Source organism: Stegostoma tigrinum, chromosome 35, assembly GCF_030684315.1.
Source record: "Stegostoma tigrinum isolate sSteTig4 chromosome 35, sSteTig4.hap1, whole genome shotgun sequence".
In the NCBI taxonomy this organism is placed as follows: domain Eukaryota; kingdom Metazoa; phylum Chordata; class Chondrichthyes; order Orectolobiformes; family Stegostomatidae; genus Stegostoma; species Stegostoma tigrinum.
This window is the reverse complement of record NC_081388.1, coordinates 22,898,484-22,970,572: the sequence shown is the minus strand read 5'-3', so window position 1 is coordinate 22,970,572 and position 72,089 is coordinate 22,898,484. Positions and strand designations below refer to the sequence as shown.

The following is a 72,089-nucleotide window of genomic DNA, read 5'->3' as shown; positions in this document are numbered from 1 at the left end:
TTTTTCATTTGTCAGTCTTGACTTGATGGTAATATACGTACGTCACAGCTAGGAGGTTGTGGGTCCTTGCCCCACTTCAGAGACTTGACTGTATAATATTGGCTGACACTTCCACAAAATGGGCACAGTCAACTACTGGTTGTGTGAGTAAACTTTCTGCTGTTACGGAAGCACTTTATATTTAATATTTCATTTGAGGGCTGACATTTTGTAGGATTGTGAAATGGATTTATCCCAGGTTTTGTGGCAACATATGGATTGGTTTCTGTCAAAGAAATCATTGTGAACGGTTTTTTCTTAAATAGGACTTGTGCAGGAAGCACAGTAAATTCTTTCAATCACTCTTCCAGAATGCTGGGACCGGAGGAATTGAGTTATAAGGAGAGGCTGGATAGGCTGGGACTTTTTTTTCACTGGAGTGTAGGAGGTTGACGGATGACCTTGTAAGGGTTTATAAAACCATGAGGAGTATAGATAAGGTGAATGCTAGGTGTCTTCACCTTAGGGTGGGGGGATTTCAAGACCAGGGGCATAATTTTGAGGCAAGAAGAGAAAGACTTGAATAAGACATTTTTCTTTTGCACAGAGAATGGTTTGTGTGTGGAATGAGCTTCCAGAGGAATTGGTGGATGCGGGTATTGTTACAATGTTTAAAGGACATTTGGATAAGTTTTCAAACAGGAAAGGTTTGGAGGGATATTGTCCAAACGCAAGCAGGTGGAACAAGTTTAGTTTGGGATTATGGTCAATATGGACCAGAAGGTCTGAAGGGTCTGTTTCTGTGCTGTATGACTCTGTGAGCTATAACAAATAGGCTGCATTTTGAACTCACACCGGAGTGTTTTTTTCAGAAACAGAAGAGTTCAGCTGGCTAGTATCTTCCTCTCAGAACTTTCCTCCCCAACTGAAGATGAGAACACACTCCAAGCCAAACACTATCCAAACAGCTGCTGCAGGACTTCCTAGAGATCACATGAGTTAATAAGTAGCTTCTTTTTCTGGAGACCTCCTGCAGTGGCTCTTTTGACTGCACTGTGTATGTTTCCCTGCAGTTACATGGAAAACTCTGAGCACATGTGCGGTGCACAGATACAAATGCTGAGAGGCATGAGGTTATACTGAATGTCTCCTTCCATCCCTGCCTTTCCTCCAGTGGCACTGACTGATCAAATGGCTGCAACTCTATTCACAACTATCTCTTCCCTGACATGTAGCAGTACTTTCTGGTGAAATCACCTGCCACAGGAGTGCCACAGAGTGAGCCATCTACACCTGGAGCCCTCTGACCAACACAATAAGAAACAACTGGACTGACTATCGAGAAGGTGGTCAATTCTACATCAGCAATCTCACCATTAGTGACATCAGATCACAGCCAGTCCTGCAACACGTTCCCGAATCCACATGGTTATCGAGGTGGGGTGATGGTTAGAGTTACTAAAACTGTTACAGACGACATTGTGGAGTGATTCTACGCTGTCTCTAGCCTTGGAATGCTGTCCCATGTCTCAGTGACCAGAATCATTTACAGTGTTGCCTGACTGCAGCCCCCTTCAGTCTGACCACAACTGCTTTTAGGTGTGAACTCAAGATTCTGTTTGGTCACCAATCTGAATCATTAACTCTGTTTCTCCCGACAGATGTTGTGTGGATTACAGATTAAGACCATAAGACATAGGAGTGGAAGTAAGGCCATTCGGCCCATCAAGTCCACTCCGCCATTTAAATCAAGATTCTGTTTTGATTTCAGATTTCCAGCTTTCTTGTATTTAATTTTACTAAAGGATGGTCCAGATCAACAAACTTTTATAGTAACCACTAACAATACAAACTCTTCATTGAACTTATTACTAGGATTAGGTTCGGTATGTATCTCATGGAGTTCAGAAGAATAAGAGGTGAACTTATTGAAACATACAAGATGCTGAGGGGTCTGGACAAGGTGAATGCCAAGAGAATACTGCTGCTTGAGAGACAGACTAGAAGTAGGTACGTCATTTAAAGATAATAGATCTTACATCGGAGACTGAGATGAAGAGAAATGTGTTCTGTAACAGTTTGGTAGTCTTTGGGACTCCTCACGAAAGAGTGCACTGGAGGCAGATTCATTGGTGCAGGGATAGTAGGAGCTGGAGAAGCCAGGGAATCTGAGATAACAAGGTGTGAAGCTGGATGAACACAGCAGGCCAAGCAGCACCAGAGGAGCAGGAAAGCTGACATTGCAGGCCTAGACCCTTCATCAGAAATGGGGGAGAGGAAGGGGATTCTGAAAAAAATAGAGAGAGGGGGAGGCAGATACGAGAGAGATCCACTGAGGGTTTTCCAGAGGGTAACTGCCTCCCCCTCTCTCCCTATTTATTTCAGAACCTCCTTCCCCTCCCCCATTCCCCATGAAGGGTCTAGGCCCGAAACATCAGCTTTCCTGCTCCTCTGATGCTGCTTAGCCTGCTGTGTCCATCCAGCTCAATATCTGGCTACCTCTCTTCATTGGTGCAGGCGTTTAATTGCTGATGAGGATGAGATGAGGATGGGCACTGGAACTGTGAAGAGGCGGGGTCAACCAAGGAGGGGCGGAGTCAACTAGGGTGGGGCGGGGAAGGATCGGAAGGGACGGGAACGTGTCGAAAGGGCGTGACCAGAGCGGAGGGGGCGGGACAAGGGCGCGGCCAGCACGGAGGGGGAGAGAGCACTAGTGAAGGGGGCGTGACATGGGCGTGTTCTGAGTGGAAGGGGCGTGACATGGGCGTGGTCCGTGTAGAAGGGGCGGGTCACTTGACACCAAACGTTAACAACGATTTTTTTCCTTACAGATGCTGCCAGCCCTGCTGAGCAACTTCTGTTTTTGTTTCAGGTTTGAAGGAGCTCGTTCAAGTTGGAAGTGGCGGGGTCAGGGGCACACGCTACCACACGTTCGCGTGAAGCCTGGACGGTTAACGGTCAACTGTCAGCGATAGCCGGAAGTTGGGAGGGAAGCGGACATTTGAAGGATTTTGGGAGAAGGTGCGGATTCTCGCCCGAACTGTTTTTAGCTGACGCCAATTAGCCCTCAAGTTCTCAGCTGCTCGGCTGTCCGGCAGTTTCTGCCACTCACCTGCTGCGTGCTTCAGTCACCCAGCGGCAACCACACCTGCTGACCCTGATTGACAGGTGCGGCCTTCAATAGACAAACAGCTTTGGTGTGATTGACATGGAACATGCCCGGGCCTTCCGGCAATGGAGCCAATGGAGGGCGGGTAGGTGGGGCTTCCGATCTCCCGGTCAAAGCTTGGTTGAAAGACCTCCCGGCGGCCCCGCCCTCTGTCGGTCTTACGGAGGCTCCTGTGTAACAAACCATTCAGCGCCGACGTAATGCGTTTATATTTAATTACACGGTTTGAAGTCTGGTGGTGGTACAAAGCTACTACAGGTAAGTGAGTCAGGGCAGTATGGAAAAAAAATCAAAAGATATAACTTTAGGAACAGAGAATTTTAGTTTAAATTGTTTTTGAGCCTAAAAGAATCCGTGCAAGTTGAATATTCGCTATAGTTGCATTGTATTCATAGAACTTCTAACTAGAGGGTAGTAATTCTTATTTTGACACTGGATTTGTGTTTTTTTTGCATTTCTTTAAATCAAGTGAGTTAGTGAATGATTGATGGTTCCTGTAAACTGTAAAACATCTCCAAACTCCACACCATGAAACTGGACAGGTCTCCTTGCTCCGTCATAACTGCAGGATCACAATCCTGGAATTCCTCAATGTGCACCAAAGGAAATAGCAGGAGGTAGCCTAGTGGTATTATTGCTAAACTATTAATCTAGAGACCCAGGTAATGTTCTGGGGACTTGGGTTTGAATCCTGCTGGGACAAGTGGTAGAATTTTTAATTCAAGAATAATCTGGAATTAACAGTCTAATAACGACCATGAATCCATTCATTGTCAAGGAAAGACCCATCTGTTTTGCTAATGTCCTCTTATTGAAGAAAATTTGCCATCCTTATCTGGTCTGGTGACTCACTACTGCCCTCTCGGCCATCAAGGATGAGCAATCAATGCTGGCCTAGCCAGTGGCTCCCACGTCTCGTGAATGAACTAAAAAGAAAAGGTAACATATTCAGCCCCTTGAGTGTGTGCTGCCATTCACATTGATCAGAACTGATGTCTTATCTCCACTCTATCCCTGTATGCCTTGATAGCTTTAATTCTCCAGGGAGTGCTTCCAGCTCTCAACTGTAGCAGTTTTAGAAGGCATCTTTTCAGGCTAACTAGGAATGGGCAATCAATTAACCACACATCAGGAATAATTTTCCTTCAAATTCAGTGTGAACCAGTGATGGGACAGTAGTTTGGCAAACAGACTAGTCAGGTGCCCATTTCAAAGAAGGTGACAAGCCATACCAAGCGACACCTGTCCTGTTAGACTTCAGTACTATTCAATATAATGGAATGACTGAAAAATCAGGATCATAATGACCTAATAAACAGCAGTTAACATGAACAGACAAGGGAAAAATCCAGTTTGACTCACCTCCTTATCACCCCGATGTGTGACTTTTTCCTTAGCTTCCAAAAATAGGTCCCTAAATGGAATCCAAAGCTGTGAAATCCAGTGTAAAAGTTAGGACTTGATAATATATATAAGCAATGCTTCCCAAACTATATAACATTTGAAAGTTAGGAACATGACCCCTAATGGCAACAGAAGCAAAACATCATAATGACATTTCATAGAATTCCTACAGAATGGAAACAGACCATTTGGCCCAACAAGTCCACACTGACCCTCTGAAGTACATCCCATCCAGACTCACCCTATCCCTGTAACCCTGCATTTCCCATGGCTCATGCACCTAACCTACACATCCCTGAACACTGTCGATAATCTACCTAACCTGTGCATCTTTGGACTGAGGGAGAAAACCAGAGCACCTGGTGGAAACACGCACAAGCACAAGGAGGATTTGCAAACTCCATCCAAACAGTTGCCTCAGGGTAGAATGAAACCCAGGTCCCTGGCACTGTGAGGCAGCAGTGCTAACCGCTGAGCCATCGTGCCACCCTACTGTGAAGACATCTGCTATTTTCCTATTATCTACTATCAACTCCCCAATGTCAGTTTCACAAGAATCAATATGGATTTACAAAGATGTTACTTAGACTGGGATGTTTGCATTATAATAATATATAATTATTAAAGTTTGTGGGTTATAGATTGAAATATGGTATACCATTATAAATATGAAAATCTGTGTTTTAAATGAATTTATTAAAAACAGTTATTATTTTATGTATTCACTTGCCCATTACTTCATCTGATCCAATCTGTGGAACTTGATGAGGAAGCAATGAATATTGTTGATGTTAATATTTGCATTCAGCATTACTTGATTTATAGCAAATCAAGTTGCCGAAAGGTCAACAAGACATCATTGATTTTAATGTGTTACAAATTCTCAAATAAACTTTTATTTTTCTTCTGAGGGGATCGTTCTTTCTCTCATCTCTCAATTTACCATCACTCCCTTCTCAACGCACACGCAAGCAGAGGTCGCTTTCTCATGGGTACCTAGGGATGGACAGTGAAGGCCAGCAACACCCACATTCTATGAGTAAATGACCCCCGCTGCCCTTACCCGTACACTTAATCACCCTCATCAATATAGAGTCTATCAACCTCGTCACCGTGCACACACAGGTCAGGCAGCAGGGTTTGTGGAGAACCTGAGCCCTGAAAGTAACATCTTTCAATGTTCTTGAGAAGAAGGCTGCCAATGCAGAGGATGGACTCAGCAGAATGATTCAATAGGAGAAGGGTAGCAGTTTATTTCACTTCAATAATGCAGCAATAATGTGCAGATCATAACAATAAGGCTCAGTGTGATTAAATGAGACCCAGATTCATGAATGAATGAGGAGGGTCAGAAGCTGCCTGCACCTCGTTGCTGTTGTGTTTTGGAGAAAGAGCAGCTCAATTGAATTTGCTGTAATTTCTGTAATCCACTGGGCTCAAAGTTGAATGGTAAGTACCTGTAAGAGATGTTATGTCAAGCTGGGAGAGAAGAGGAAGTGCTGAGTAGAGTAACTTGGGGATAAAGAGTTTCTACTCTATATGATCACATTGCAAATTTGTGGAGTTTGTAATATTATACTCAATCCAGGAAAAGCAGTCACTTGTGAAGAGAGAGTGAACAAAATGTGAATGTAGGCAGAGTCATGTGACATTTAACACCAGCAAACAAGATGTATCACACAGGAAAAAATAACCAACATACTGTAAGAATAATGAGCTGCCGTGTGACGTACATGAGAGATTCATCCTCATGGCTCACTCTGCCCACATGTGTATGGGACTATTGCAGACACATGAAAGTTGTTGTATGTCCTGTTTTAACAGTTGCTGGTCTGTACAATGTGAACTGGTGAAATGGTTGGGTGAATTACATTAGCCAGTTTTTAACGAATTTTGCACATATGAAGACTGTACATAACCTACATTTAAATAGCAAGGCATTTTCTATGTGTTGCTTTGATATTGCAATCTCATTTACATTTGTGCTGCTAAAGAAAACCATTGATATTTGCTCACATCATCACATAACAGCAAAGTAGACAGTTCTAGTTTCTGAATCCTTATTCATTAAAATAATGAACTTAGAATTATTGTAGCTTCAGGTTTAATGACACAATTCCCAATTTGATGGTGTAGATGTGGGATCTCTTCTAGATCCAGCACTCACTAACATTTTAGATGCTTTCTGCAAGAAATGCATTTTTACTCAAACACCTCCCTAAACACCTACAGTGTGCATATTCTCAACAAATAGGCAGTAAATTTGTGATCTTTGAGTCTGCATCACTTGAAGGGATTTTCTGTTATACCTTAATACACTCCATTCCATGCTCCAATTCACTGGACATTGAGAAGTCCTTTCCTCCAAACACTATTTAGAAATCCACTCATCGTCTCTCCATCATTGTCTACTGCAGCTGTACCTTCACTGGCCAACATGCATGTTAGGGTTTGTATAGCTGCATCCACTAAGGTTGACCCAGTCAGCAATCTATAAACAAGACCCTAGAACGTTACAAGTTTGTTATGGAAGTAGAGCACATTAGAGCCATTCTAATGTCAGTGGATATTCTGATCACTGAATCACACAAACCTGCTTCAAGTCAAAGGTGTCTACCTTCAGACTTTAATGCATGCACTGCCTTGTTGTCCTCATGACGCCATTGCGCACGGCTGCAATGTAGTGGCTCTAAGAGTGATATTCCCCACAAGCAGGATCCTGCCATCTATCCAAAATGGAGCATTACTGTGTAAGAATTTCAGCGTTGGTGTAATGTCAGGTGCAAAAGTCATACATTCCAGTGATCACTTGATCATATTGAGCAGCATTTTACTCAGTTGTTTATTCCAGACAGAGCACAGATTGAACTTAGTCAGCCCGTAATTGCAAAACCCAAAAAAAATCCACTGTTAGATGTGATTCCTCAACTCGGCAGTAATTGCTGAAGCATCCTGAATAAGTTAACAACAAGGCTAAAAACTAATTTAAGATGACCAACCAAACTCATGATATTGTTCATTTATGCTTGCCAGCAGTGACACAAATTCATTGTTCTCTGTAAAAACTCAAGCTTTGCATCTTTTTTGACTTGCACAGGAGCTTAGGGAAACTAGAGTTCCCAATGCTTTCCCCACTGGAATGATTTGATTAAACACAGATGATTTGACAACCAATCAACATCCCTTTTTATTACAGCATAAATTGTTGTGATTATTTGAAACGTGCCAATGCGTGTAAAACAAAAAGGCGTGCATCTTAGTTCAGCAAGTTACAAATGGGTTTAGCAGGTTCAGCATCCCCAATGCAAATAAAATGCTGAACCAAACCGTAAAACGAGAGGAACTCCTTCTGGAATTCAAAAGAGGTTGATCCAATCATGAGCAGTGTACCCAGTTCTGCTCTCTAAAATATAGGGGAAACATTCAGGAACTGGTGATTAAGTGAAGAGACAGGAGGCTGGTGTGGCTATGAGCAGTCTGGGATAGTGAATAAGGTATGTAGATGAGATGTGAAAGAAGAAATCTAAAAAATAACTTCAAATTAATTTGGGAAAGCAGTATAACAGCAAACGCAGGTACAAGTTAGCAGAAATCCTTCTTTACACACAGTGGACACAGATTTCCACATAGAGCAGTGGAGGTGAGAAGCTTGGATTAATGAAGAAACAACAGAGTATTGGCTCCAACAATTTCAATGTTGGGTACTTCCAGTCTGCCCAAGATGAACAGAATGGACTTGGTCTCTTGTAATCATCTTGTGATCTTTTTGAGAGGTCACTATCGATCATTTGAGGAATCCCATAAATTGGAAACATAATTGTAGGGACCCATCTCAGGCATCAGGGACTAAGGACAGGAGTTTCACTGTCATTGTGGATTATTGCCACATTATAAGCATCTACTCTGGGCCTTCCTGGAAATTGGTTTCTGCAACACCTGATGAACCAGATCTTTATAGTCACAACCTTTAGTTTGGTAGAAATGCAAAGATTTACAGACTATATCAGGAATTAGTTTGCATCAGTATAAGTTCTCAAGATTGTCAACAACCAAAGGCTCATAATTTGCTTGACTTTACTACTCCTGTCTCCCACTGTAACCTTTCATCATCCCAAGCTTTCGATCAGGAGTCACACATGATAGCAGCATGTGTCAGAGACAGCTTTACAATTATCTAGCTACTGTATTTATTTTGATATTCAAAAACATACATTTTATTGTAGTGCACTGAAATTTTGTTTTAATGTTTTCATGCTAAACCATGCAACTTTCTCAGTGTAATTATTAGATGGTGTAAGACTCTATCACTTAATTGACAATTAATTATAGTTATTTAGATGGAAGGAAACAAAGACTGAGATTTGTCTGTAAATACAATTGGCCTAAAGGTTTGCTTAAAGAAATTCAGGAGCTTTGAGACTGTAATTAGCCTCCCCATTGATGGGTCAGAGCCTGAGACTCCCCTGCTGATGACACTGAGGGCACCTTCATCACACAGGTTGCAATGAGGTGGCTCACTGTCACCATCTCAGCAGCATTGTGTGTGTTAAATGCTGCTCCTCTGGGAGAAATTCTGTACAAAGTCACTGAGATTATGGTAAAGAGAGGTGCAATTTATAGTGAAACTATCTAGTAAATGCTGTGATGAACTTCTGTGCTTTGCTTTTGCAGTTTGATAAATTTGAGAGATGAATACTGATATTTCGCTCATGTCTCGGATTGTCACTGATAGTGATGGGGATACCATGGTAAGTCGGTTTTACTCTAGTTGGACATGCACCTTATGGTCTTGAGGCAACAATGTACAAAGTTAAAAGCGGCAAGCTGTGATCAACACAGGGAGGTGCTGAAAGGGACAGTGGGTATGAATTCTATTCACAAACTCTTGGTGTCAAATTGGACCCTGAATTGAATTTCTGACCTGTTTGTGCCATCTCTAACACTACCATTTTGCTACTTTGCAAGATAACTCAATTTTACTCGTCTCAACTCACCCATGCGTTAGTTTACTTTGGACCGATCTTCCACATTCTACCCTTTGTGAACTTGAGGTCTTCCACTATCCCACTTCCATTCCCTAACTCAAGTACCCCTACCTGCACCCAACTATCACCATCCCACCTGCCTTCCCCTAGCCCCACCCCTCTTCCCTCTATTTATTTCCCAGCTCCCTCCCCCCTCCCCAGCCCTGATGAAGGGTCTAGGCCCGAAATGTCAGCTCTCCTGCTCCTCTGATGCTGCCTGGCCTGCTGTGTACCTCCAGCTCTGCACTGCATTTATACTATCAATCCTCTGTGTCTCACCCCTGTTCTTGGTATCCTACATCCACGCCATGTTGAGCACCGTCTTGGTTATAAACCTGGCCTCACTCCCTCTCTCTTTCCGTATTCTCCAGCCACCTCAAAATGCTCTAAGTTATCTGTGCTGTTTTAGTTACAGCCTCTGCATTTCCAATCGTAATTCCTCCTCCACATGCATTGGGATGCCACGAACCCAAACTTTTGAATACCCTCTTCACTGTCTCTCCTTTCACCTCTTTTTACTTCACTTTCCTCCTCAAAGACACTCTTTAAAATTACCTCTTCGACCAACCCTTTGGTCATCGAACATTATTTCTTTGTGTGGTTTGGTGTCATACTTATTTTATAATGTTTCAGTGAAATGCCTTAAGATGTGTGATTAAGTTTAAGGCACATTATAATTATAAGCTGTTGTTGCAGAATCACAGAAAAAAGTTGAAGAGGGTGGGCCTCCCCCCACATCCCCAAAAAAAATTGTCAGTGTTAGCTGAAGAAGATCTATCCAAATTAATCAAACTTTCCAGTTCTTGACCCATCTTAAGTTATTGCGTGCTTGTCAGGTGCTTTTTCTTATTGTGGTAATGCTTTCAGACAGCCAGTTTCAGAACCCTGCACTCCTCCAGATGGAGAAGGGTTCTCACATTCTTCTGCCAACGGTTATCAAGCTGTCTGCTAAAGTGACTAGATCCTTGCTAACTATCTGCGTCCCTTTATAATTTTACACACCTCGATTAAATTTCCCCTCAGCCTCTGCTGTTTCAATCAAGATATTTCGTATCCTATAATCTCTCCTCATAGCCAACATTGTCTAATCCTGCCCACATCTGAGCAAGTCTCCTTTCGGTTCTCTTAAGGGTGATGACAGACTTCCTGTAATATGGTGATCAGAGCTGTACGTAGTAATCTAGCCATGAGCTAACTCATGTTCCAGTTCATTCTCTTCACTCCATCTTCTCTCTTTCCTTTTCATTTTGCCTATGAGAACTGGTCTTCGTGTGAAATAAAACCTAGGGATCAGTCAACTATAGAAAAACAAAAAGACAAATGTTACCTTCCCTGAGTAGAGAGAAAATGCCTGCTGCAATTCTTGTAACTGAGTGTTGGATTGTCCAAGCAGTAGCACCCACAATCAGTGATACAACAGGACAACTTGATTAGTGCTGAAACAAGTGGAGCCAGTGAACATTCCTGTGGTGCCATATCAAAGCTGTCTCCCTATCTGTCAATGACATCTTTTATCTTCTAGAGTCTTGTGAGCGTGACGAAACACAGGCCAGTCCTTAGTCCACTTCCAGCTGTATTCAAACACATCACTCAATCTTAGATAACACACTGTGGAGCTGGATGAACACAGCAGGCCAGGCAGCATCAAGACAGCAGGAAGGCTGACGTTTCGGGACCCTTCTTGAGATTTCCAGCTCCACACTTTGTTATCTCTGACTCCAGCATCTGCAGTTCTTGCTATCTCATTGAATCTTGACATCTCCAACTTGGTAAAAATTACAAATTCTGGAACAGCAAGCACCTACAGCCTTAAGCACAGAGTGACTGCATCCCTTAATGTCACACTTTCCTAAATCGCTTCTGCTAGTCTCCAAGACAAGCTTTCTTCTACCTGGGTTAGGGAGCACCTGGTCATTGACATAGACAATAGAGATAACTGGCGGGTGCTCTCAACTGGGTACTGTTTGAATGGCCTCCTCCTGTTCCCCCTGCAACAGGCTCCAGGGTCTGACCCACCACCTGCTGTTCCCCCTGCGACAGGCTCCAGGGTCTGACCCACCTCCTCCTGTTCCCCCTGCGACAGGCTCCAGGGTCTGACCCACCTCCTCCTGTTCCCCTGAGACAGGCTCCAGGTTCTGACCCACCTCCTCCTGTTCCCCTGTGACAGGCTCCAGGGTCTGACCCACCACCTGCTGTTCCCCCTGCGACAGGCTCCAGGGTCTGACCCACCTCCTGTTCCCCTGAGACAGGCTCCAGGTTCTGACCCACCTCCTCCTGTTCCCCTGCGACAGGCTCCAGGTTCTGACCCACCACCTGCTGTTCCCCCTGCGACAGGCTCCAGGGTCTGACCCACCTCCTCCTGTTTCCCCCTGTGACAGGCTCCAGGGTCTGACCCACCACCTCCTGTTCCCCCTGCGACAGGCTCCAGGGTCTAACCCACCACCTCCTGTTCCCCCTGCGACAGGCTCCAGGGCCTGACCCACCTCCTCCTGTTCCCCCTGCCACAGACTCCAGGGCCTGAATGGCCTCCTGTTCCCCTGCGACAGGCTCCAGGGTCTGACCCACCTGCTGTTCCCCTGCGACAGGCTCCAGGGCCTGAATGGCCTCCTGTTCCCCTGCGACAGGCTCACAATGCTGATTGGCTCACAACTCAATGCCCATTGCCTACTATTTTCTCCTGCATCGAGCAAGTTAAGATTAATGCTCAAATATTTGTCCAGGACCCAAGAACAATGATGGATGTTGAGATGCTGTGTTGTAAAGGCTACAGTTTGTCATATTTTATGACAGTTCCTAAAACAAAATTGCAAAAAACAAGTTTGGTAACCAAAATTCTTCAAGTAATTGATCTGTAACCTCCTCCAAGCCACATCCCTATGCTGTTCAAGTTCTGACCTTTTGCACGTCATCCATTTCCTTCATCCTGCCCTTGGTGGCTGTGGTTTCCGCTGCCTAGGTCCCAGTCCCTTCCTTTACCTCTCTGCCTTTCTCTATCTCCTCTCCCCACCTCCACAACTACCTAATCACCCAAGTGTAATCTAATGTCTCTCTCAATGTAGCTGATGATGTCAGACAATATTTGACAGTCTCTCCTGTGAACAACCTTGTGATATTCAAATACAGAACAGAGCTGCATAAATGCAAAAGCAAAATACCAAAGAAATTGGAAATCTGAACTCAAAAGAGAAACAGCTGGAAATACTCAGCAGGCCAGGCAGTGTTGGTGGAGAAAGACTGAGCTGATGTTTGAGGTCAAGATAATTGTTGGCATATTAGCTGTACTCCTTTGCACAGTTGCTGATTGACACCTGGCTGCATCCTGGTGGGACTTCAGTGAAAATTAAACAGAGGGGGCTGTCATTGCAGTAGGCAGCCATGCCATGAATCCAAAGTTAGCCCACGAGGAGCTCCCAGGTTGTGTGAAGCTGCCCTGTACGGCTTGCTGTCGTCCACCCTGGGTGGCTGCGTATTCTGCACTGTACAGTCGTGCTTCCTAACTTAGGCAAGGGCTAGGAGGCAGGGAAAATTGAGATGGTTTTTAGGGATCAGGAATCTGAAGATGATTGAGCTTGTTTAATCTGGAAATTTGACTTCAAGAAAATCTGTTTGAAATTTCTGAATTATTAGAAATAAAGTCCCAAAACCAATCCAGGAAATGTGTTCATTACAGTCAAATAGTAAGGGAGGAAAGCCAATCGGTGGTGATGGGCCTGACCTACATTTCATCCGCACATGGTCCATATGGAGACACTGGACAGTAATGGAGAGGAGTAACTCCCTCAGTTTCTTGGGACTGCTGTAATCAGCAGTTGTCATTCTGCTGCAGTGTATGCTGACAGGAGCTAACAGAACAGGATATACCCTGGGATCCTCCTAGCCTGAAATTATTAAAAATCTGAACATAGCTCCAGAACCTATTGAGGCATTTAAACTAGGTCCTTTACTTTGGAATGTGGCTTCAAAGGCAGTTTGTGAAGGAGATGGGCAGTAACATTGTTAACAAAGTTGTGTAGCACACTGACAGCACTGTAGCAAATGACCTTTTTCTGCATCAAGTACAGAATGAATCCAGTTTGGAGCCAGCGTCAGTCTCCCAGAAGTTAGTTTTGAAACACTGATATTATTTCTTTTTCCATTGCAGCAGACGTTGAAGTTTGGCGGCTGTCACCAGAAAGGTGGGGACAGATATATATTGATGTTCAATCAAACCTGCAGTCCACCAGCACAAGTCTTTATGATGATGTAAAAGAATGATACCATTTCACCAGCAGATCTGATTAAACTTTGCTTGTGTTTTAGACGCCACGTTTAATAAGGTGCGGAATTTCACTGACAACCACTCAGGATCACCACCCGAAAGCAAGCACCTGATAGATGAGCTTGAGGTCATCAAGTTTCACATTGAAGTCCAAACCAGAGTAAGGCTCAGGCGAAAGAGAACTTCGTTTTTGTGACACTACAATTATTTCTTTCTCTTGTACTTTTACCCACAATATAACATAGCCCTAGCCCTCATTACCACTATGTAACATGCTGTGACACTCTTAAGTCAAGTTCCGTGAAGGATCGGGCATTCTGTGATGTGCCTTTCACCGTCTATTACTTTTCATTTTGCACCTTTCTATTATCACTATATCCTCTAATACACACACCCTTGTATCTTATTGTCTAGGCTACACATGCCTTTCTGGGAATGAGCTAGGGAAACATTCAGGGGTAAAAACCGAAAGAACTGCAGACGCTGTAAATCAAAAATGAAAACAAATTGATAGAAAATCTCAACGGATCTGTCAGTGTCTGCGAAGAGAAATCAGAGTTAATATTTCGGGTCCAATCACCCTTCCTCAGAACTGACGGTAGCTCAGAAAATATTGGTTTATATGCAGAAGATGGGGTGGTTGGGAGGGATGGGGGGTGTTGTAAGGAGTAAATGATAGGGGTAGGTAGAGCCCAAAGAGAGAGAAGAACAGTTGGAAAGACAAATGAGTGGATAATTATTTGGCTAGGAGGGCGAATTGCTGTTAATGGAGACTATTAGTGAGTAACAATAGGTATTGTGTAGTGGCAGGCTCTGTGATAACAAGGCCTGGTGTGTGGGATAAGGGGCTAGGACATGGAAGAGTTTAGGCCCTAAAATTATTGAACTCCATATTGAGTCCATAGGGCTGTAGGGTCCCTAAGTGGAATATGAGGTGTTCTTCCAGCTTGTGCTGAGCTTTGCTGGAACACTGCAGCAAGTCTGAGAGAGAGATGTTGGCCAGGGAACAGCGTGGTCATCAGCGAGAGTGTAGGTTATAGAACAGATTTTCCCGACAGTGTGGAGACAGGCCCTTCGGCCCACCAAGTCTACACCAACCCTCAGAGTACCCACCCAACCGATCCCCCATAACCCATCTAATCTGCACATCCCCGAACACTACAGGCAATTTAGCAAGGCCAGTCCACCTAGCCTGCACATCTTTGGACTGTGGGAGGAAACCGGAGCACCAGGAGCATTAAAGTGACAGGGAACTGGAAGCTCAGGGTCTTTTTTGCGAGCAGATGTGGGTGTTCTGTGAAGTGGTCACCCAGACTCCACTTAGTTTCCCCTATGTAGAGGAGAGTGCATTATATGAATGTACAAATGTACATTATACGATTGCAGTAGACTAGATTCTGGGAAGTGCTGGTGAAGTGTTGCTTTACCTGGAAGGTATGTTTGGACCCTTGGATACAGGGGAGGGAGGAAGTAAATGGGCAGTGCAGGGGATGGTGCCATGGGGCTATGGGGTTGTGGTTGTGGGTGTGGGTGTGGGTGTGGATGAGGGAAGTTTGGACCAGGATGTCCTAGAGGGAACAGGCCCTGTGGAAGGTGGACAAAGGAGGGGAATATGTGGTGCTGGCATCTTGCTGGAGGTGGCGGAAGTGGTGTCTGATGATCTTCTGGATTGTGGATGCTGGCGGGATGTTAGGTAAGGACAACGGGAATCCTATCGCTGTTGCAGGAGGGAAGAGAAGGGGTAAGGGCAGCTAACTGTTACTGTAACTCAACCATCACTGTCTGTTCCATGTTCACATCCCTGCCCTATCGATCTCTTAAAGCAGATTCTAATATGTTCCTAATTAATCTTATCTCTGTGTAGCTAATTGAAATCGTCATGCAGTGTAATAGTATGCAATATCAATGAGAAGTATTGTTGATCTTGTTCTGACAGTTTACTTTATTCCTAGACCATTGAATCCTTGAACCAAACAGTTAGCCTCCTGGCAAAGGAGCGAAGTCACCATCAGCAGCAGATTCGACTCTTGGAGGGTATGTGGGACGTGGATCTCTGAAATATATACAGGCCAGGCAGGTGGGACAGTGAGGATAGCGATTGCCAGAGAGTGACTGATATGCACAGACGCTGGCATTAGGAAGTGGCCAATAATGTTGTGCCATGTGAGCTCCATTTCCCAGGAGTCTCTTGTTGGTCAGCTCTAACGCTGCCCAAAGGTCTCTGCACATCTGTAAGAGGAACTAATGGCTCAGCGGTTTCATGCACCGACAATGATGGTATGAGCTACAGAGATTTTTAAAAATTTGTTCATGGGATATGGGCATCACTGGTTAGGCCAGCATTTATTGCCCATACCTAATTTCCCAGAGGGAAACTAAAAGTCAGTCTGGAGGTCTGGGGTAACAGGTTGGCTAGTCCAAGTAAGGATGGCAGATTTCCTTCCCTAAAGAACATGAGTGAACCTGATGAAGTTTTACAGTAATCCCTGGGGCTAGCTTTTTATTGAATTTTAATTTCACCATTTGCTATGGTGTGATTTAAACCCATTTCACCAGAACACGAATATGAGATTCAAGATTACTAGTCCAGTGACAACAATACTATGCCAACACCTCCTGTGGCATGTTACAGGTAGCCTCTGTCTTTAAGCCTGAGTGAGGTCTTGCTTTGGGTTGTGTTTATGTTATCAATGGAAGAACATGTTCAGTTTGGGGGCTGTATGGAAGGGGGTGGGTAGAGACAGTGGCAGTGTTGACCCTCCACAGTCAACAGTCTGCACACACTTACGATGCCAGTTGCCTTTGAAGAAAGGGAATTAGTCACAGAGTCAGACGTGGAAACAGACCTTTCAGTCCAATCAGTCCATGCCGAGCATAATCCCAATATAGAGTCACAGAGTCAGTGTGGAAACAGACCTTTCAGTGTATTCAGTCCTATCAGTCGATTATGCCGAGCATAATTCCGAAATAGAGTCATAGAGCTGTACAGCATGGAAATAGGCATCCAGTCCAACTTGTCCATGCCAATCAGATATCCTAAATTAATCTAGTCCTTTTTGCCAGCATTTTGCCCATATCCATCTAAATCCTTCCTATCCATGTACCCATCCGGGTACCTTTTAAATGTTATAATTGTACCAGCCTCCAACACTTCCTCTGGCACGTCATTCCATTCACGCACTACCCTCTGCATGAAGACGTTGCCCCTTAGGTCCCTTTTAAATGTTTCCATTCTCACCTTAAACCTGTGCCCTCTAGTTTTGGACTGCCCCATCCTGGAAAAAAGACCTTGTCTATTTACTCCCTCATGATTTTATAAACTTCTATCAGGTCACCTCAGCCTCCAACACTCCAGGGGAAACAGCCCCAGCCAATCAGCTTCTCCCTGTAGCTCAAACCCTCTAACCCTGACAGCATCCTTGTAAATCTTTTCTGAACCCTTTCAAGTTAAACTAGTCCCACCTGCCTGCTCCTGGCCCGTATCCCTCCAAACATTTCCTATTTATGTACTTTTTCTAAGTGTCTTTTTAAATGTTGTAACTGTACACACATCCGCCACAAGTGAAACATCCTTGATGTAAAAAATTTGCCCCTCATGCCATTTTTAAATCTCTCTCCTCTCACCTTAAAAATATGCCCCTCAGTCTCAAAATCCTCCATTCTATGGAAAAGGCACCTACCGTTAGCCCCATCTACACCCCTCACGATGTTATAAACCTTGATAAGATCATCTGTCAGGCTCCTATGCTTCGGTGAAAAAAGTCCCAACCTATCTAGCCTTTCTTTATAACTCAAAACCTTCCATACCATGCAACGCCCTGGCAAGTCTCTTCCAAACCCCCTCTACCTTAATAATATCCTTCCTATAACTGGGTGACCAGAACTGGACATAAAAATACTCCAGATAAGGCCTCACCAATGTCTTGTAGAACCTCAACATGACATCCCAACTCCTGTACTCAAAGGTCTGAGCAATAAAGGCAAGGATGCTAAATGCCTTCTTAACCACCCTGTCTACATGTGACACAAACTTCAAAGAATTATGTATCGGAACTCCTAGGTCCCTCTGTTCTACAACACTACCCAAGACCCTACAATTAATGGTTTAAGTCCTGCCCTGCTTGTTGTATCAGAATGCTAGAGGAAGGGGAGCTGGGAAATACTCCCTGGTACGAGTGGAGAAGAGAGTGATGGTAACCATGAACTCAGTGGTGTAATGCAGTCCGATTGCTGACTTACGCTGCTACCTGTAGGAGATAGTGGTCCCACATTCCCTACTCAAAACCTGACCGACACCATAACCAGTTTCATCTCATTGGAAAATTCTTCTGTCTTTCACAGCTGAAGTGAGGAGACTGAGCATGAGCAATAATATTGAAGAGGACAGGATTAATTTAATGATAGACAGAAAGATTGAAGACCTGAAGAAAGAGTTGTCCTCAAGCCTGACCAAAACACAGGATCCAGTGCAGCAAATGGAAAACCAAGTCCAAACAACAGAGACCAGCAGCCATACTGAAGAACTTGCTGCAGAAATACATGAGAGGTAAGTGCTGAGAAAGAAAGTGAAGACTTCTATGACTGAAAATAGTCAGTGTTCAGTGATATCGAATCCCATGTATGTGCTTACTCAAACCAGTCTCCACGAGGGCACAACTGAGCAGAGATTAGGTGGTGATTCCTGTTCTTTCTCGAGCACAGTGATTTCCCTCCTGTTTATGGATGCTGATGTGCGATTCAGTTTCTCTTCAGTGGCCCCATAGTCAAGTAGAGCCACATTGCAGCTCAACGGCACTGGTTCTTGCAGCATCACTGGGTGGAGTCACAAACCATGCACAGTTTAATGCTTCCCGTGATTGACAGTAGAAAAGGCTAGATTAGGGTTGGTCTGCTAACTCCAACTGAACTATCGGACTCTCACTGAGGAAAAACACATCTGATTTCATCTCAGCAGGGGAACGTCTTGCTAGTTGGTAAATTAACATTCGGTAAAACTACACCCAATTTGGCGGAATAATTACTAGGAGTAGATTTTCGAGACAAAACCATAGAATTGAAAGTAATTTTGAACAATATCTGATGACAAAGGAACAGTAAGGTTAGAAAGTTATTAATGCAACTGCTTAATATCTCTTCCAGGCAAGGTGAGGGAAGGAAGTCAGTATTCCTTAAAGTAGGGGATCAAACACATGATGTAGATGGGAAAATGCATGACAGAATAATGATCTATGGATTCAGGATGGAGAAGAATTGATGGGCTGAATGGCCTTCACCTTGCTCTGGCCTCATGTTCTTCAACTTCAATGAGCTTCAAGTCTTGCTGATTGACAGCACAGATCCACGCAAAGGATGAGAAAATTTTACAACAATTAACAATGGATCAGGTGTCAATTGAAGTAAAATTGTTGCATGGTAGAAGGTGATGTGGAGCAACTTAGGGAAAGCTCCATCTTCATATGCTGCAATCAAATAAAATGTTCCCCAACAATGTCAGAATCAAGGGATTAATTGAGTTATTTTTGTTCTTTTTTACAGTAAAAAATTTCTATGGGAGGAATGTGAATCATTACGGAAAGAGATAGAACAAATTAACCGAAAGCTAAGTCAGTATCCTTTACCCACTTTGTAATGTGTATTTGGTTGATGACTTAAATGCTGGGCTGTGGAACCAGCAGGTTCAGGCTGTGTCAGAATTTGGGACCAACAGGTTGATACCAGGCTGGTATTTACCAGCAGGGTATTATCAAGGCAAGGTTTGACGGTATCCCGAGTGTGTCAGGCTGCAGCACCTTCCAAAGTAACAATGCTTCACAGGGTTGAAATAAGATTGGAAAGCAAGGCACAAGCCCTCTGTCAATATGATTTGATCCCCAAAAGATATCAGGCAGCAAAACTGACAAAACGGATTAGACACGTATTTGCTAACGCCTGTTTTAAAGTATTGGCCAACCAATTTCATCCCTTTAACTACCTTGTGCATATTGTGGTAGTTTGTGAAATCATTTAAACTCAAAGCAGCAGGAAGCGCAGAGGGACCCAGTCTGTTTAAAGGACACTCCCATTTTCACCTGCAGAAGGGCAATACAGCTCCCTGTAAGTCCACCCGATTGGCAAAGTGACCAGAGTAGAACTGAGCCTGAAGGATGTGGAGAATCCCAGGCTGATCAGGTCACAACTTAAGTACAACTGGAACATCTCTATTGCTTTCAGCATCCCAGGACTAGAGAGAAATAGTCACAAATTCCACTCCCTGCCACTAACCCCCTCCCAAATCAGATGCTGGAAGTGGACAGAGTTGGTTTGATTTTAGTGTGTCCCCATCAGTCCGGCTCCAGGTTTGGACAGTTGCTCTCTGGGAACTAGATCCCATGAATCAGTGCATTCAGTCATGGAGAGAGGAAGAATGTAAGTTAGCAGGACTGTGAGGGTTTGACCCTTCAACTCAGGGCCGAACTTCAGCTGCAGCCCAACATGTAGTCTTTCCTGTCTGATAACCCAAATGAAATTAGGTTAGGCAGTTGAATGATTGGCCACAGAACGATGTACAGGACAAGGGACACACTAAACAAGGGCCAAGACAAAAACAGTTTAAAGTGAATCCCCTCTCACTGCTCCCGCTCATCCCCTGCCACTCCCCCACCTATCTAGGTCACCATTGACTTATGTGAATTATGGCTGCTTCATAGAAAACCAAGGACGGGAATAAAGTGAAAGTGTGTTCAACATCTGTTACTTTTTTTTTTGGTTGCAGCTATTCAAGAGGATGATCTGTTGAGCAGTTTGACAGATTGCAAAATACTCAGACAAAATCAAAAGAAATATAATCAGGTATAGCCACAAGAAAACTGCTGTGCTGTTCAGTATGTTTTAAATAAAGTTATATCCAGTTAGCTTTATGATGGATTAGAAATCAAATACGTACCATTCGCCAGTTCTTACTGCAGTTTGATGAAATTGATTCTTATGGCCTTGTTGCTGGTTTTAACACCAACATTTCCCCACCTCCTCGCTGTCAATCCATGTTCGAGCACCAGGACCACACTAGGCTGTTTACGAGATAGCCTTTGGAGAACTGTGAACCTAACTTCTGGCTTGATCAGTACCTGTTATAATCAACTAAACCACCGATTTAGCACCTTGAGTTTCTGTTTAGCGAAACTTCTCACCTCAGTTAAAGATCTTGCTCCATCTATTAACACAGGGAGTTTTCCTGGCTTAGCATTCCCAGTTTACTTTTGTGCAGTGGAAGTATCCCATTAGACTTGCAGACACCTAGGAAGCTCCAGTGAATAGTGCAGTTTATGACAAGCACATTGAGATAAGGATTTAAACCACAATGCCTAACTGACAGTAAACAAATTATCAGTCACAATGAATGGAAGTCTGACCCATATTGTAGAGGCACCAGGGGACTTTGGAGTGGGAGTCCTGCACAGGACACCTGGATCACTAATGTGTAAACAGTTGCCTATACACAGTGTTTTCTAATCCCAGGCTCTGAGAAAGGGTCACTCACCCCAAACATTACCCTTGATTTCTGCCCACTGCTGTTGAGCTCTTGCAGCAATTTCTGTTTTGTTCCTGATTTCCAGCATTCGCAGTTCTTTCCAGGTTTTTTTTGCCTGTCCACATTACTCCATGAGTAGGAATTCCTTCAGACTAATGCTTTTATACGTCGGTGTGTCAGATGTAAATGCAAATAATGGTCAAGCACCTTTCAGCAAAGCAGAATTGAAATAATATTGAGAATGGTCTAAAATATTCTCCACTCTTTCATAATCTCAGGTTGTGGTGTCACAAATGGCAGAAGAACCTCAATTACTGCCTTGTTTTATTCTCAACCCTAACGTCCACACAAGGGTCATGGAACAGGGATCAGGTGTATGAACCTTGCCTGATACTGTTCTTGGGTCAAGGACACAAACAGTCTTCAGCATCCCTCCCACTGTAACCAGCTGGCCTAGCATACAGCAGGAATGAAAAGCACTGTGTGATGGAGTCAAAGCAAATGGCGACGGCAGCTTATGCTGTTGGTCTCATGGCTGCTTTTGGTCTCGCAGAGTAACTTGTGTTCTTTCCCCTCCATGCAGATTCTAGAGAGACTAATACAAAGATGCAGACAAGTGCAATCACTGGATCCTGAACAAGAACTGAAAGACATTAAGTAGGTGGCACTGAAAGTAGTTGTAATGTAGAGAACAAGAGAATGGACAAGGTGTTGGAGGACTGCGCAATGATAAAATGCTGATACACAACAGAGCAGCATGGGACCTCCCACAATTGGAGTGCAGTAATCGGTCACTGTGTGCCAGGGTTTTGTTTTTTGCTTGTGATTGCCATCCAGTGACCTCTGCAGGTACAGGAGGAGAGGAATAGGCTTGGCTGTGATGTTATGTCGAGTTTAAATATTCTAGCTGTCTCTCTATATCAGGGTTTGTACAGAATGTCCTCTTGGGGGTGAGAAACCAACAGGAATCAGGACTCTTGCGGTTAGAGAGGGTGCAGATTGTGAAACCAGAACAACCCAAAGAAAACGAACAGGAAGCCTGGAGGGAGTATGAGAATTGCCTTACTTGAGCTTGTAACCATGTGTGTTCCCCACTTGTTTCCACACAGATTGGCAATGATTGATATGCAGGAGCAGATTCAGAACCTTTGTTATTCCAACAAACAGAACAATGCCATTGCCAGGATTAAGAGAGGTCAGTTTGAACAGCATTAATTCCATGTTTATTTTTAATCATACCCAACTTGAGATTCATCTGATTAGAAACAGAAGTTAACACAATATCAAAGCTTATACACAATATTTTTATGATCCCAAACAATTAGATTCAAGGATAAGGTTGAGGGCTCCCTAATTCTAATTCCCATTCTTGGACCCTTTGTTTATCATGACCCATCCCTGACAATTGCCCTAATACTGCTGTAAACACTGCGGCCCAATGTGGGAGGACAAAGACTCGTTCCAAAGAGAAATATTTCCAGGGTTGACACCAGCTGGGAACGGGGATATTGGTGAACCTTGTGATGACTTTTTGATAACTGTTCTTATGGCCAGAATATTTGGCACTAACTCACTTCTAGCCCTCAGTGAGAACTAACAAAAAAAAAAGGAAATCACCATCCCTCCTGAAGAGTCAGTGGGAATTATAAACTTGTCATGTGATTGTCTCCATTCACCTGAAATTCACAGAATAATTCCCAGTTTTCTTCTGCTGATTCAGAATGATATAATTCAGTGTTGGCACTGAGCTACATGTACCAGGGGAACTGAAGGCCCCAGCCTTGGGTGGTGAGGAATGCAGAGCTGCTGATCCAATGGAGCCAACCGGTTGAGCCTAATGTTTATGTCTGTACTAATTTAAATCGACTTCCTGCTCAATAATCTGAGAATTACAAGGCACACAAGGACGGTCACATTTTGTCCATTTACTAGTGCTTAATGGCAGTCATCAGTAACTTGAGTCAGTTAGTATCTAACAAACAGGGGAGGTACATAAGGGGTATTACTGATGGAACTTGTTTCCCCTTTAAACAGGCCAAAGTATTGAATGCGCCAGGAAGGAGCTGATGGTGAAACATATGTCCAACGCCTCTGATTCTGATGTGAGTTAGATGTTCAGTGACTCCACATGTCCAACCTCTGTCCTGTTCTGCCTCCTCCACTGTCTCCCCCTTTCTTTCTGCAGGTGGAGGACCAATACTGGCCTCAGCTTGAATGTTCACAGATCAAAGTATTGGATTTCCACCGATCGTGGAAAGTATTCAGCCTGGAGCTCAGTGACCAATGGTGTTCCACAGGGATCTGTTTTTGGTGGTCTTTATAAATGACTTAGATGAGGAAGTGGAAGGGTGGGTGAGTAAGTTTGCTGATGATACGAAGGTTGGAGGAGTTGTGGACAGCATGGAGGGCTGTTGTAGGGTGTTGACAGGATGCAGAGCTGGACAAAGAAATGGCAGTTGGAATTCAACCCAGAAAGTGTGAAGTGATTCATTTTGGAAGGTTGAATTTGAATGTAGAGCACGGAGTTAACGGCAGGATTCTTGGCAGGGATGGAGGAGTTCACATCCATAGATCCCTCAAAGTTGCAACCCAAGTTGATGGGGTTGTAAAGAAGGCGTATGGTATGTTGGTTTTCATTGGCAGGGGAATTGAGTTTAAGAGCCGTGATGTTATGCTGAAGCTCTATAAAACCCTGGTTAGACTACACATGGAATATTGTGTTCAGTTCTGGTCTCCTCATTATAGGAAGGATGTGGAAGCTTTAGAGAGGGTGCATAGGAGATTTACCAGGATGCCGCTTGGACTTTGCGGGGGGGGGGGGGGGGGGCGAGGATGGTGTAGGTCTAATGAGGAAAGGTTGAGGGAGCTAGGGCTTTCTTCATGGGAGCGAAGAAGGATGAGAGGTGACTTGATAGAGGTTTACAAGATGATGAGAGGCACAGATAGAGTGGATAGTCAGAGACTTTTTCCCAGGGCGGAAATGACTATTACGAGGGGGCATAATTTTAAGGTGATTGGAGGAGGGTATAGGGGAGATGTCAGAGGTAGGTTCTTCACACAGAGAGTGGAGGGCGTGTGGAATGCGCTGCCGGCAGTGGTAGTGGAGTCAGATCCTTTAGAGACTTTTAAATGACTCAGGGATAGGCACATGGAGGATAGTAAAATGTAGGATATGCAGGGTAATTTGATCTTAGGATAATAGGTCAGCACAACATCGTGGGCTGAAGGGCCTGTACTGTCCTACGTGTGATGATAGGACAAATAACATCGTCAAGGCAGCAAATGGTATCCTACACAGAAGCCGAGGCTGGAACCTTAACAGTAATCAGGCTGTAGCTCGGGTACAGTGTACTGCATTACAGGAAGAATGTGATTACACTAGACAGCATAGATCCAAGCAGACAGGACAGGAAAGATTCAAGAGGCAATTACTAGGAGAATTTGTTCTGACGAAACAATTGGATTGGCTGGGGTTATTTTCTTTCAAATAGAGGACAGATCTAACTGAAAAATATAAAATTATGAAGGATCTATTTTGTTTGCAGAGAGGCAGCGATTTAAAGCAGAAGGACTAGAGATCTGAGTAATTATTTTAATTTGGAGGGTTATAAAGTCAAACTGTATGAAATGCTTAGAGAGATAGTAGGAACTGCAGATGCTGGAGAATCTGAGATAACAAGGTGTGGAGCTGGATGAACACAGCAGGCCAAGCAGCATCAGAGGAGCAGGAAAGCTGACGTTTCGGGTCTAGACCCTTCTTCAGAAATGCTGTATGCTACAGACTGAAATCAGATGATGGGATTAGGCTAGCTTTTTCTTTTGACTGGCACAAATGAAATAGCTAAACGGCTTTCTCCTGCACCGTAAGTTTTTCTTGTTTTCCTCTGGTCTGTAGGTGATAGCAATCACCCCACCTCCTTTACAAGAAACTGGTTTGTAGGAGAGAGGAAGGAAGGCAAGAAGGATTTTATTAAATTGGAGAGGGTTCTGTAAAGATTTATCAGAATGTTGCCAGGAATGGAGGGTTGAGTTATAGGGAGAGGATGGGACTTTGGTTACAGACTGTAGCAGGTTGAGGGGTGACCGTTACAGAGGTTTATAAAATCATGAGGGGCATAGATAAGATGAACAGCAAAGGTCTTTTCCCTAGGGCAGAGGAGTTCAAAGTCAGGGGGCATATTTTTCAGGTGCGTGGGGAAAGATTTAAAAGGGACCTGAGGGGAGACTTTTAACACCAAGGATGGTTCATATGTGGAATGAACAGCCAGAGGAAGAGGTAGATGTAGGTGCGGGTACAATCACAACATTTAAAACGCATTTGGATAAGTTCACGAATAGTAAAGATTGAGAGAGATTTGGGCCAAAAGCAGGCAAATGGCAGGGCTGGGGGGATTAGAAACTGCTGGAAAAGCTCAGGTCTGGCAGCATCTGTGAAGAGGAATCAGAGTTAGTGTTTCAGGTCCGGTGACACTCCTCCGCACCCAGACAAATGGCACTAGTTTAGTTTGGGGAAACTTGGTTGGCACGGACAAGTTGGATTTGCATGGTCTGTTTCCATACTGTACGACTATCGCCCAGCTGATTGCAAACAGAGACTAGTTTGAACCTTCAGTCTTTGGCTCTCTGACCCCATACCACACCAAACACCAATCCATTAAGGAAAGTAACCTTCATTCCAGTGAAGGTTTTTAAAATTGGAAACATTTTCCAAATGGGTTGGCACCTTGCAGCTAAATATACTAAAGTGCCATTCCAGCCTATGCATAAGCTAACAGCTTTGATCAGTAAATCAGAGCTCTCAATCTTTACGTAGACTGTATGTACAGAAGATCAGAAACCGAAGCTACCCTTTAAATTTTAGCGGTTTCAAATAGATCTCACCCCGAGCCTAAGGGAAATTTTCGGAGATTGGGTAAGGCTTGAGGGAAATTGTTTGAACAGAAAACAGGGAACTTCACTCTGGATCTATAAGTGATATGTACCTACCTAATGACGGATTGTGATAATTGCGGATTTATACTGCACTATATTGATGGTTACATTTAACCCAGGTTAGATATTAACACTGATGTCACATCTCCATTCCCCACTGTACTGTTACAGAAGTTGAATAGTGTCCTGATCCAAGCCCTGATCTTTTTGCTGCCTGTGATTATTTTTTCTTGCTCAGTGTATAGGCAGGTTAATGCTATTTGATCGGAGAGTTATTATGGATTGCAGTAACCTGTACAATAAGGAGGAAGGGCGTATAGAACCACTAACCCCCTGGAGTTCTCAGGATTCAGAATCTGTGCTCCAGTCTCCACTTGCCTGGTTTGTCTTCATAACCCACTGAGCAAGAAGCTCAAGAGGGGGATGAGACCAGTGAGCGAAAAGCTGTGATGGAATTCTGAAATAACTTGAAGCGTGACTTCAGCACAGCCAAAGTGCTTTGGACTGATTTGGCGTTAGAAAGGTAAAGTGCAGTATTGCAGTATTTAGGGCGGCACGGTGACTCAGTGGTTAGCACTGCTGCCTCAGTGCCAGGACCCAGGTTTGATTCCTGCCTCGGGTGACTCTTGTGTGGAGTTTGCACATTCTCCCCGTGTCTGCGTGGGTTTCCTCCGGGTGATCCGGTTTCCTCCCACAGTCCAAAGTTAGACAGGGAATGGTTGGGCCATGCTAAGTTGCCCGTAGTGTTCAAGGAGGTGTAGATTAGGTGGGTTATAGGGTGACAGGTCTAGGTGGGATGCTCTGATGTTCAGTGTGGACCTGTTGGGCCGAAGGGCCTGTTTTCACATTGTAGGGATTCTATATCTACAGTTCCACAACACGCCGGAGTTTAACAGCGGCTCACTATCTGTCTGAAAGGGACCAGCAGCCAGGTAAGCACGTTACTGGAGCTGGCCTAATACCATGCACTTTCCTGGCACTAGCGTTGTGATCCAAAGAGACAATTCCACACAGGAGAGTCACATCCCAGATTAAGCTGGATAATTGCAACTGCTCTCACTCATTATAAAAAAGTGTGATAATTTTGCATGATCAAGGTCAAATCCCCACTCCAACATCTCTTATTCCATCTCCTGGTTTAAGATAAGGCAATCTGGTTCATTCTGGAATTAATCTGATATTGAGTGGTAGGGGGTGGGGGAATGATGCTGAAACACATCCTTGGTATCTGGCAGATGCTTGTTTTCTCCAATGTAACATACATACCGTCCAGATCTCATTTACAACCACATCAGTCCAGAAGGAGAGAGCTGGAGATGTAAACATTGTTCGATCAGCCTGGAAAATTCTGATCCCACTCTCCACTAATTGCGTGCCTTTACTTTCTCTCTAGACTGACACATGGTAGAACAGTCTAAACCTCTGCTAGCCACTGCCCTGAAAACCTTCAGCCAATGACCCAGTTGCCAGATCGGCATCCCAAATAGATGCAAAACGCAGACCAGGAACCAAAACCTTAATAAAATTACTTACACAAACCCCAAAGCACTCACTTATTCAGTGTGATGTTCCTTTTGCAGGAAGGCAGTGCGCCACAACTTGGATATTTGCATCAAAATGTTTGCTATGGAGGCAAAAAAGTGAGAGCACGCGTGCAGGCAGATTGGGAACTGCAGATGCTGGAGAATCTGCAATAACAAAAGTATAGAGCTGGATGAACACAGCAGGCCGAGCAACATCAGAGGAGCAGGAAAGCTGCCGTTTTGGGCCTAGACCCTCCTTTAGAAATGGAGGAGGGGAAGGGGGTTCTGAAATAAATAGGGAGAGCAGGGGAGGAGATAGGTGGAGAGGAGACAGACCGGTCAAAGAGGCGGGGATGGAGCCAGTAAAGGTGATTGTAGGTGGGGAGGCAGGGAGGAGATAGGTCAGTCCGAAGGATGGACAGGTCAAGGGGGTGGGATGAGGTTAGGAGGTAGGAGATGGGGGTGGGGCTTGAGGTGGGACGAAGGACAGGTTAGGGAGACGGTGACAAGCTGGGCTGGTTTTGGGATGAGGTTGGGGGAGGGGAGATTTTGAGGCTTGTGAAGTCCACGTTGATACTGTTGGGCTGCAGCATTCCCAAGCAGAATATGAGGTGCTCTTCCTGCAACCTCACAGCCAACAACTCCAGAGGAGACAATAGCACCCAGCCCTGCCGCGTCTTTACCATCCACCCGGACCTCCCTCCTCAGTAAAGGGTTCACCTTTGTCTGCCTCCACCCACACATCAACGAATACTGCTCATATTTGGGTGTTGAACAGTTTTTCCGCTGCTTCTACCTCCGCGCTTACTACTTCAACTGTGAGCCTAACCCTCCCTCCACTGACCCCTTCTCCCGCCTCCAACACACCGCCTCATCCTGGGCACCACCCCCAGGCCTCCTACCCTCCCTCAACCTCTTCATCTCCAACTGCTGTCGTGATATCAATTGCCTCAACCTCTTTTACGCACCCCCACCCTCACCGGGAACCAGTTTATTTTTTTTCTCTGTCACAGGCCCCGAGAAATTCTGCAGAGCGGAGCCCAGGGACCTTGTCCAAGTGACAGACTTGAAAATGCAGACTTCACAACAAGTGGCTGCCACTGAACCAGGAGAAGGATTGAATCACATAGCTCCAGCTGGCTGCGGTGCCTATGAGCTAGGCAATTAACTGCAGCAGATAACAGTGTGAAGCTGGATGAACACAGCAGGCCAAGCAGCATCTTAGGAGCACAAAAACTGTTTTTTTTTATTCTTTGTAGGATCCACAACCTGAACTCTCAATTCTACACAGTTTTATTGGACACTAAAAACTAAGTGAGGTAAACTGCCACCCAAAATGGGCTTCTTCCACACCCCAAAACCCCAACCCTACCCAGGACCTTCCCCACATTGTGCCTGCGCCATCGGTCATGTGACCACTTTTGGAGCACACACAGATAACGTCAAATCTGCTGCCGCCGGGTGCACCACTTCCGGGACAGTGAACACCATCGACATCGTTGCTCATGCTACCGCCTCCATTTCCAAGGCCAACACCACAAACATTGAGGATGCGCCTGTCGACACTGCTACTGCCACCACCTACCCCACTCTGCCGACGCCAATGCAACTCCACCCACCACCAACGTTGACGCAACTCTGCCTACTACCGATGCCAACCAACTCCGTCAACCCGCCCACACCGACATCACTCCGCCCACCACTGTCACTCCACCCATCGCCTCCACAGCCAGCAGCTCCAGAAGAGACAGCAGCATCCAGCCCTGCCAAGTCTTCACCATCCCCTGAATGGTCAGTCCTCAGTAAAGGGTTCACCTTTGTCCCCCTCCACCCACACGTCAATTAATACCGCTCACACTTGGATGTTTTTCTGCTGTCTCTGCCTCCGTGCTCACTTCTTTAACTGTGAGCCTCCCTCGACTGACCCCTTCTCCTGCCTCCAACACACCTCCGCCTCCTGGACACCACCCCAAGGCCTCCTCCCCTCCCTTGACCTCTTCATCACCAGCTGCTGTTGTGACATCAATTGCCCCAACCTCTCCACCCCTCTCACCCACTCCAACCTCTCCCCCACAGAACGTGCAGCCCTCTGTTCCTTCCATTCCAATCCCAACCTCGCCATAAAACCCGTGGACAAGGGAAGTGCAGTTCTAGTATGGTGCACTGACCTCTACATTGCCGAGGCCAGGCACCAACTCTCTGATACCACCTCCTACTGCCCCCTTGATCATGATCCCACCCCAAGCACCAAACCGTCCACAACCTCATCACCTCAGGTGACCTCCCACCCACAGCCTCCAATCTCATCGTTCTCCAACCCCACACTGCCCGCTTCTATCTCCTTCCCAAAATCCACAAACCAGACTGCCCTGGTTGACCCATTGTCTCCACCTGCTCCTGCCCCACTGAACTTATCTCCACCCATCTCGACTCCATTTTCTCCCCCTTGGTCCAGAAACCCCCACCTACGTCTGTGACACCACCCACGCCCTCCAGAACTTCCGATCCCCAACACCTCATTTTCACCATGGATGTCCAGTCCCTGTACACCTGCATTCCCCATGTAGATGGCCTGAAGGCCCTCCGCTTTCTCCTGTCCTGCAGAGCCGACCAGTCCCCCTTGCCGAACTCGTCCTCACCCTCAACAATTTCTCTTTCAATTCCTCCCATTCCTACAGAAAAAGGGGGTGGCCATGGGTACCTGCATGGGCCCAAGCTATGCCTGCCTCTTTGTAGGTTATATGGAACAATCCCTCTTCTGTACCTACACTGGCCCTAAACCCCACTTCTTCCTCAGTTACATTGATGACTGTATCGGCTCCACCTCATGTTCCCACGAGGAGCTTGAACAGTTCATCCACTTCACCAACACCTTCCACCCCAACCTCAAGTTGGACCATCTCTAACACATCCCTCACCTTCCTGGACCTCTCCATTTCCATCTCTGGCAACCACCTGGAGCCCGAGAGCCATTTCATGCCTGCCGACTCCCACAACTACCTAGAATACACCTCCTCCCACCCACCTTCCTGCAAAAATTCCATCCCCTATCCCAATTCCTTCACATCTGCTCCCAGGATGAGGCATTCCACTCCTGCACATCCCAGATGTCCTTGTTTTTCAAGGATCACAACTCACTCACTCACTCACCGTCTCCTCTCTTTTTCCACCCCCCCCCCCCCCCCCCCCTGCAGTGGTCGAGAATGCCCTTGACTGGTGTCTCCCGCACTTCTCACAACACATTCCTCACACCCCGTCCCCACAATAACAACCAAAACAGAATCGCTCTCGTGCTCACAGACCACCCCACCAACCTCTGGATACAACGCATCATCCTCTGACACTTCCACCATCTACAATCCGACCCCACCACCAAAGACATTTTCCCTCCCCAACCTTGTCTGCCTTCCGGAGGGACCACTCTCTCCGGGACTCCCTTGTCGGCTCCACACTCCCCTCCAACCCCACCACACCCGGCACCTTCCCCTGCAACCGCAGGAGGTGCTACACTTGCCCCCACACTTCCTCCCTCATCCCATCCCAGGCCCCAAGATGACTTTCCACATCAAGCAGATTTCACCTGCACGTCTGCATCCACTGAACCTGGTGTGGCCTCCTCTACATCAGGGAAACCAAGTGGAGGCTTGGGGACCGCTTTGCAGAACACCTCCGCTCAGTTTGCAATAAACAACTGCACCTCCCAGTCACGAACCATTTCAACTCCCCCTCCCATTCCTCAGACATGTCCATCCTGGGCCTCCTGCAGTGCCACAACCATGCCACCCGAAGGTTGCAGGAACAGCAACTCATATTCCACTTGAGAACGCTGCAGCCCAATGGTATCAATGGGGATTTCACAAGCTTCAAAATCTCCCCCTCCCCTACCGCATCCCAAAACCAGCCCAGCTTGTACCCGCCTCTCAAACCTGTCCTTCCTCCCACCTATTCCCATCTCAAGCCCCAACCCCATCTCCTACCTACTAACCTCATCCCGACCCCTTGACCTATCCCCTCCCTACCTGCACTCACCTTTACTGGCTCCATCCCCGCCTCTTTGACCAGTCGGTCTCCTCTCCACCTATCTTCTCCTCTATCTATCTTCTATTCACTTCTCCCTATTTATTTCACAAACCTCTTCCCCTCCTTCATTTCTGAAGAAGGGTCTAGGCCCAAAACATCAGCTTTCCTGGTCCTGATACTGTTTGGCCTGCTGTGTTCATCCAGCTCTGCACCTTGTCACCCCAGATTCTGCAGTTCCTACTGTCTCAGAATAAACACACGAATGGTTGCAAATACGCAGCAAGACAGGCAACTGCAGACATAAACAGTTAATGTTTCTGATACTGCACCTTGAAATCCTAAATGTTTCAGAGGAAAAAGAAAATACTCGTCTCAATCTTAAACAGACGAAGCTTCACTCTGAAATGATTCCCCCTAGCCCTTACCCAGCCCACAAGGGGAAGCAACCTCCCCACATCTATCATGGCAAGTTCCCTGATAATCTTGTATGATTCTAGAAGATCTTCTCCCACACTTCTCTCCTCCAGTGGGTACACATTAACTTACATGACTTCACCTCATTGCAGAATCCCTCCATTCCTGAAATCTGTTAGTTTTAACAAGACCTATTTATATACTTGCTACCCTTGGAAATAAAGGCCAACAGCCTTTCCTATTACCCCACAAACATGGATGCTACCTAGCACAAGGATCCCCAGATCCCTCTGTGCTACAGCTTCCTACAGTCTTTCCCCAATTAAATAATATTCAGCTTTTTCAGTGTTCCAGCCAAAGTGCAGAACCTAATGTTTTCCCACATTATATTCCACGTCTATAACCCTCCATGGGATCCGAGTTGCACTTTCTCTACTCACCTTTCTGCCTATGTTTGTGCCATCCGAAGACTTGGCAATAGTACATTTCATTCCAAGCCATTAATGCATTTGTAAACAAGTTTGGCCACAGCAGCGATCCTGGTGACACATCAATATAGTGTCAAGTTGCCATCTTGAAAATGTCCCTTATCCCAACCCATGCTAACATACTTATTCAAATAGGAAGTCAAGAGACAGGTAACTGTAGGGCAGTTAGATTATAAAGGGATGCAATAATATTTAAAAACACAGTTTAATCAGCAGGATCCTCTGGGAATTTTCCTGACTAAGTATTCCTGGAGGATTACTACCAGTGCATTGACTGTTGCTGTAGCTATTCCCTTTAAAGTTTAGGAATCAGCCCATCAGGTGAGGAGGCTTATCACCCTTTAGCCCATTAGTTGCCCTATTTTTGTCCAGTATAGTAATTACATGTAGAGATAGCAAGAACTGCAGATTCTGGAGTCAGAATCAACACAGTGTGGAGCTGGAGGAACACAACAGCTCAGGTAGCATCAGAGGAGCAGGAAAGTCAACATTTCAGGTTTACACACTTCATCAGGACCTGCCTGACCTGCCGTGTTCCTCCAGCTCCACACTGTATTGACTAGTTGTTACACGTATTTCCTTGCCTACCTTCAGCCTGTGGACTCAGCACCAATCCCTGCAGAACGCTGTTGGTTATGGATCTCCAGTCCAAAAAAACCACCTTGTCTTTTACAGTCAAGCCACTTTCATATCCAATCAGCTAGCTCTCCCAGGATCCAAAATGATGTACCCTTACTAACCAGTCTGCCATGCGGAACCTCAAAGGCCTTGCTCGACTGTGTAGACAACATCTATCACCCTGCCCTCATCTAGCTTCTTGGTCATATCCTCAAAAAAAACTCAAAACAAGTTTGAGACACACGATTTCCTACATGCAAAGCTAGTGACTAGAGATGCAAGGACTGATTACAGATAAATACATCTCACCCATGGCTATGGTTGATAGAAATCTCTCTGCTGGTGATGTTACAGAGGTGTATAAAATCAAGGCTATAGATAAAGGTGAACAGCCAAGGTCTCTTCCCCAGGGAGTACAAGACTAGAGGGGCATAAGTTTAAGGTGAGAGGGGAAGAGATTTAAAAAGGGAGCTAAGGGGCAACTTTTCCACACAGAGGGTGGTTTATGTACGGAATGAGCTGACAGAGGAAGTAGTAGAGGCTGGTACAATTACAACATTTAAAAGACATTTGGACAGGTAAGTGAATTAGGAAGGGTTTAGAGGAATATGGCCCAAATGCCAGCAAATGGGACTAGTTAAGTTTGTGATACATGGTTAGCATGGACAAGTTGGACCAAAGGGTCTGTTTCCAAGCTATCTCTGACCTCATCTCCTGTAAAATGGACTGTTTTCAAGACATCAACATTTATTACCCCAGAGTTCCCTAGTCTCTGTGTCTTTCTCAACAGCAAATACTGATGCAAAATATTCATTTAGTATTTGCCCATGTCCTGAGGTTAGACACAGATTGCCTTGATGATCTTTAAAGGGCCCCTATTCTCTCCCTTGTTATTCTTTTATCCTTAAATGTATTTGTAGAATCCCTTTGGACTCTCCTTAACTATATCTGGCAAGGCCATCTCATATCCCCTTGCAGAAGTCCACTAGTCACTGGCTGCCATCCTGAAGACGACCCCGAAACGTCAGCCTTCCTGCTCCTCTGATGCTGCTTGGCCTGCTGAATTCCTCCAGCTCTACACCTTGTTACCTCGGATTCTGCAGCACCTGCAGGTCCTGTTATCTTTCTCCCCTTTATCCCTAACGTCTGCCTTTTGCCAGGCAGCCTATCCTCTATCCACACCAATTCCTTGCCCCTCACACCACAGGCTCATCTTATTGAGCAACCTCTGCTCTCCTTTGCCTAACTTGCTCATTGCCACCTCAAAGAATTGTAACAGCTTTGCCAGTCATAACCTCTCCTTGATGAAGCTGTGGCTCAACCACCTTTCTCAGAACTCGGGGTGTCATCCATCTGCTTTAGGTAATTTATCTGCCTTCAGACATGTCAGCTTCCCAAGCACCTTCTCCTTAGGATGGCCACTATAGTCCTCTGTGTGTGTGACCCTTTTGAATTTCTGGTATACTGTTGCTGCCTTCCACTGTGAAAACTTATATAAAATACATATTCAGTTCTTCTATTATTTCTTTGTTCTCCATTATTATTTCTCCAGCCTTATTTCCCAGTAGTCTAATGTTTATTCATGCCTCTCTTCCCTATATCTTAAAAAAAAACTTCTTGCAATCTTTATATTTCTAGCTAGTTTACTCACATGCGCTGGTGGGGATGGGGGTGGGAGTGCTAATTAACTCTGACCAGCTCTTCCCTCATGTCTTCATACTTACCTTGACTCAGTTGTAATATGGATTCCAGCTTCTCCCTCAAACTGCAGGGTGAGTTCTACCATATTATGGTCACTGACCCCTGGGGCTCCTTCACCTTAAGCTCTTTAAGCAAGTCTGCTTCATTACACATTACATTGAGAACTGCTTTCCCCAGTGGGGTCTACCACAAGGTGCTCCCAAAAGAAAACTCAGACATTCTATGAACTCCTTTTCTTGGGATCTGCTACCATCCTGATTTTTCCAATCCACCTGCACATTGAAGTTCCCTATGATTATAGTAGTGCCTTTCTTACTTGCCTTTTCGATCTCCTGATGTACTTTCTTTCCCACACCCTGACTACTGCTAGGCGGCCTTTAAATGGCCTCAGTCAGGGTCCTTTTCCTTTTACTGGTCCTCAGCTCTAACCACACAGATTCTCTACCTTCTGACAGTATCTCTCTTCTTGTGAACAATATAAATTTCATTTCTTACTAACAAGGCAACCCCACCCCCTCTACTCAGATCATTGATAAACCTACCTCAGTGCATACCTCCAGGTCCGAAATAGGCTGATGTGCAGCATACTGGTTCAGGAAACTGTCCCAGATACACTGAATTCTTCCTCATGGCAAACCGTGCCAATTTGATTTTCCCAATTTGCAGAATGTTTATCATAATCCTGAAAATCTAAATTCAGGGATTGTTCATGGGGGTACAGTGCCCCTCCACCGTGCAATCAAGACCATCCATGTCCTTCTCAGTGACTCCCCCCAGAATTAATCAGGTCACCAATCTCATTAAACTTTAGAAATCAAAACCAGGTGTAAATTATCAGCTTGTTCAGTACAAAAAAGAGGATTCTAACACACTGAACATGCCCTTTGCTGCCCTAATTATTTGTTCATACTTTTAACTTATTAAGCACCTTCTGCACCACTCTTCAGACTATTTATCTTGATACATGTGTCAGTATATGGTTCAGTCAGATCCTTTCAGATCTCAAGTCTATCAATAAAACAATAGAAGCTGGAGTATATGGACTGTCAAATGGCTATTTTCATTTATTTCAAACTGCTAAGCAGCTTCAAATTAACAGTTTATTTCTGAACAAACATAAATTAGAAAGAAATGGAGCTTTAGCCCCTTGAGGAATGTGGTTATCATTTGCACAACAGATCTAAAAATACTGCAGTTTCAGACATCTACACTGCTTTTTAAGTTTAAGATTTTTGCTCAAGTCCCTTCATTCCCATATTTTTTTAAAAATCTGAACATATAGAGAAAAAAATTCTCTTTCTAGTGAGTTATGTTTAAACCACCCAACTCTGACCCTTTAATGCTACATGTCATGAGAAATGGGACCACAAGTGCACAGCTGAGATCTGAAGGACATGACAGAGTGGTTAGTGAAGTGATCCACTCTCTCCACCTGCTACAGGATTTGTAAGGACTATGGGAGGAGGAGAGACTTTCTCCTCTCCAGTCTCCCACCAAAAACCACATCCTCAAAGGGATAAAGCCCACTAGTGTTACCTGGGAGTGTCTCCGATCCGACAGTGAAAATGTCTGGTCAAACAGTATCACAACTAGTTTTAGGAAGGCCTGTGTTGATTCTATGTTTGGGAAACAGTCCACCAAAAGCTGAATTCAGACCTGCTTCTTGGTCTGAAGGGAGCATAGCTGCAGAAGGATAAATGTGGAGTTAATTTTAACCTCTTCACCTTGGTGCTTTTCCAAAGTTGCTGACCCATGAGGTCTGGTTCTGTGCTAGCCATGCTTGGAAACCTCACCCTAGTGTGTGATCAGTTGGTGCTAATCCTCACCTTGTGCTCCCATACATATTGCTGCAGAGTTACTGTGCAGTATTTGGAAATAAAACCCTGGCTGATTTACTTCCTTTAATCCAGGCACACCAAATCTCCAGCTGGGTTCAGCAAATCCCAGCATATACCAGGGACAAACCCACATTGTTCATTGCACAGTGGTGCACTAAGCGACCTAGAAATTAATTTGGACAGTCAACACAGGCCCTACTAAAATAACAGTATTAGAACAGTTGCTTTCAGTAGTTTGTGCACAAAAGCATCAATGAACAGATTTCAGTAACAGTGGGAATACAAACAACATTTCAACACAAAATTCAAATCTCCTCTCAGACAAAGCAGTGGCCATCAAGATGATGGATCCCAATTCCCTGCTCATTCCAAGGAAAGCTGATTCTTCATTTCAAAGTTAGGAATTGGAAATAAAATATTGCAAGTACAACAAAAGCTGAGGATAAATTATACACTTGACTTTTTTTCCTTTAGCCCTGCAGGATTTCATCTACATCATTTGGAAATCTGTAACCAGGTGACACACAGCACTAAAACCAGCCAGCCCAGCAATTACCATTCTAGTGTGATTTTGTACAGTCGTGCAAGGAGTTTTCTTCAAACAAAGAGGGAAAACCATTGTAACAGTTGAAAGGTAAGGATACTGGCTGAGTCAGGAAGATCATGATTTCTATAACTCTTCTGCCCTGACCTGTCCTAGAATCATGGTGAGGTGTGAAGGGATTTGCCTCTTTCCTGACTTCTCCCGCTGTTAGGGATCAGGCAGTAACATCTTCCACAGTTACACAGCTTCTCCGTACGTCCCCAGTGATTCACATACGTGATTAAAGGAGTTGGAAGAGATACAAGATGCAATATTTATCCCAGCAATGAATCCATGCTTGGATGGGTGAGTGAGGAGGAACAAAACCACAGAGGTAGAAATGAAGACACCTCTATCAATGGGTGAAATTAAAAAAATGCACACAGAACATCATTTCATTCCTCCTGCTGCTCAAGAGCAGGAGTTGGCATCTATCTGGAAAGCATACAGAAGCCAACCTCTCAGCTCTCGGTGATAGCTCTAACCATCCCTGAAACTTTTTCCCTGCTCTGAATACTGAATCAAATCTGTTTATTGATCAAATTAATAAAAGTAGCTCAAGATATATCCAGGCAAAGAGTTAGAGTGGTGAGCTTGAGTCAGACTGAACTCCGTGAAAAAGCTTCCAGCACAGCACTCTCACACAACGTGCTCTTAGAGCACAAAGTCGATGGTGCTCAGGAAACGACATAGCCAGGGTTCAATCCTGCTGAAGCAGCAACTTAACTCACAGGCTGGAAGAAGAACTTGATTGTGTAGCAGCTTAACACATTTCTCAAATAACTCAAAGTGCTTCTTAGTCAGCAGTTATACCAGGCAATGCAGCATTCTGCACACAAACAGCAATGAGATGCTAAATCTGTTCTAATGGAGTTAAGGAAGGAATGTTAGCCAAGTCACCGGGAAAATACCCTGCTCTTGAACATCCAGCTGAACACCAATGACAGGAGTTCCACGAGTTCGTAGTGGTTTGGAGGGGTGGTGATGGCAGACAAAATGGGAGAATAGAACAACAATTTTTCAGTTATAAACAGCCCCTTCAAGACACACAACACATGAAACCAGGTTACAGTCCAAGCACTGCTCTGAAAGGTTGTGATTTCAAATAAGCCTGTTGCACTACAACCTGGCATTGTTATTTCTGATCTTGTCGATCCTTGTCCAACACGACACCCCCACATCAATCAAACAGAAGCAGCAACCTAACTTTTTTCTCTACTTTGGATGGACTGAGATTTAAGGATATAACTATTTCACATTAGGGCATGTGACAAACTCCAGTGAATTGACGAAAGGAAGGTAGAGCTGGTTCTACCTGAGCTAGCTAACCATCCTGCATAGAGCCAGCATTCAGGCAACACAGCTACAGTAAGTCAGGAGTGTTTGTATATATTCTAACAATCTAACCCAAAGCCTACAACAAATGGAAGGACTGCATGTTGCTAGTCAAGGTAATCAGAAGAGAGCAGAATTACAATCATTAGTACAAGTCAGTAACTATATATTTGAGTTTGCTTAGGAAAGTGGAGAGTGACTGATTATAACACAAGTAGAAATGAAGACACATCTATCAATGGGTGAAATCAAAAAAACATTACACACAGAACACCATCTCACTCCTCCTGCTGCTCGACAGCAGGAGTTGGTATTAACTGGAAAGCATACAGAAGCCAGTCATGTGTCCCCCCCAACCCTTTGTGCTAATTCTGCTGTTCAATGAATTTTAAACTGACAGTGCCCCATACATGCCGCAGTAAGACACACCATGAGGAACTCTCTACAGGTACAGCTAAATCGTAACAACTTCATTAATGTTCCAGTTAGAAAGTAAAAAAGATACATAACAGAAATCACAGAAAGGTGAGCCATTGAAACCTAAACAGGCTTTTAACTTCCTATTATCCAAATTCTTAAAGAATTAAAAAATATGCAACATAAAATGGCTTCTGTAAAAGATAATCTGAAATTATTCTGCAAACTGATAGAAGTACCTCCTTTCTCTACCACCACACCCCCACAGAAAAGGAAAATAAACTATTTGAGAATGCGTGCTACCGTTACACAAAAATCAAGACTGGCAGCCCTGCTCTTATGAAGGTTTTGCTTAGTGTTTCTCTCATGGAAGACCAAAATGCAACAATGAATAGATTTAATGAACAGAGGTAAATATTAAAAGGCTTTCCAACAGCAATGCTAAAGGCTATGCATCAGACGAGGACACCCATTCTGAAGAGGTGGCAGTGAGGTTATACTGGGCTCTTTATAAATCAGTTTTCTTGGTTTTGTTCTGAAACTTGAGCATCTCTAAGCTGTGGATAATCTTGGGGTGGGAGCGTTCCCTGCTCTGGCAGGAACGCCCTCTCTGCCCCTCAAGTCCTTGCAAGTTGCTCTCACTCCTGTCTCGAAGGAGCTCACTTCTTTCAGCCAAGCAACATTCCTAAAGGCAGTATCTGGCTTTCCGGCTTCCTCACCCACAGGCACAAAGGTATTACAAAGACTTCCAAATGAAACCATCAGTTATAATATCGTTCAGACAAAAACACTAATAGTCCGTTAAAGACAGTAAAATCTTCAACAGCTGGAAAAGATTGAGATATAAATTTAATCACTACAAGGTCTAGCGGAAATTAAGCCAATTTGTTTAAAAGTTGCTAATCACAAACAATGTGTGATATTCTTTAGCGACTGCAAATAATAAATGGGGATTGTCTGAAAGAAAAGCAGAGGTGACTTAGTAATCCGTCTAGCAACGCTCTCAAGTGTCCAAACATTATTCTAAAATTTCCACTGCACCCTGGTAGTCACATCAGCTTCAGGTCGCAAGCATATGTGAGGCAGCATGCAAAACTAACAGTTACAGCAACAAACCCAAAAATTGCTGCACTGAGATTCCCTGCCAGAAAGTAAAAGGAATTTAAAAATAAGATCTCCTGATTTAAGTGGAGGGTCAATTTGGTACTTCTCACACTTCTAAATGACCTGAGGGGGTACTGTCAAAGACAAACAATCCCAGTCCAGTTAGATTTCTGTCAAATTATACTGGTGCAGGGTATCCTACTAGCAAACACTGACAGTACTACTAGCATGCAGACAATCCTCATCCAGGGGCCGGGGGTGAAGAGACAGTAGGCTGGGAGGGTGTAGATACAGGGAAATAAAGACACCGATACTCCAAACGAACCAGCTTTTTCCAAAACACATGTCCACAATGCAGGAATTGGACCTTATGAAACAAATAACACAACATAAATAACTTTGCATTAATCCAGCTCTTAACTGTTTGATCGATTAAGAAAAATGACATTCTGCTGGTTTGAGTTAGGTAGCAATGCTGGATACAGAGATCAAGATTTCCTTTATGACCATCTCACATTCGCAGACTATGAGCTGTCAGGTACAGTTTCGGTGAAGGCAGAACAAAGTTCTTTACTACTACAAATTTTGTGCCTGAATACAAGCCACAGGAGAGAGTCTCTGACACACGTCTTCAGCATTTCCCACACTGACACCCTGTAACCAAGTGACAATTAGTGTCGAACCTTGCAGTTGGTCAAAACTTCTTACAGAGGATGCTTGCAGGCAGCAACCACTTCCATCCTGTCACCTTTGAATCCAGGTCCCAAGAGGTGAAAGGTGCCTCATCCAATTCTCCTTTCACCATTAAAAAAACAAATTAAATCACATTGGGAGCACTGAGTGACAAAGGTTACAAGATTTGTACATGTTTGAATTTGGCACAATGAGAGGACAGGTTTAGTAACCGTGCCAGCACCAACTCTTCTCCTGTTCGATGCATAACCCCAATCTTACAGAATGAAAGATTTTACTCCTGTTTCCCCACCTAAGAGTGTGGCTCCAAATATTCCAATCACAACACTGTCAACAGAATGTGTAGGCAAGTCAGGAATGTTGCAGAGCCACCAATCTGTGCTGTAAAATGGCAGGTTATAAGTTTACACACGAGAGAGAGAGAGAGAGTGGACTGCGTGTATCAACAAGTATACATGTGGGATTGAAGTAACATCACACTCCCCTTTGGGCTGATAGCAGTACTTCCCTGGGTCAAACAGTGGGGGCGAACAAACATGCAAATTAAAGATGGACTTGCTTGATTCTGTGCTGAATTCGCCAATCCAGTCAGGCAGCATTCACATCCAACTGTCAGACCCTGGGAAGAGCCACCACGAGTCAAGAGTCTGAGCTCCTCAAATTATAAAGCACATTGGATTGAGCTCGGGGTCAGCAATCCTCCAGCTGAAGAATGAATCCCCTGCCATCCACAGTTTGGACTCACACACTAAAGACTGGTGAGATGAAGGACTGCTGTCATTAAACACTCCTACGCTCATGAAAGTCATCCTACACAACATAGCAATAGCTGAGCCTTTTGTGTTACTCATATCAGATTTTACTTCAAACAGTAGTAGTCAGCTTGCAATTGACAACTTGTCCAAAAACCTATACCCTACTGATTCACAACAGACTTGTGCAGCACTAGCACTGCTGCAAAAGAAGGAAAACCCAACTGGATGATGCCTGGTCAGGTAGAACGCTAACACCAGTGTCAGAAGAAAAGTCGCCGAGAGAGGAGGCAATGTCCCCTCAGGGCACCAGCCCCTTCGTGAAAAGACAATGGAATATAAATAAAGGAACACTCCACGAGGCTCCTAATTTAGACCCTGCTGAAATACAGCAGGCACAGATATCTAATTGAGTCAATTTTCTCATCACAGAAAGACAAATTCATCAGTGCTGTTCTGTCTTGACTTCCCTGGTCTTCCAGGTTTGGAGATTAGCACAGTTTTGTCCGGTTTGAGAGTGCAGAGTTCATCCAGACCATAATCCTGAGCACAGCCCCTTGCAAAAGTGAAAATAGGGTACTTCTCTTTCAATGATGAGGAGCCCAACACCTAGAAAAATAAAATGCAAGATACTAGATCAGAAGCTTACCCCGATAACAGAGTCAAACCGACAGAATAAATTTAGTATCAATGACCAACAATTTAAAAAGGAGCTAGCTTTGAGAATATTGGCAACATTAGTGAGTTCTTTGTCTTCCCCCCACATCACCCCCAAACCAAGTAGAGAGGAAGTTTAAAGTGATGGAGCTAGGTGATGGGAAAACTTCCATGACAGTGGGCATCAACTCAACAGACAGTGGGGGTGGGGCAAACCCCTACACATTGGCTCAAATTGACTGGAGATTTGCAAGATACTTATTGATGAGAAGGGTAATTGTTCCATCATAATTCATTTGTACAGAAACACCTCAGTCCCTCAATTGCTGCTTCAGATTATTCTGTAGATACTTCCTGAGTTTTGACCTCAACGTACTCCCAATTATTAATGTATGCATGTATTTTAGATTAATTTTAAAAAAAAACCTACACCCATTTACAAAGATCTTTCAACAGGTTTATTTCCAGGTTGAAGGTATCACATTTCTTTTGGCTTACCTCACATCCTAGGTCCCCAACACTAACCCCAGTCCAGTATTTCTTTCTCTGCAAATCCTCCAGAGTGCAAATATTTCCTGTTTCAGTAATGAGAACTGGTTTCTGCTTACAGTGCAGCATGATCAGAGCCCCGGTCTGATCACTTTTGTCAGGCTGTGCTGTTCTGAAAGTGTCGCTCAAAAACCTGATGACTTTATCAAATACTGTTCTGTATTAGTTGATAATGCAGAACATAATCATAATCTGCTCAGGCTCCAGACTGTCTCTCAGCTTCATCCTTTATTAGTTAGTTATCCCGTGCAGTGTATTGCACTCATGCTTTGCTGTGTTAAATTTCACCTGCCATTATTCGGTCCACTCATGCATTTTGTTTAAGCTATTCAGTAAGTTTGTGGGACTACCCCTGCAACTGTGGTGTGGTATATCATTTATATTCTGCTCCTGAATCCATGTCACTAACAATCAACACAGAGCACCAATTCCCAATTCAATGCTCCCCTCCATCAGAGCTCCACAATATTTCCTCTAATAATACCTACAGTTTCCTACAGCCAATCCCTCAAGTTATGCCCTGAATCTCCACAGAGTAGAGTATAACTAGCAGCCTTCCATGTGGCACCTCATCAAGCACTGCAGACTGATTTCTGAGGCTCATCAACAAGCTCCAGGAGTAGGAGTGCCACTCCTTTGTAAAGTTGATCCTTTCCCTTTGCCAGACTCATGTGGTGCAATGGACTGGACCCCAGTTCAAGGGCAACTCACAGCCAGCAACACCCATGTCCCACAAGTGAATATGAAAGAAACCAGAAGACATCTCTGGAACGTTATTGGAAATAACACAAACAAATATGCTAAAGGTTATTTTCAGTTCTACACATTCTATCTTACGAAGTTAAGGTCACAGCATTTAGCACACTTCATTTCCTCATGAACCCTATCAAATCAGTAACAAAGGACGTGAAACAGACTTACTGCTCAGAATGAAGTGACACTCACCATTGTGACAGTTTTACACAAGTTTTCAAAGTCCTCCTTAGTCTTTGCATAAAACCCAATGGTACAGCTGGGATCCATCTTACTGAAGGACAGTTTTCTTGGAGAGACGCAATGAAATGACTGAGAAAAAAAATTGTTCATTAAGGAACAGTCCTGTTTTTAACCGAAATAACTTAGCCTCATCCTAACATTCAAACAAGTCTGTCAATACACATCCAGATGATGGCATCTTCAAGAACATCAGTTCAATCTTCCTCCATGCCTCTCAAGTTGTCATTACTGAAATAGGAAATATTTGCACTCTGGAGGATTTGCAAAGAGGCTGAGTCTAGACAGTAAGTAAATAAATCACGAGTTTAGCTTCCCACTGCTGATCAGTGTGGAGAGAGAGAGCAATAGGCAGAGCAATAGTCCCAAATAGGCAAACTGTGGCATTTGAACAGGTGAATGATGGAAATGCTGAAAATGCCAGTTCGATACTAGAAGGTAGTCTTCCCTGTTGAGCAGCATCCCAGGAGGAATTCAACGCTTTCAGGGCAGGATGGAGGAAAGAATACTTTGTCTAAAAGGGAAATCCAAATTTCACTACCATCAGTACCTTCTGACAGATTAATTTATATCTAATATATTCAGAAATGTGGCTGTTAATCAGTACTCACTTCTCCAAACCACAAGCACTGCCTCTTGGATCTGGTCTAAAGGATTCAAATAGAAAATCTCTGACCACATAAAAAGCGTCAGGAGGGAAAATAAAACATGTATAATATCTGCTCAGGGTTGTAATCAGAATCAGCAGTCAGTGGGCTGGACACAGACGAGAAATATCCAAATGGAGAAGCCTCGCTCTAACTCAGGTCTCAAACCTGTGATCTTTATCAGCCAGAAGAACAAGCTAATACAGGAACTCCAGCATTTCCACTTTCTTTACGTTACAAACCATACTAACTTATAAAATCACTATTCAGTGACTATAGCTAGGTAAACATTTTAGAACTTCCCTACCAGCACTGTGGAAATACATTCATTTGCAATAAATATTGTATTTTCCACTGATGGCTTTTCTAAAAAAAAGTGATCAGTAGGACCTCAACTTCATCCTTCTCCCTACAGGGCAATAGCTTTTAGAACGGTTTGGTCAAAATGACAGATCCAAGAACGAGTTACTTTGGCCACTCAATGTCTAAGTGGGCTGGGGGCACCACAGCTGAACCTCACTCAGAGTCATAGAGACAGATCCTCCAGTCCAACTCAACCATGCCAAATATCTTATACAAATCTAGTCCCATTTGCCAATATTTGGCCCATATCCCTCTAAACCCTTCCTATTCATGTATCAATCCAGATGGCTTTTAAATATTGTAATTGTACCAGCCTCCACCCACTTCCTCTGGGCTGCTCATTCCATACATGCACCGCCCTCTGCATGAAAATGTTCCCCCTTAGGTCACTTTTATATCTTTCCCCTCAATTCATGTCCATCAACTGCCTCTTTTGGTGATGATAATGCAGTTATGTTGTTGGAAATAAGGAAGTGCAACTGTTTTAAAGTAAAAGAGACAACCGGCTTTACCAAGAAATTCATCCTTCTAACGTTAAACCTGAAGCTGTGGATTCACCTTCAGCTCCCCAGCTCTCAATGTGCATATCTGCACATGTTGCCCTATAATCACTAGGCACAGAGTGTAGCCCATATTAGCAATATAACCGTGCTTACCTCCAACTCAAAGTCATGTTTAGTTACATCCACAACAGGCTGGCAGTAGTGAGGGTCCAAATACAGCAGGAAATCATCTGCAAAATGATGACACTAATTACTTAAATTTGTTATTTCATAACGACTCAGGCATCCACTGATGGTGACAGTATTCTCGGCTAGCATGGTTGAGGGACAAAGTGAGTAGTCTGTACTCCTAGGCCTCAAGGGAGGAAAAGGAATTAAAAACTAATGGAATGTCCCTGATGACTATCTCAACAACTCATATGCACCAAATACAGAATCTGTCCTACTGCTGAAATTAAAAAAAAAAAAATCAATCAGTTCTTGTTTCTCTAGTGCTCGAAATGTCCTAACCTCACCCAATTGATCCATCTTCTCAAATGAATGCAGATGCTGGGGACTACTCAGAGATGGGACAGTGGGTAGTCACAGCCAACTTGCACACTCGCCTGGGGGTCACAAATAAGGAAGCCCCTTTATTCCAAGTTAAAAAAGGGGAGAGGAGCCAAGCGTCAGGATCAAGCCTGGGGCTTTCCTTTTCAGGATCAGAACCAAACCCCCTCAGCCAACAAGCAACCCCCCTCCACAATCAGGTCTAGTCATTCCTTAGCCCATCCCTCATTGCACTGATTACTGGGAATGGTCTAAAAATAAACAAAAGGAAAACCTGTGGCCTATGCTTGGAAACTTTTGGGAAATCCCTGTGAGAGACATCACTATTTAAATGGTGAGTGATAATGGGAACTGCAGATGCTGGAGAATCCAAGATAATAAAGTGTGAGGCTGGATGAACACAGCAGGCCAAGCAGCACCTCAGGAGGAGCACAAAAGCTGATGTTTTGGGCCTAGACCCTTCATCAGAGAGGGGGATGGGGAGAGGGTTCTGGAATAAATAGGGAGAGAGGGGGAGGCGGACCGAAGATGGAGAGAAAAGAAGATAGGTGGAGAGGAGAGTATAGGTGGGGAGGTATTGGGGTGGGAGGAGGGGATGGGTGAGAGGAAGAACAGGTTAGGGAAGCAGAGACAGGTTGGACTGGTTTTGGGATGCAGTGGGTGGAGGGGACGAACTGGGCTGGTTTTGGGATGCGGTGGGGGAAGGGGAGATTTTGAACCTGTCTCTGCCTCCCTAACCTGTTCTTCCTCTCACCCATCCCCTCCTCCCACCCCAATACGCACTCCATCTCCTACCTACTAACCTCAACCCACCTCCTTGACCTGTCCGTCTTCCCTGGACTGACCTATCCCCTCCCTACCTCCCCACCTATACTCTCCTCTCCACCTATCTTCTTTTCTCTCCATCTCTGATGAAGGGTCTAGGCCCGAAACGTCAGCTTTTGTGCTCCTGAGATGCTGCTGGGCCTGCTGTGTTCGTCCAGCCTCACATTTTACTATTTAAATGGTGTCATGTTAGGAAAGGCAATGTTCTCTTCTCTCAGGAAGCAATCAAGCTCATTTTTAAAGACTGCAGCCACCCGAAACGCCCTGCATCACGAAATCGCTACAATGATGACATTTCTTGTACCTGATATAACTTTTTGCCTTCATGGTTAAACGGCAGTTCCACAGAATTCAAACAACAAAACGGGCAACATCCAATAGTAAATTCTATTCACTGAGCCAGCGCTTCTTAAAAATAAGAAAAATGCATCCTGAGATTTCACTACCAAGATTTTTGGATCTATCCTCATCCCAGTCATTTCCCATCTGCTCCTTCTTCAAAGTCTCCCTCTCTTTTATTAACAGTTAAATGCCAACACTGAACTTAACTCTCCAACTTTATCATAGCTTTTTGTTTCCTTATTACAGTGATTATCACTCATACCTAATATAGTCTCAACACTACAATTCCAGTTTTTCCTCCAACACTCTCATACTTACAGAAAGATGCTAATTCACAAATGACTCCCCACTCTCTCTGCTGTTCACTTTCCTCTACATGCAACTTTAAACAAAGACACCGACTCTACTCGAACACGTACCTTGAAAGCCTATGAAGTAAAGTGAGTGTTTTGGTTTGCCACCAATGATGCCAATGCAACATTCAAGCTTCAGAATCTCCTGCAAACAAACAAGGATTAGACACCTGGCACACTGCCATGCTAATTATTTAGCAAGGCCACATGAATGCAAGAACATTTCAGCACGAGTAAAGAACTGGGTTACCAACAGAAGAAAGAGAAGAGCACTTCAAGAGCAGAGAGAATGCTAGAGGTTGTTGCTGATGCAAAAAACTTTGCATTCCAAAAGCAAAACGAGCGATTGCCATTCTTAGTGCGTGAGGGAGACATTAAGCATTGAAAAACCAATAAACCAACCATCACAGTTCTCTTGCCTACCTTCACACACTGCATGTACACTGGATTGAGATTTTCTCCTCCAAGTCGAACGGGTACCAGGATAATGACAGACTTCCAATCCAAACCAGGAACCTTCTCACCCTTTAAATGTGTCTCACAGAGATTCACCACATCTCCCTTGTACACTGCCTCAGAAAGGAAAAAAAAAAAGGTCAATATCCACAATGCCACAGGAACCATTCCAGGAGGATTATGCAAAATACAATCTATGTGTACAGAAAAACACTGATCACCTGCCCCTCCAAATACCAGTATCGGATCACTGAGCACAATCTTTGCAGGATTCAGACTTGGAGCTTCCAAAACCTTAGAGAAAATATCTTGGAAAAAAACATTTAAAACATAACATGAAGGCTTCAGATCCATCAAGCAGTCAGTCTCCTCTTCATTGTGATACAGTCAAAAAATAAAATCACACTACACTAGGTGATAGTCCAAGAGGCTTATTTGAAGTCAATCTATCAGAGCGCTGCTCCTTCATTAGTGCAGTGAGTGGAGAGCACACAAACAGAGTTTATAGGCAGAGACCAAAGGATCATACAACTGGTGAGAGTGGAGTGGACCAACCTAAAATGCCTGACTGCCTCCAGTTGAATCTTCAATCATTCGTACAATCCTGCATTCTAGAATTTGCAGAAGCAGGATATGAAGAACTCTGTTAGAAAGTTTCAATTAAGATGCAACTTCCAGAATCTGTTTCAAGTCACTGCCCTGAGATAACAAGAGGTTTCATCAGTGCCTGCCTAACTTCCCAAACTTCAAACAGGCAGAACGATAGGTATCTATAAAAGGTCACATCTTGTTTAGAATCTGTCTCAGTTTTAACCTGGAATCAGGTTGGCTTCATTTTTAAAGCAGGAATTTGTATAAATGGCAAGCTAACTGTAATACAAATTGTGCATTTCTTGAACAAAATAGAATGTATCTGCAAGTCAACAATTCACCCCGTAGGTTTACGAGTGCGAGTGAGAGAGACAGAGAAAGACAACAGTCTGTGAGAGTGTATATACATGTGCATGCATGGACATGTGAGAGTGCTGTAAATAATCCAAACCTGTACAAACTAATTACACTGTCTACCTTGATGTTCTATGTTCTATTACAATTTATCAAGGGGATGCTGTGAAAACAGGACAGTAAGGAAGATGGCTCTGATGAAGGGTCTAGGCCTGAAACGTCAGCTTTTGTGCTCCTGAGATGCTGCTTGGCCTGCTGTGTTCATCCAGCTTCACACTTTGTTATCCTAGTAAGGAAGATTTTACAGATACAGAACAGTGTGGTGGGGTCACCAGTAATGCAACATGAACCTAAATTCACAATTCAGGCTGTCTTCATGGGTACAGAACTTGGCTATCTGTCTCTGCTTGGCGATTCTGCGTTGTTGTGTATCTCAAAGTCTGCTTTGGGAGGACTCTTACCCCAAGATTGGAGGCTGAATGCCCTTGACTGAAGTGTACCTCAAGTGGGAGGAAACACTCCTGTCTGGCACGGCACCCATTCATGTGTTGTCACAGCGTCTGCAGGGTCTCACCAAATACTATGCCTTGGCAATCCTTGCCTGCAGCGTATGAGATAGACGACGCTGACCCAGTCACACAAATATCTGTTGTATACCTGGTGGGTGGTAGCGTCCATGTCAGTAATCTGACACATGCTGCCATGGCAGGGTTGTGTGGTGTTGTGGTTGATGCTGCCGTGAAGGCTGCTGTTTAGTTTGCTGTGAGCAATGGTCTGCTCAAGGTTTGGTGGTTGTTTGAAGGTGAGAAGTGGAGACGTGGGGAAAAATCCTGGTGAGATGCTCATCTTCGACAACTGCGAAGAACATGGCGTAGTTTCTCTGCTCCAGCAAAGTACTGGACAACGAAAGGTACTCTGTCAGTCATATCCTATGTCTGTCACCTGAGGTGGTTGTTGCAGCTTTTTTGCTGTGGGATATTGGAATGGGTAATTGATGATTTGTTCTTCAGGACATCCTTCAAAACCTTCGGATGTCCATCGTGCTCCTCCTCATCTGAGCAGATCCTGTGTATGCACAGGGCTTGTCCATAGGAGATGGCTTTATTAATATGTTTAGGGTGGAAGTTAGAGAAGTGCAGCATCATGAGGTTATCCATAGGCTTGCAATAGAGTGATGTACTGAAGTGTCCGTCCCTGATGGAGATGCATGTGTCCAAGAACGAGACTGATTCTGAAGAGTAGTCCATGGTAAGGCAGATGATGGGATAAAACTTGTTCATACTGCTACATAGTTACAGTGATTCCTCACCATGAGTCCAAAGGAAGAAAATGTCATCAACGTATCTGGTGTATAGCATCGGTTGTAGGTTCTGTGCAGTAAAGAAGTCTTGTTCGAACCTGTGCATGAAAACGTTGGCATACTGGGGAGCAAGACTGATTCACATGGCTGTTCTCTGTCTGGATGAAGACATTGTGGTTGAGGATGAAGTGGATGCGTTGTAGGTCGGCATTTGGAAATTGGCAGTTGGTGGTATTGAGTACTGAGGCTATGGTGGTGATGCCATTGTTGTGGAGAATGTTTGTGTAGAGTGCCAAGATGTCCATTATGACAAGTAATGTTCCTGGTTCAACTGGTCTATAGGTGCTGGGTTTCTCTAAGAAATCTGAAGTGTTGTGGCAGAAGCTGGGGGGGTCCTTGTACAGTGGGTTTCAAGATGCCCTTGACATAGCCAAAGAGGTTCTCACACAGGGTCCCATTGCCTGATACGATGGGACATCCAGGTGTGTTGGCTTTGTGTGTCTTTGGAAGGTAGCAGAAGTCCCCTATGCAGGAAGTACACGGGATGATAATGCATAGGATACTCTGAAGGACAGGATTAAAAGTCTTGATCAGTCTGTTCAGTTGACAAGTGTGTTCTTTGGTCGGATCGGCCGGTAGTTGTCTGTAGCGCTCCCGGTTGTTCAGCTGTTGGTACACTTCCTTGCAGCTGTCCATTCTATGCCGTACGACAGTGGGTCTCCTTTGTCTGCTGGTTTGATGACAATGTTGCGAGTGGTCTTGAGAGCATGGATGGTATTGTGTGGGGTTCTGAGCTACCTTGTGAGTGTGGCTGATGTATCTGGCGTTAATGCATCCCCTGACAGCTTAAGGATACATGTTGAGCCTAGGGTAACAACTTTCCAGAGAGATCTAATTTGACTCCTTCTTTGGTTGCCACATAGTGGCTCAGTGGTTAGCACTGCAGCCTCACAGTGCCAGGGACCCGGGTTCGATTCCAGCCTCGGGCGACTGTTTGTGTGGGTTTTCTCCAGGTGCTCTGGTTTCCTCCCACAGTCGAAACATGTGCAGGCTAGGTGAATCGGCCATGCTAAATTGCCCGTAGTGTTCAGGTTTGTGTGGGTTATAGGGGGATGGGTCTAGGTGGAATGCTCCAAGGGGCGTGTGGATTTGTTGGGCCAAAAGGCCTGTTTCCACACTGTAGGGAATCTAATCTAATCTAATCTGAATTTCAAGGTTCTGGCACCTGCTGTACAGGTGGTGTACGAGAGGTGAGAGAGAACAGTCTCTCAGCATAGCCTATGTTGGAGGTCTACTTGAGTGGGTTCGTGATCTGCAGTCCTTTTGGGATCTTCTGTTTCCTTGCATTTCTGCAGAAACTTGGGGTGTGTGTTGAAATACATGATTGTTTAATTTTCTCAGGGCAGTGACTTGAAAGAGACTGTGGAATTTACATCCTAATCAAAATTTGCACCTCCTTTCTAAGAGTTCTCCATATCCTGCTTCTGCAATTTCCAGAATGCAAGAATTTATGAATGATTAAAGATTCAACGGGAGGCCGTCAGACATTTTAGGTTTGTTCACTCCACTCACACCAGTTATGTATTCTTTTGATCTCTCTGCCTGGGTGCTCTCCTCTCACTGCACCTGATGAAATGACTGCGCTGAGAGCTTGTGATTTCAAATAAACCTGTTGGATATAACCGGTGTTATGTGATTTTTGACTTTGTCTAAGCCAGTCCAACACTAGCACATCCACATTGTGACCGAGAGTAACATGCAACATCACTGCACTGCCACATGACCATTAACTCATGCAAGAACATTGATTTGTCAACTTTGTTCCACTGGCAGTGTGAACTCCAGTCAAGGGGCTGGGTGTAGACGTCAGTCAACATTCTTGCCTTGTGTTAGGAGACCCTGAGTTCAAACCCCATTCCAGAGAATTGAAAACAAAATCTAGACTAACAATTCAGTGCAGTATTGAGGGAGTGTTGCATGCTTTCAGGCAACTGAGGCTCCTTCTGTCTAAATGTAAAAGATTCTATGAAATTCTCAACCAGCACCGAGGCATTCATCTGGTGTCCTGGTCTATACTCACATTACATTAGTAGTCCAGATTATCTAGTTATCTCATAGCAAAGTCCCACAAAAACAGTGTAAATCACACTGCCACAGTGCCCAGACTTCACTCACATCCCAGTAGCTGAGAGGTACTTTAGGGCATCCTAAGGTCACAAAAGCTGCTATGCAAATGCAATTTTTAAAATAATTTTCTGAGAAAAACAACACATTGCCACCACAATGTTAGTTGGGATCGCAGAAACAAGGTATCAACGCCTATTCTTTCCTGGAAAGTGTTGCGGTAATTAACACTTGGAATGCAACACATTCTTTAAGTGAATGCAGAACGATGTTATTTCAGAAGAGCTTCAAGCATGAGGAACTGAATGTCAGATGACTAGTCCTTCAGGAAATGAATCCAATTACAGCCTGTGACGGCTGAATGGCAAAGCAGCTACTTCAGCCTATTTCATAGCATTCTCCACACCCAGGAAAAAAAAATTCCCAAAAAATTAGCTCAGTTCTGGAACTGGAGAAAAACTCAAAAGGAGAAATTTTCCTTGGGCCATTATCATCATGAGCCACCCTCCTTAGTGCTGGAAAAGTTCTAACAGCAGTGTTAAGCAGTGCCAATGCCCACAACAAACACCAGCATGTTTGGCTTTGAGTTTGCAGTGTACTGCATAAACATGTACTTAAAGGGCCCTTCAATTCATCACAAATCAGAATGGTTCTGGGAAGATCAGCTCCTCTCAGTTTGACAAACAGATCCTCTGGTAAAACGGGAACAACGAAACGGAGAATTCAGGTAACAGTGGCTTCAGAATGGGTTGTTGTTCACGCAGCTTACCAGGCAGATGAAGAACAGCTAGAATCATAATATCAGAGGCATCTCAAAGGCCAGTCAGTCTGTCCTGCCTATGCAATCCAACAATTTGCCCCTTGGCAGCATCCTGAATTTGTTCCCCTTCATGTATTTAGCAAATGTTGAATGTCACCATGGAATCAGACTACGTCCTGGCCACAAGAGCTCACTGTATGAAAACAAAGTGCCCTCTAGTTCCTTTGCCATTCACCTTCAGTAGGGGCCTCTGCTTATTGGAAACTTATAAATTTAACACACTATTCAATACTCTTACCATATGATGCAAATACAAGTATCATATATAAGGAAGTATAGAGGAATATAATTTCACAACATCAACACAAGTGAACACAAACAAGGCACTCTTAGCCCCACTCAGTAATAAGCAGTGCAGTATTGAACAGATCCTCCTGGAAGATTCACAGGACACACCCACCTGTGCAATCCTGAGCCACGTAAACTGCAATGTTCAGTGATTCAGAGTCTTCGGCTCTTTCTACTGCTCTCCTGAAAGAAATGCAGAACCAGGATGGGGGGTGTCAAATAAAATTAGTGACAAAAACAACAGCAAACCAATTCAGCTCTCCTTCCTCAGATTCATCCTGGCATGCAACTTTACAGGTGTCAGCAGCCTTTCAGCACCTCAGCCAAGTGACATTCTTTAATGTTTTTGCTGACAGCATTAGAAAGGCACTACAGTCCCAGTCAGATCATGCCCCAGCACAGTCACTCTTCAGAGGTAATTTCTAAACAGTGATCAAAAGCACCTGGTTTACATCACTGGATTGTGCCCTGATCAATTAACTTATCCCAAACTAGCAGAGGAGTTAATCCCCAGTCAGGAAATAAGTAAAACAGTTGCAGAATTTGGTACTTATGAGTCATCTCCTAGCAACTTCTCATTAAAATCTTGCATTTAACTTCTGCTTTCACTGACCCGCCCTTCTCGGAAACTAGTCAGCCAAGTGTGATTTGAGCCACAAGAAATGCCAAGCCCCTCACTGAAACTTGCGGTGCAGCTCGGGGTGGCAGCACTATACCATGCTGATGAAGTGCCACCTTTCTGGAACTGTCATTATTCAGGTGAGGCATGAAAGCCAGACCCTGTCGATCCACTTGAGTGAACGTGAAATGTCATGACATTACCCGAAGAATGGCAGGAAGTTCCAGCTGTTCTTCTGACATTCATTCCTCAACCAACATCTCATTCACTGTCTGAGGGTGAGACAGTGGACTAGCACCACAGGTCAAAGAGTAGGTAAGTCAACATTTCACTCCAAAACCCTTCATCAGGATTTTGTCAATGGGTTTCGGCCCAAAACATTGACTGACTTGCTCTTCGAATGCTGTCTGACCTGCTCTGCTTTTCCAGCCTCACACCTAGAAACTCTGGCTTCCAGCGTGTGCAGTCTTTATAGTCTCCACCTCATTCACTGTTGTGGGACTTTGTAATTCTTAAATCGGCTGCACTGTCATCACTATCCAAAGCATTTTACAACTAATGGATTATTGAAGACAGATTATTTGAAAAGGGGTTACATGAATGCAAGTTGTTGCTAATGCAGACAGACTTCACTTACTTGATTATGTGGGCTACAATGGATGGGCCATACCAGTCTCCAGCTTTCTTCCCTGATCTCTTCCCATGATCCACTAACTGATGGACTCCAAATGGAGCTTTGGGGTAATCTCCAAACCAGGAGATAATTTTTCGGTGCTCCAGATCCTCTTTGTCAATAATGTACTGGTCAGTTTTGGTCTGTCTCTGTGCTCGTGCAGGTCTTTGTTTCACAGCAACTCTCTGCGTATCCCTGCAGCTTCTACTTCTGTCCAGTTGTGAGCCGAGGACCTCGGAGAACATGGGCCAGTTTGAAGTGTTTGATTTGGACGGTGATCTGGATTCAGCTTCGGATTCAAACGAAAGCAAAACATCAGGCCACGTCCAGTCTGAAAGACAAAGATCAGCTTCAAACCAGAGCTGCCAATACCAAACACCAAACTCAATATGCGGAGCACAGCTTGCCTGAAACCAGGCTGCCCTCCAGTACTGCAAGTGTTCATGATCTTACTAGGAAGAATCACTAGGAAATGGTAGGCTACTGAATAGTTACAGGTATATATTGTATCGAAGGCTCACTCTGTCCTCACCCAACACATGCACACTAGTCAACAGCTGTGTTATATTTAAATAAGCCAAATCCAATCAAAGTTCAATGTTCTTAACTGGCAGCAATTGCAACTCTGATGGGGAGGGAGGGAGAAGATGCAGTGGAGAGAAGGCATGATTACCGATTATTATACCACTCTTCAATGCCCATAGGCAAGGAGGTAAATGTCAAGAAAAAGCAGTAATGTGGAGGTGCCGATGTTGGACTGGGGTGGACAAGGTCAGAAATCACACGACACCAGGTTATAGTCCAACAGGTTTATTTGAAATCACAAGCTTTCAGAGTGCTGGTCCTTCATCAGGTGAAAGGAAAAAGCAGGATAGCGTTTGGCTTCATAGCCCGTCCTGGGTAATTAGTTACAGCAATTGTTTCAAATACTTCCAGAGATAAACCTGACAATCTGGACAATCGTTGTTCACATCTTGAGAGTGCCCCTTGAACAACAGGCAGTGCGGGCAGCAGAGGAAACAGAAAAGCATAAAACAAAGGGACAGGACTTACTTCGAGACAGAAGATGAACAAGAAGTCCCTGAGCCAACAGCATCTGGCCACTGCGTAACATGCAACCCCAACCACAGTCTGTGGTCCATACCGAACCCTCCAGCTGAGGAAATTCACGCCTGTATGTCAACCAGATCCGTGAGGCAAAGTCCTTCCGGAACAATTCCACTGAGGTAGGAGGGGAATTTTGGTTGTTGCCTGTCTCATAACTAGTGTCCGAGTCTGATGGCGAATCTGCTGCTGGGAAAGGGAAGCAGATGATGATATTATTAGCAGTTCAGACAGTTAGTGGCTTACAAAATCAGTGAGTTCTAGCCCCAGAGGGGCACAAAATACCTTCTGACTCAAAGCAGTAGCACCGGCCGAGAAGGAAAATGGGGGATGTTTTGCTGAAATTTGTTCTCCCTTTCACAACCCAACCTGTGAAGACACAAAAGAAACAGGTTAACACAACTGGTTACTGAGGATAATCCTCTCCACCCTCTGTGCTGACAATACCACTGGCTGAGGGCAAGAGGATGATAGTATTTCCTGATGGAGTTGGATGGATTAAATCCAAATTTTATGACACACAGTTGTCTTTCTCACGCTGTAAATATCTAGAAATTATCCAAGTGAGTTCCCTGATCATCACTGCCTAAGAATCATATTGGACTCAAAATGTTAACTCTGCTTTCTCTCCACAGATGCTGCCAGGCCTGTTGAATTTCTCCCAGCACTTTATTTCCTGATCATGACTGCCACCTGTCAATATATCACAACGAATAAGAATTCTAACTTATTGAGAACAGGCCTGCAGGGAAGGGAAGCAGGGGTTTTAATTCCCAGTCTGTGTGGAGATAGTCAATTAGACCATAGGGTACCCAGCATTACCAAGCTCCTGGCTTCAGATCCAATACACATACGAGAAAATCAACCGAGTCCGTAATGTCTTGCAACAGTCATTTAGACAAAGTAATGGGAAGTAGGGCAGCAGATGTGATGGAGCCCTGTCCAATCTGGGCAGCAAACAAAGAGGAAAAGAACAACGTCAGGAAGTTGTCGAGACATTCCCATATGAAAAGTTCTTACCATATTTGACATTGTTCCATGCTGTCATCAGCTTAGCTTTTATCTTGTCTACCTCATCTGGTTCAGTGTGTTGGGGCTTCTCTGTCAAATTACAGTGGCTGTCCCAGCCGTTCTTGTGATCACTGGGAAATTGCCTCTTTGAGCCTGAGGGACGCAGGTCTTCCTGGCTTTGGACATACTGAATGGAGGAAGGTGAGACGGAATTCATTGGTCACGTAGTTAACTGTGATGAAACACAGCATTGGCGGGCAGTGCATTTATTCCTTTGTCTCTTGGCCATCTAAAATACAGCAACAGCCTGTAAGAGGAGGGAAAATATATATAAAGCAAGCAGTTAAAATCCAACAAATAATGGTGGTTATAAAATTTGTAACTTTTGTCACAAACATGCAACCATATGTTTTGTAAAGAAGCCTCGTCTGCCATTAAAATGGCCATAACAAGTCTTACAAAATTGCACGACTTGTCGTGTCATCAACTGCAGCCAAAGCAGAATACCTCTGTTTTAAAAATCAATCACAAAAGGATCATTAAGTAATCCGGGGATTCCAGGCTGTCCATTGAAACCCAAATTTAAAGACTCAAAAACTTTTATCATATTGAACAGAAGCCAGGAGGGACATCACAAGGAATTCTAGCACCAACTGGTTTTACTTCATGGAGTCAATCACGATTTCTCAGAGTTACGGTACTTGTTTGAGATAAAAGATTCAAACTATCTGGTCAATGTGACAGACATCCAGAACTAGCAATTGCAACAGGGAGAAGGGAAGCGTCCAGATCAAAATGTACGGCAAAAAGACTGCTACACCAAACCAGGCTACGACAGCCACAACCTGCAATGATGAAATGAAGCAAATGACCATCACTCAAAGCTAGGTCATGGTCTGCGCACCAAGTTCACCTGTGAGAACATGAAATTATTCGATGACAGAAGCCATCACAGCTGCTGAATCAGAGTTCAAGTTTCAAACCTTCATTTCAGAAAGAACAGCTTCAAGCAAGTTGGTCCTGCAACAATAGTCAGACAGTAATCTCAATTTCACCTTCATATGTATTTTTTAAATCCTTATTTCAAGCCTTCACATCTATTTTTGGGAATAACTTTGGCATTTTTACTTAACATCGAAACACAATGCTCTCCCATTCATTATTTATGGCTGATCAAGCCAATAACCTGTTCCTGCTTCCCTGCCCCTTCCCAGTTTCCTGATGCCTTTAGCACCAAGTGCTATTATTAATTCCTTGTTGAATTCATACAACTTACTGACCTCAACTGCTTTCTGTGGAAGCGAATTCCACAAATTCACCACTCTCTGGTTGAAAACATTTATCCTCATTCAATCTTAAATAGCTTACTCCATGTTATTGGGCTGAGAGACCTATGTTTCCATAAAATTTCCCCCTCAACTCCAGCGAATATAATCTCAAGCGATTCAACTACTCCCCACACATCTGTACCACCATCCCAGGAATCAGTCTGGTAAATCTTCACTGAACTCCCTCCATAGAAGGAGCATCTTTTGTCAGAAAAGGAGACCAAAACGGCATACAATATTCCACGTGTGGTCTCACCAACAGCCTGCAGAATTGCAGCAAGATATCCCTAAGTAACTTCCAGCAACAAGGGAGCCGTCAAACTGGATACAAAATTGGCTTGAAGGTAGGAGACAGAAGACAGTGGTGGAGGGCCTATGACCAGGGTGGACTACAAGAAGTGGTGCGGGGTCCATTGCTGTTTGTCATGGACATGAATATAGGAGGTATGGTTAGTGAGATTGCAGATGACACCAAAATTGGTTGGAATGGCGGACAGTGAAGAAGGTTACAAAGTACAACAAGACCTTGAGCAGATGGGCCAATGGGCTAAGGAGTGACACAGTTTAATTTTGATAAATGTGAGTTGTTGCATTTCGGAAAGGCAAATCAGTTCAGGATTATATATTTAACAGTAGGGCCCTGGGGAGCATTGCCGAACAAAGAGACCTAGGGGTGCGAGTGCATAGTGCCTCAAAAGTGGAGTGACGGTGGTAAAGGTGGCATTTGGCACACTCGCCTTCATTGCTCAGAACATTTTGAGTATCGGGGTTGGGACATCATGTTACAGCTGTACAGGACGTTGCTGAGGCCACTTGGAGGATATTGCGTACAATTCTGGTCTCCCTGCTACAGGAATGATGCTATTAAACTGGAGCGTATCCAGCAGAGATTCACACGGATGATCCCTGGAATGGTAGGCTTAACAAACAATGAACAGCTGAGGATTGTGGGATTGTACTCATTAGAGTTTAGACGGCTGAGGGGAGATCAAATAGAAACTTACAAGATAATGCATGGCTTAGAAACGGTGGACGCTGGGAAGTTGTTTCCGTTAGGTGGGGAGGCTAGGACCCGTAGGCACAGCCTTAGAATTAGAGGGGGTCAATTTAGAACGGAAATGAGGAAACATTTCTTTAGCCAGAGAGTGGTGGGCCTGTGGAATTCATTGCCACGGAGTGCAGTGGAGGCCAGGACGTTAAATGTCTTCACAGCAGAGATTGATAATTCCTTGATCTCAAAAGGAATCAAGGGCTACGGGGAGAGTGCAGGTCAGTGGAGTTGAAATGCCCATCAGCCATGATTAAATGGCGGAGTAGACTCAATGGGCCAAATGGCCTTCCTTCCACTCCTATGTCTTATTGTGTTATGGAAATGGCTCAGAAAAGATTTACAAGGATGTTGCTAGGCTTCAAGGGTTTGAGCTATAGGGAGAGGCTGAATAGGTTGGCGCTATTTTCACTGGAGTGTTGGAGACTGAGGGGTGACTTTACAGAAGTTTATAAAATCATGAGGGGCATGGATAGGGCGAATACCCACAGGTCTTTTCCCCTGGGTAGGGGAGTCCATAAGACTATTACACCATAAGACATAGGAGTAGAAGTAAGGCCATTCGGCCCATCAAGTCCACTCCGCCATTTAATCATGGCTAATGGGCATTTCAACTCCACTTACCCGCTCTCTCCCCGTAGCCCTTAATTCCTTGTGAGATCAAGATTTTATCAATCTCTGCCGTGAAGACATTTAACGTCCCGGCCTCCACTGCGCTCCGCGGCAATTAATTCCACAGGCCCACCACTCTCTGGTTGAAGAAATGTCTCCTCATTTCCGTTCTAAATTGACCCCCTCTAATTCTAAGGCTGTGCCCACCAAAACTAGACGGCATAGGCTTAAGGCAAGAGGGTGAAGATTTAAAAAGGGACCTGAGGGGCAACTTTTTCACGCATGTGGGCACGTATGGAATGAGCTGCCAGAGGAAGTGGTGGATGCTGGTACAATTAGGACATTTAAAAGGCATCTGAATGAGTGTACAAATAGAAAGGTTTTAGAGGAATATGGGGCAAATGGGACCAGATTTACTTAGGATCTCGGTTTAGGTTGGCGTAGACAAGCCAGACTGAAGAATCTGCTTCAATGTTATATGACTCAATAGCAACTATGTAAAACACTGACTTCAATCTTGTTTGAAGCACAAAGCTGTGCTGTTAGTTTTTTAAAACTGGGACTTTCAATCATTAAAAGCAGGCCATGGGCAAACTTTAAGGAGCTATATGGTGCATGGTCATGGCAAGGACACAAACGTATCAGCTGAAGAGGATAGAAGTTCAAGTATAGAAGGAGCAAGAAGGGTCATATGATTTGACTTTATTAGCAAATTTATCTTTTATTTTAAAATATCTGTCTGCACAGAAATTTCAAAAAAGGGAACAATTCGTAAATAGATCCTCAGGTAAAGCAACCAGAGAATACATTATCCATTTTTTTCGTACAGTCAGTGCCAGGACAGTCAGTGCCGCTACACGTACAGTCAGTGCCAGGACAGTCAGTGCCGCTACACGTACAGTCAGTGCCAGGACAGTCAGTGCCGCTACACGTACAGTCAGTGCCAGGACAGTCAGTGCCGCTACACGTACAGTCAGTGCCAGGACAGTCAGTGCCGCTACACGTACAGTCAGTGCCAGGACAGTCAGTGCCGCTACACGTACAGTCAGTGCCAGGACAGTCAGTGCCGCTACACGTACAGTCAGTGCCAGGACAGTCAGTGCCGCTACACGTACAGTCAGTGCCAGGACAGTCAGTGCCGCTACACATACAGTCAGTGCTGCATCAAAACTACTTCTGATAAATAACCTTCAACACTTGGGTAAGCGTCTGTGGAGACAGTCCTAATAATGACTATAACTGTGCTTCCAAACCAGTCCATTCTGTAGTCAAGAATCTGTGTAAATGGGGTCACAAAGTCAACTCTCTAGAAGCGTCTCCCAGTCCGCACAGCATGGAAACCACCAGCTTTGAGAGACCCTTCACCAAAACCCCACCTGAGAGAACCTACATGGACATGGGGAACAACATGGTCAGGACAACGGTCTGAAGTCTTCCAGAGACAGATGGTGGCAAAGGGTTTCTTTCCTCCCTCTATTCTGTCTCTGTATAAAGGAAGCTGCATGAAAATTAATATTATTACTTAAATCACAATAATAGTCACAATTCAATTGATCAGAATGTGCAACAGTGGAGACTCAGAGACAAAGCAATAATTTCAACTACAAATCCAGCCCTAACAATTTGAAAAGGAAGTTCAGAAATATTTTGCTTCTGCAAGATTGGTGACTTTCCTAAAGCTTGGTTTCAGAAATACCTATGGAGAGGGTGGGGTTGAAGGACAGCATCAATACACAAAAAAGTGTCAGAGATTTCTGTTTTTTTTTCGAAGACTAATCTTGGGTTTTGAAAACATGCAAGATGTAGTAGAAAGGAAAACCTAGGATTTTCATACATCGGAAGTTCTGGGAATTGAAACAAATTTGAGTGGATAACAGTATGACCAGTTTGTGCCCTTGACATACACTGCTTCCCAGTTCAGCAACATCCATACGTAAAATTTTCAAATCCCTCCACTACTTTGACCCTCAACATCGTCATAACTTCCTGCAGCCCGCAGACCTGCTTTCTTCCAATCTTGCTTCTTGCATCAGTGTTATCACTCCTTCACCAACAACACAACCAGCAGCTCCTGGGGCCCAAAACCTCTCCATCCATCCTCATTCATTCTGTCTGTCTCTCTACCCCCACCTCCTTTAGGATGTTTATTAAAATAGCTTCTTAGTCTGTGTTTATGGCCAACAGTCCTGTTGTGTTACGTGATTCAATGTTGAATTTTGTATGATAACACACCTGTTAAGCAGCTTAGAATGTTTTACTTTGTTAGAAGTATAAACAAAGTTGTGGGTGTCAATACAGTGAGGGGTTAGTGGTCAACTGCAAATAGTGACTACAGTTAGATAATGCCAGCTGTTAATCCTGAGATAACAAGTTAATACTCTCACAAGAGCTTCCTTTTATTCTTTACTTACACAAAGGTATGGATCTTTTGCCAGCATGTTGCCCACCCCCATTTACCTTTGCCCCATCCCAGAAGGCACGTTAGCAAGGGTCCAGAGTCACGTCGGCCAGACTGGGCAAGCATGGCAGATTTCTTTCCCCAAAGGACATTAGCGAAGCACAGGTTTATAACGGGGTGAGGAGAGGGGATGTGGGTGGGGGGGGGGGGGGAAGAGGGGAGGGGGAGTTTGTGTTGGCGGGGAGAGGAGTAGTATTGGGGGGGCAATGTGGGGGAGGGGAAGGACGGTTGGTGTTGGGGGGATAGTGTGGGAGAGGGGGGGAGAGGGGGAAGGAGGGGAGGGGGGAAGGGAAGGGGGGAAGGGGAGGGGGGAAGGGGAGGGGGGAAGGGGGGGGAGGGGGGAAGGGGGGGGAAGGGGGGAGGGGAGGGGTAAGGAATAGGGGTAATTATCACCCGCTACCCCCATCACCCTCATAGACTGCCAGCCGCGATGTAGAGATCCACCCCCGGGGGGAGACTTTATTATAGACACTCACCTTTACCCCATTCTCCCGGCTGGCTGTTCAACAATGAGCAAGAACGGGCTTAGTTTCGATTAATTACGGCTTAAACCGTCATTTTAAGTCATACTTTGACTGGTTCCTGCCAAGGGTCACTTTAACTGACTGCGCAGCCGTTCCCTAACGACTATTATCATCCTCAGGGACAAGAGAGCGGCAACCGAGCTCAAACGCTTCTTCACATCTCGCCACAGCGCCGCCTGCAGCCCGGGAGGAGATAGCGGCTCAGTGCCCGTCACAGCGCCGCCTGCAGCCCGGGAGGAAATAGCGGCTCAGTGCCCGTCACAGCGCCGCCTGCAGCCCGGGAGGAGATAGCGGCTCAGTGCCCGTCACAGCGCCGCCTGCAGCCCGGGAGGAGATAGCGGCTCAGTGCCCGTCACAGCGCCGCCTGCAGCCCGGGAGGAGATAGCGGCTCAGTGCCCGTCACAGCGCCGCCTGCAGCCCGGGAGGAGATAGCGGCTCAGAGCCCGCCACTGCGTCACCTGCAGCCCGGGAGGAGGTTGAGGCTCAGTGCCCGTCACAGCGCCGCCTGCAGCCCGGGAGGAGGTTGAGGCTCAGTGCCCGTCACAGCGCCGCCTGCAGCCCGCGAGGAGGTTGAGGCTCAGTGCCCGTCACAGCGCCGCCTGCAGCCCGGGAGGAGGTTGAGGCTCAGTGCCCGTCACAGCGCCGCCTGCAGCCCGCGAGGAGGTTGAGGCTCAGTGCCCGTCACAGCGCCGCCTGCAGCCCGGGAGGAGGTTGAGGCTCAGTGCCCGTCACAGCGCCGCCTGCAGCCCGCGAGGAGGTTGAGGATGAGTACCGCCACTCGCCACAAATTTAAGGGATTACAGCGGAGAACTGTTCGGCCCATCATGTTTATTCCAGCTCTCTGGAAGAGCAATTAACGCAGTTCCACTTCCCTTTTATTTCATGCCTGCCATTTTTTTCTGTTGACGATGTTAATTGAATATGTCAAGTAAAATCGTCTACATCTACCCTATATGACAGTTGTTTCAGGAATGTAAATAATGGTGTAAAATCGCTTTAGTTCTACTTTTTCTACAAAACGTAGAAACAAGGAGTCGTCTAAAGATAATCTATCTCTGTCTTTAAAATGTTCAGAGTCCTCTTCCTTCCTTCTGTGGAAGAGATTTCCAAAGTTGCACAACCCTCTGAGAGAAAGAAGCTTTCCTTCATCTTGATTCTGAAAAGGCAGTTGCCTTCCAGTCCTGGACTGACCCACCGGAGGAGATACCCTTTCCACATCCACCTGGACATGGATCTTATGACCTCCAATGTTTGGGGTGGCACAGTGGCTCAATGATTAGTAGCCTCAGCGCCAGGGACCCAGGTCCGCTCCTGTCTGCCACTTTAAGGAAGCTATGGACTTGCACCCGAAGGTCCCTATGTGTATCAATGTGTCCCACCATTTACCATATACTTTCCTCTTGCATCCCAAAACGCATCACCTCAAATTAAACTCCATCTGTCATTTCTCTGCCAAACTTTCCAACTAATCTATAACCTGCTGTATCCTTTGATGGACTTTCTCGCTGTCCATAACTCCAGCAATTTTTATGTCATTTGCAAACTTACAAATCAGGTCATCTGTATTTTCATCCAGATCATTAATATATACATTATAAACAACAGAGGTCCAAGCGCTGATCCTTGCAGTACCACTGTCACAGACCTCCTGTCAGATAAACACTTCTCCACAATACCCTCTGTCTTCTATAACTAAGTCAGTTTTGTATCCTATTTACCAAGTCACAGTGCAGTGTAACCTTCCGGACTAGCCTACCGCGAGGGACACTGTTAAATGCTTTAGTAAAGTCCATGTAGACAACATCCACTCCCCTTTCCTCATCAGAGATAATGGGAACTGCAGACGCTGGAGAATCCAAGATAACAAAGTGTGGAGCTGGATGAACACAGCAGGCCAAGCAGCATCTCAGGACCACAAAAGCTGACGTTTCAGGCCTAGACTCTTCATCAGAGAGGGGGATGGGGAGAGGGTTCTGAAATAAATAGGGAGAGAGGAGGAGGCGGACCAAAGATGGATAGAGGAGAAGATAGGTGGAGAATACAGGTGGGGAGGTACGGAGGGGATAGGTCAGTCGGGGGAGGACGGACAGGTCAAGGAGGCGGGATGAGGTTAGTCGGTGGGAAATGGAGGTGCGGCTTGAGGTGGGAGGAGGGGATAGGTGAGAGGAAGAACAGGTTAGGGAGGCGGGGACAAGCTGGCCTGCAGTGCCACAATGATGCCACCCAAAGGTTTGCAGGAACAGCAACTCATATTTCGCTTGGGAACCCTGCAGCCCAATGGTATCAATGTGGACTTCACAAGCTTTAAAATCTCCCCTTCCCCCACTGCATCCCAAAACCAGCCCAGCTCGTCCCTGCCTCCCGAACCTGTCCTTCCTCTCACCTATCCCCTCCTCCCACCCCAAGCTGCACCTCCATTTCCCACCTACTAACCTCATCCCGCTTCCTTGACCTGTCTGTCCTCCCCGGACTGACCTATCCCCTGCCTACCTCCCCACCTAAACTCTCCTCTCCACCTATCTGCTCCTCTGTCCATCTTCGGTCCGCCTCCCCCTCTCTCCCTATTTATTCCAGTTCCCTCTCCCCATCCCCCTCTCTGATGAAGGGTTTAGGCCCGAAACGTCAGCTTTTGTGCTCCTGAGATGCTGCTTGGCCTGCTGTGTTCATCCAGCTTCACACTTTGTTACCCCTATCCTCATCGATCATTTTTGTCACTTCTTCAAAACAATCAAGTTTGTGAGATAAGACTACAAAGCCATGCTAACTATCCCAAATAAGTCCATTCTTTTCCAAATGTGAGTAAATCCTGTCCATAAGAATCTTCTCCAGTATTTTCCCAAGACTCACCAGCCTATAATTTCCCAGATTGTCCCTGTTGTCCTTCTTAAAGGAACAATGTTAGCTATTCTCCAGTCCTCTGGAACCTCACCTGTGGCTAAAGAGGATGTAAAGATCTTGCAATCTCTTCCCTTGCCTCCCTCAGTATCCTGGGATAGATCTCAAGGAGTCTGGGGACTTATCCACCCATTTTCCAAGACACCCAATATCACCTCCTTTTTAATATTGACATGCCCTCAAATAATGACATTTCCTCCCCAAATCTAACCATCATCCATATGTTTCTCCTTGGTGAATACCAATGTGAAGTGCTCATTCAGGACCTCATTCGCTTCCTCTCATTCTATGCATTTATTCCTTCCTTTGTCCTTGGGTGGACCTACTCTTTCCCTAGATACCCTCTTGCTCCTATTATATGAGCAAAATGCCTTGGGATTCTCCTTAATCCTACTTGCCAAGGGCATTTCATTGGCCCTTTTACTCTTCCTAATTTGCTGTTTAAGTTCTTTTCTGCTTTCTTTATATTCCTCAAGGGCTTTGTCTGATTTCAGCTTGCTAATCCTAACAGAAATCTCTTTTTGCTATTTGACAAACTTCCAATATGGCTTGTCATTCCGGGTTTCTGAATCTTGCCATTTTTATCTTTCACCTTCACAGGAACTTCTTCTGAACTCTGATCAAGTGGTCCTTAAAAGACTCCCACTTGTCAGATACGGATTTACCCTCAAACTGTCGTCCTTGATCCATTTTCTCAAGTAGGTGCCTAATCCTTTGTAATTAGCCAGCCTAAAATTTAGCACTGTCCCCCAAGGACCAATCTTTCCCTTATGGAAACCCATAACTAATCCTAACCCTAACTATCCTAAAAATTGTTTCCCAAAATGACCCTAACTGGGCCTGGCTCATCCCTAATACAAGGTCTAGTATGGCCCCTTCCCTATTCGGATTTATTGTCAATGTTTGCATTGCAAAACACAAACAAACTCAACTTCAAAGCATGGTAAAAGTTAAACTCAACACACAAACCCACATGAACGTCTAGCCTGTGAAATTGAATAAAACCATGAAAGTGCAGTGGGACATTTTCCTACAGCGGTATATTACGGTGGGTATTGTCAAGTGTGTAATTTAATTGTAATCCCATAGGCCTCGGATGCAGTGCCAAGAGTAGGCCAAGTCTGAAGTCACAAACTAAAATCCTTTTGCTACTGAGTAGTTTTCAGCAGTGATGTAGTATCGCTTAGCCTTCCCCTCCACTCACCCAGTTTCATTGACATCAGGTCCTTTCCAACACAACAATATTGCTTTCAATAGTGTGTCTAATGTCACAAAATGTTTCTAGGTTCTTCTGTATTTCTCAGGAAAAGTACAGAGCTAAAAGGAATCAGCCTGGATTGTGTGTCCAAGTCACTAGACTGGGTCTCAAACCTACGAGGCTGTCACCCAGAAAAGGAACTTCAGGTCTATTGAGGCAAAAACACACATGCAATCTCTTAGCTAACGAGAGTCCTTAATTCTGCAGATTTCAGCAGATTACTGATTGGGGAAGCAGCCCAGGTCTCAAAGCACTGTGCTCCTACAGGCTGCTTTTCAAAGAAAAATGTGAGAAATGTAGGCCACATGTAGCAGTTGAACAGAGCGATCAGGAAAGCAAGCATCAGGCAGAAATTACCACAAGTACAGCTGTGGTTCTGGGTAACTGGTCTTGCAGCAAATGCTCACACTGAAACCACCAGAATGTTTGCTTTTAAATGGCAGTTTATTTGTGTAGGAAATTTCATCAGCAGATGGTTTAACACCAAACCTTCTCAGCCGTGAGTCAGTCAGTGATGCTCTCACTTCCCAACCAGTAGCATTCACTCCCCAATCCAACACCATACCACATTATCCAGATTGACACAGTCTGCTGTAGTGATATGAGTCTGACCAGAGCATAGGGCTGTTCTCTCATCACAGAGACAGAGAGAGAGAGACAATTTCACCCGAGGGTCACCGCACCTTGAGGTGAGACACTATCCCTGTGATAACCTGCAGGAACTGAACCCACCCTGTTGGCATCATGGACCAGACGTCCAGCCAACTGAACTAACCGAGGCCCTCTCTGGCTTAGCAGTGTCAGAGGAGCTGCAATTGAGCTCGAAGAAAATTGTAAACAATTTCCAGGCACTTGTAGTGTCCATACCAAGACCATCCATAACTTCCTAAAATCAGGAAGCTATATGTGGAGAGAGCATTTGTAGAACACAGGAGGATGGGGGTGCAGAGTAAGCAGAGGACTGGCACCGATGGCGTAACAGTATCAACATGCTAAGCAGTAATGCATCAGATACTGTGTAAAATGTGTGATTTCCACCCATGTTTGGCTACTGTTCCTAACCGCGTGGAAATCCAGGTGGAACATCGTCCAGTTTCAAGAAGAGTGAGCGGCCTCCAGCAGCTTTCTAACTTTTCAAACAAACAAACAAAAACATGAACTCTGATCCCGAAACAATTGAGAAAACCCTGGAGACTCATTTAAAATGGAATAAGAATTCAGTCACAATAAACCGCTGGCCTTAATTCAAACATGGACAGAATGTCAGAAGATTATTCTCAAACTCAGTAAAGCTAGGAAGAAGAGATAATAGGAGCTGTAGGTGCTGGAGAATCCGAGATAACAAAGGTGTGGAGCTGGATAAACACAGCAGATCCTTCAAGGGTCTAGCCCCGAAACATCAGTTTTCCTGCTCCTAAGATGCTGCTTGGCCTGCTGTGTTCATTCAGCTCCACACCTTGTTATCTCAAAACTAGGAAAAAGTTTGGTTTGGCAATTCCCTTTCTTTAGGATAATGGATTATATGCAAAAAATGTAAACAAAGGGACGATATCAAAAGATTTTTATTTCTCCTTGAGTGCTTTTGTCAGAACAGAACACAAGCCAATGAAAAATGACAGCAACTAGTTAACTAACTAAAAGTGACAGCAACAATATAACTGTAAAACATTGCACAAGCCAAACACCATCACAAGATTTAAGTGAGTGAAATGCAACAAAAGCACTGGACAGTTTGGTGAGATTAGAAACTGTACCTTCCTAATACTGAGAATTTGGGTGTTAGGAAAGAGAAACATCACTTAAAATGATAACATGGAGACAACAGCATTCTGGGAATACTCCTGAAACAGGAGGCTGTTTGATTGGTGCTTTACTCATATTTTGCAGATTTCCTTGTTGTCTCTAAATTTTCTTGGTTTTATTCCTCATTCACTTTGTTCAAAGCAATCTGTTTGTAAATTCCTTTGTCCTCGTTTATTTGGACTGAGTATACACTGCTTTTGCGTAAGTCCGATCAAGGGGTGAAGGAGTGAGATCAAACACAAACCCAAGGAGCAAATGCAGAGCAAGAATCAAAGCACGAGGCTTCAGTGTGAAGTCAGACAAGCTGGATCCTGGTGAGGATTCGATTGCCAAACAGGCAGAGAGTTGTCAAAGGATGTTGCACAACAGAGTGATCGAACACGTCAAACACAATGGGAAGGTCAAAATGCAGAAAGTATGGAACTGCAGCATGCTGAGTGTGTGACAAACCAGGGCAGTCCCTACAACATGACTGACACTGTTTACAATTCAGTGCAACAAGCTCACACACTTCACAGGAACAATGAGTCACAGCAGGCAACTTGGCAAACGACCAAAATTTCAGTTCAATATGTGGTCATTAAAAAAAAGGAAATATGTGAAACAAAGAAACTTAGACATGTACATGAACAGGAAAGGTTTAGAGGGATATGGGCTAGGAGCAAGCAGGTAGGACGAGTTAGTTAAGGATAATGTTCGACTGAAGGGTCTGTCTGTACTGTATGACTCTATAAGTAAATCCACCCCACCCCAATCTCCGTGTCAACACTGCTCTCAATGTGGCCTTAAACTCACTGCCCTGCCAACATCCCTAAATCCACCCCACCCCAACCTCCGTGTCAACCCTGCTCTCAATGTGGCTTTAAACTCACTTCCCTGCCAGCATCCCTAAATCCACCCCACCCCAACCTCCATGTCAACCCTGCTCTCAATGTGGCCTTAAACTCACTTCCCTGCCAGCATCCCTAAATCCACCCACCCCAACCTCCATGTCAACCCTGCTCTCAATGTGGCCTTAAACTCACTTCCCTGCCAGCATCCCTAAATCCACCCACCCCAACCTCCGTGTCAACCCTGCTCTCCATGTGGCCTTAAACTCACTTCCCTGTCAGCATCCCTAAAACTCTAAGTCCCTTGTGGATCAAAAACATTGAGTCTCCAAAAAATTTGCTCCACTGCTCTTTGGGAAGAATTCCACACCCTTCACCACTCTTAGACAGAAGAAACCCCTGCTCATCTCGACCTTAAACCAGGTGAATTATTTTTAAACTATGTCCCCTAGTTCCAGACTGTCCCACAGGCAGAAACAGCTTCTCAGCATCCAGCCTGCTGTCAAGTCCCCTCAAAATTGTTTTTGTTTCATATCAGATTCTTTTAAACTGCAATGAGGATAAGCCCAACCTTTCCTCACAGACATTTGTGGCAGGAGTCAACCAAGTGAAAATTCTCTGAATGCAGCTGTACCCCTCCTTAATGAGACCAAAATCATAAACAGTATTCCAGGCGCTGTTTCACTAACAACCTCTACAGCTGCAGCAAGACTCCCATCATTTTATGCACCACCCCCATGACAGTACTGTGTCTTAAAGGGTGAGGAGAGGGAAATGCTGAGCCTTACGGGAGAATTCCACAGCTTAGGGAACTCGGCCTCCGTTGATTGAGTCATTAAAACCTGAGCATGCAAGAGGCTAAGATTGGAGGAAAGCCAAGCAGGAAGTAAGGGCCTCAGGAGGTTACGAGGAGCGGCCAAGGCCACAGTGTGAAAACAACGATGGCCATTTTAAGGTTGGGCTTTTGCTGGGACAGTGAATGAGCACACAGCAGTGACAGTTGGCCAGGATTTGGTGTGGTTTCAGTCCTTTGCAGCTGAGTTCAGGAGGAGGGTGGGAGACCAACCACAGAATACTGGAGTGATTAAACTGAAAATGAACACACATATGAATGGGAGGGGGGGGGTCTCAGTGATGGGTGGACTGAAGGAGGCGGCATCACACATGTTGTGCATTCAGCAGCTCATCTCAGCAACAAATGGTGTGATGAGATGGGTCAGCCTCTGACTGTTGTCACACGGCGGGGGAACCAGGACCTGGCTTATCAGAGACGGTGAAGGGGTTGAGAGAGAGCTGGTGCTGACAGAGTTTGGTTCATATCCAGGTGTGCCCTGTGAGGCAGTGTACCACACCAAACATCTGGTTCTGGTTCTGCAGGGCACTGTCACACACTGACCTCACAGGTCCATGCAGTGGCAGGGAAAAAGCGAGGAAAGGCTGGTGCTGCCAACACATCTGTAAAGTCACACGGTGCGGGGGGGTGGGCGCTGTGGGTGAGAAACAGCTGGATCCAAGGATGGATCCTCAAAGAGGAACCAGAAGGGAAGACGTTGCAGGTGATTCCTTGGCTGTGACAGGAAATATAAAAATGGGAGCAGTCCTGAGACATGGCCAATGACGAAAGGGTCACTGGGAAGATGGGGTTGGGGTCTGTGATCATTTTAGTCAACACTGACCAATGAGATTGGTTCAAAGTCGGAATGTTTCAATAGTCACATGATCATTATTGGCCAATGAGTTTGACCACAAGGGACATCAATTTATTTAAATACATGAAATAGAGATATGAATTATTACAAATGATAAAGTTTATTTTCAATAACAATGAAACAGCTGCCAAATAAAACAACTTTGCTTAATGGTATAACGATTACTGAAAAGTTTCAATATAGTTCATAGGACTTGGTGATGTAAACCATTGTTTAGCCCCAGTGTAGCTGAACCTGCGGGTCTAAAAGCCGTGTGATGGCGTTGTCTCCCACTTTGGCAATGCACAGTGAACTGCAATCGGAGAGATTTATGAATTACTGCTGCTCCACCCACCACAGTCTTCCAGCTGAACATAAGAAATGGCCAAACCCGCCCCCCACCCCCATCAATGATCCCAAGGTGTAATCGAACGAGGACCTACTCTTCCTGACTGGACAGTGTGTGCGCTGAACCCCGACCAAACCCAGCCTCAATCATCCACGTCCATTCCCTAGCCTATTCCCATCCCACTGAGGGAATCACTGGAGGGAGTGCCGAGGGGAAAAGGGTGGTGGAGGGGAGGGGGATTAGTGAGGGGGGAGATGGAGAAGGGGGGTGAGGGGGGAGATGGAGAAGGGGGGTGAGGGGGGAGATGGAGAAGGGGGGTGAGGGGGGGTGAGGGGGGGGTGAGGGGGGGTGTGGGGGGGTGAGGGGGGGGTGGGGGGGGGGGTGGGGTGAGGGGGGTGAGAGAGAGAGGGGGGGTG

The 72,089-nt window shown here is 44.9% G+C and overlaps 2 protein-coding genes across 6 annotated transcripts in view; both read right to left on the bottom strand.

The window, feature by feature from the left end:
- Positions 1–21,057, bottom strand: part of LOC125447559 (transmembrane protein 205-like) — a 27,638-nt gene extending 6,581 nt beyond the window's left edge. Inside the window, exons 1-3 of one of the 2 annotated variants that reach the window (XM_048522038.2) lie at positions 20,757–21,057; positions 4,511–4,579; positions 3,092–3,318 (exon numbers count right to left, since the gene is read on the bottom strand). The gene's annotated coding sequence lies outside the window, so the exon portion shown is untranslated. The remainder of the gene's footprint in view (positions 1–3,091; positions 3,319–4,510; positions 4,580–20,756) is intronic. The other variant, XM_048522039.2, reaches the window with a different exon arrangement.
- A 15,021-nt stretch (positions 21,058–36,078) lies between these two features.
- atg4da (autophagy related 4D, cysteine peptidase a) lies at positions 36,079–62,994 on the bottom strand. Of its 4 annotated transcripts, none has more exons than XM_048521779.2 (11): positions 62,803–62,993; positions 56,890–57,187; positions 56,155–56,238; positions 55,819–56,058; positions 54,730–55,096; positions 53,586–53,656; positions 47,964–48,109; positions 47,607–47,685; positions 45,625–45,701; positions 43,911–44,030; positions 36,079–42,368 (listed from the first exon to the last, which is right to left on the bottom strand). In XM_048521779.2, the coding sequence occupies exons 2-11, from the start codon at positions 57,095–57,097 to the stop codon at positions 42,186–42,188; spliced, it is 1,575 nt and encodes a 524-aa protein (XP_048377736.1). In that variant the 5' UTR covers positions 57,098–57,187; positions 62,803–62,993; the 3' UTR covers positions 36,079–42,185. The 4 variants fall into 4 exon arrangements, with proteins under 4 accessions (XP_048377736.1, XP_048377739.1, XP_048377737.1 ...); XM_048521782.2 differs by having other exon boundaries at positions 54,730–55,054; XM_048521780.2 differs by having other exon boundaries at positions 55,819–56,055.
- Positions 62,995–72,089: the final 9,095 nt, after the last annotated feature.

What these genes read in the sequence shown, in the direction of transcription:
- atg4da (XM_048521779.2), bottom strand. Translation starts at nt 57,097, where the DNA reads ATGAATTCCGTCTCACCTTCCTCCATTCAGTATGTCCAAAGCCAGGAA. An exon ending in CTACTGCTTTGAGTCAGAAG is followed by an intron (nt 56,059 to 56,154) that starts GTATTTTGTGCC and finishes TCCCTTTCCCAG; the next exon opens with CAGCAGATTCGCCATCAGAC. An exon ending in AACATGACTTTGAGTTGGAG is followed by an intron (nt 44,031 to 45,624) that starts GTAAGCACGGTT and finishes TTTTTTTCTCAG; the next exon opens with TCATTTCATTGCGTCTCTCC.